This window comes from Citrus sinensis, chromosome 6 (assembly GCF_022201045.2).
Source record: "Citrus sinensis cultivar Valencia sweet orange chromosome 6, DVS_A1.0, whole genome shotgun sequence".
Taxonomy (NCBI): domain Eukaryota; kingdom Viridiplantae; phylum Streptophyta; class Magnoliopsida; order Sapindales; family Rutaceae; genus Citrus; species Citrus sinensis.
Genome location: NC_068561.1, coordinates 14,010,266 through 14,082,354, shown reverse-complemented (window position 1 = coordinate 14,082,354; position 72,089 = coordinate 14,010,266). Strand labels below are relative to the sequence as shown.

The 72,089-nt window shown below is 33.7% G+C and overlaps 1 protein-coding gene and 1 long non-coding RNA gene across 7 annotated transcripts; both read left to right on the top strand.

Annotated features, from left to right (window-relative positions):
* Positions 1 to 41,521: 41,521 nt before the first annotated feature.
* LOC127902955 (uncharacterized) lies at positions 41,522 to 44,807 on the top strand. Its single transcript, XR_008055623.1, has 3 exons — positions 41,522 to 41,848; positions 42,119 to 42,210; positions 43,030 to 44,807. It is a non-coding gene; the product is annotated as an uncharacterized LOC127902955 (long non-coding RNA).
* Positions 44,808 to 51,640: 6,833 nt separating this feature from the next.
* LOC102617693 (E3 ubiquitin-protein ligase PRT6) lies at positions 51,641 to 66,782 on the top strand. Of its 6 annotated transcripts, none has more exons than XR_008055709.1 (19): positions 51,641 to 52,010; positions 52,166 to 53,266; positions 55,227 to 56,440; positions 56,595 to 56,735; positions 57,125 to 57,368; positions 57,461 to 58,183; positions 59,018 to 59,209; positions 59,335 to 60,008; positions 60,302 to 60,353; positions 60,514 to 61,153; positions 62,125 to 62,333; positions 62,425 to 62,963; positions 63,047 to 63,151; positions 63,327 to 63,384; positions 63,496 to 63,573; positions 64,070 to 64,138; positions 64,311 to 64,407; positions 64,522 to 64,643; positions 66,233 to 66,782. XR_008055709.1 is itself a non-coding variant. In XM_052443333.1 (17 exons), the coding sequence occupies exons 1-17, from the start codon at positions 51,951 to 51,953 to the stop codon at positions 64,383 to 64,385; spliced, it is 6,183 nt and encodes a 2,060-aa protein (XP_052299293.1). In that variant the 5' UTR covers positions 51,641 to 51,950; the 3' UTR covers positions 64,386 to 64,413. The 6 variants fall into 6 exon arrangements, 1 of the variants encoding a protein (XP_052299293.1); XR_008055708.1 differs by having other exon boundaries at positions 63,318 to 63,384; positions 64,311 to 64,412; positions 66,242 to 66,782; XR_008055707.1 differs by having other exon boundaries at positions 63,318 to 63,384; positions 64,311 to 64,412.
* The last annotated feature ends 5,307 nt before the right edge of the window (positions 66,783 to 72,089 follow it).

The following is a 72,089-nucleotide window of genomic DNA, read 5'->3' as shown; positions in this document are numbered from 1 at the left end:
AGTAATTCGATGGCACCAATAATTTTGGTATGTGGCAATGTGAGGTGTTGGATGTCTTATGTCGGAAAGAGTTGGACGTCGCCCTTGAAGAAAACCTAACAAGATGGATGACAAGGAGTGGATAAAGATTATTACGCAGGCATGTGGTACTATTCGCTTATGTCTGGCTAAAGATCAAAAGTACTATGTCATGAGGGAGACATCAGCAAAGAAATTGTGGGAGCCGCTGGAAGAAAAGTACATGAAAAAAAAGCCTTAAAAATAGGCTTTATATGAAGAAAAAACTCTATCAATTCACGTATGCACCTGGCAGGTCGATAAATGACCATATGAACTCATTCAACAAGATATTGGTGGATTTGCTAAATCTTGATGAGAAATTTGAAAATGAAGATAAGGCACTGTTGCATTTGAATTCCGTTCCTGATGAATATGATCATCTCGCCACCACTTTACTTCATGGGAAGGATAATGTCACATTCGATGTTGTATGTAGTGCGTTGTACAACTCTGAGACTAAAAAGAAAGATAGAAAGGATAACAAAGATAAAGTTCCGAAAGCATTAACAGCGAGAAGTCGTTGATGAAGCCGCAAACCTAGAAAAAGAAATAAGTCTAAAGGGAGGCCTGCGAAAGATGAATGTACTTTTTTTCGCGAGAAAGAGTATTGGAAAAAACAAATTGTCCTAAGTTACAAAAGGGTAAGGCTACTTCTTATGCATGTGTAGCAGAGCATGATGAGGAGTCAAACTTTAGTGTAGTTAGCATGAAGTTGACATGTCACTCAGATGAATGGATTTTGGATTCGAGTTGTACTTATCATATGTGTCTTAAAAATGGCTGGTTTTCTAGCTTTAAGGAGCTGGACGGTGGAGTTGTTTTTATAAGGAATGATAATGCCTGTAAAATCATGGAAATAGGTACAATCCAATTAAAAACTTATTATGGCTCACTCCAAGTCTTGACGGACATTCGCTATATACCAAGCTTGAAGAAAAATCTCATCTCATTAGGAGTCTTAGAATCTAAAGGGTTCACAATCACTTTGAAAGATAAATTATTGAAGGTAGTAGCTGAGGCGCTAATAGTGATGAAAGGCATAAGAAGAAATAACTTGTAATATTTTCAAGGGAGTACAATTATTGGATCATCATCAACAGTTTTCTGGAAAAGATGTAGATTCAAAAGCAACCAAGTTGTGGCATATGCGTTTGGGACATGCTGGTGAAAAAGATTTGCAGAGTTTGGTGAAGCAAGACTTATTGAAAAACGCAAATTCTTACAAATTAGAATTTTGTGAACATTGTGTTATGGGCAAGCAGACTAGGGTAAAGTTTGGTTCACCAATTCATGATACAAAAAGGATTATAGACTATATTCATAGTGACATGCGAAGACTACTAAAATAGCTTCTTTGAGAGGTATACACTATTTTGTTACTTTGTTGATGATTATTCAAGAAATGTATGGGTGTATTTGATGAAAAACAAGAATGAAGTTTTTGGCATATTTCTGAAATGAAAGAAAATGGTCGAGACTCAGGCCAGTTAAAATGTCAAAATATTTCGCTAAAACAATGGTCGTGAGTACAAGAATAATCCATTTTTACAAATATACCGAGATAAGGGCATTGTGCGACACTTCATTGTTTAAGATACACTACAACAAAATGGGGTGGCAGAAACATGAATCAGACTGTACTGAAGAAAGTTTAGTATATGTTGTCCAATGTTGGATTGGGCAAAGAGTTTTAGGCTGAGGCAGTTGTATATGCGTGCCATCTGATCAACCGTTGCAATTAAGGGCAAAACACTCATAGAGATGTGGACTGGTAATCCTGCTACTGATTATGATTCTTTATATGTTTTTGGTTCCACTGCTTATTATCATGTAAATAAATCTAAGTTAGACCCAAGAGCAAAGAAAGCATTGTTCATAGGTATAACTGGTAAAATAAAAGGATACCGTCTCTGGTGTCCTGTTACAAAGAAGATCATTTTCAATAGAGATGCGACTTTTGATGAATCAACCATGTTGAACTAAAAAAATTCTGAAGAGAATGACAAAACCAGTAGAACTTTGCAGCAGATGGAGTTTGAAAAGGTAAAAGATAATCCAACCTGTGTTGAGGAGACAAATAGTGATTCTCCATTGACCGAAGATGAAAAAGAAGTTTTGGCCTAAGAACCTTCACAGCAACAAGATTCAATTGCATGTAGAAAGCCATGAAGAGAGATTCGTAAGCCTGTTCGCTTGATTGATATGGTGGCCTATGCACTTCCAATTGTAGATGTTGATATTCCTTCCACTTACAAAGAAGCAATAAGTAGCCCTAAAAGTGTATAGTGGAAGCTAGCAATAGATGAAGAAATGCAATCTCTTCATAAAAATGGAACTTGGGAGTTATTTACACTACCCAAGAAAAAGAAGACAATTGGGTGTAAATTGGTATATGTAAAGAAGGAAGGATTTCCTCATAAGAATAAATTTCTGTACAAGACTAGATTGGTAGCGAAGGGTTACACTCAGAAGGAAGGAATAAACTACAATGAGGTATTTTTCCCAGTTGTGAAACACTCGTCTATTTGAATTTTACTAGCCATGGTTGCATAATTTGATCTTGAACTAGTTCAGCTTGATGTGAAAACTGTATTTTTACATGGTGATTTGGAAGAGAAAATTTACATGACTCAGCCAGATGGATTCAAGGTTGCTGGAAAAGAAAATTGGGTTTACAAATTGAAAAAGTCATTTTATGAATTGAAACAATCTCCGAGGTAGTGGTATAAACGATTTGATCGATTTATGAAAGGGCAAAGGTACACAAGAAATAAATTTGATCATTGTGTGCATGTTCGCAAGTTACAAAAGGAATCCTTCATATATTTGCTCTTGTATGCTGATGATACGCTAATAGCATCCAAGAGCAAAGATAAGATTGAGAAGTTGAAGACTTAACTCATTCAAGAATTTGAGATGAAAGATATGGGTGAAGCTAAAAAGATTCTTGGTATGGAGATATGCAGAGATAAAGCTCATGGCAAATTCAGCTTGTCTCAGAAGCAATATTTAAAGAAGATACTACAACAGTTTGGCATGACTGAGTAGACAAAACCTATGGGCATCCCTTTGGCTTCTCATTTCAAGTTTATGCACAACTATCTCCTTCGTTAAATGCGGAACAAGAATACATGTTACAAATTCCGTATTCAAATGCAATGGGTAGCTTAATGTATACAATGGTGTGTACAAGGCCTGACATTTCACATGCAGTTGGTATAATGAGCAAGTATATGCATAATCTTGGTAAAGGACATTGGCAAGCTGTGAAATGGATTCTATGGTACATTCAGAAGAGCGTGGATGTTGGTTTACTGTTTGAGCGAGATGATACACTTGGTCAAGGTGTGATCGGGTATGTCGATTCTGATTATGCTGGTAATTTAGACAAACGACGATCAACCACTGGATATGTATTTACTTTTGCTAAAGGGCCAATCAATTAGAAGTCTACACTACAATTTACATTTGCACTGTCAACCATAGAGGTCGAGTACATGACAATTATAGAGGCTGTTAAAAAGGCTATTTGGTTACAAGGCTTGCTTCAAAACATGGGATTGATACAGGAGCACATTAATGTGTATTGTGACCGTCAAAGTGCTATTCATTTAATAAAGAACCAAGTTTATCATGCACGTACGAAACATATCAACGTACGATTTCACTTTGTGCAGGAAATTATAGATGAGAGGGAGATTCTTCTACAAAAAATCAAGACTACAGAGAATCCCGCAGATATGTTAACCAAGGTGTTGACGACGATCAAGTTTGAGTATTGTCTAAACTTGGTCAATATCCTGCAAATCTAAAATAGTGAGGAAGGTAGAGATTGGAGGATGATTCGATGTACTGGGAGTTCAGTAGTATTCAAGTCAAGGTAGAGAATTGTTGAAATTTTGACTTAAATATGGGAAAATATAAAAGACAAAAATTAAGTCTTGAAAGCATGAAAAAGAAATAGTAAAAGTTTTGAAATTTTTCTTAATGTAATTCGGTGATGTTGAAAATTGAAGGTGGCAGCAAATTGCACATGCAGTTGTTTGACAAATATGCATGACTTTAATGCATGCAATGCAAGTTCCAGCTCCACATGATGATAGCTTGAAGAAGGATGGCAATTCATGCTCCTTTAGTCAAGAATGGTGGCTTGTCTCAATGAATTTTAGACCGAAGTTGTTAAAGATCAAGGCCCCTCATACACTATAAACAGAGAAGAGAGAAAGAGTTGCAAATCCATTCCAAAGAGTTTATGAGATTTGAGAGCAATTGCAAGTGAAGCAATTTGAGAGAGCTTCTACTTGAGCGTTCCAGTGAGGTTCCATTTATGTATATTGGGTTTTTTAGATGTTGAGAGGTTTTCCTAATTTTGTAAATTCTCATTTGTTAGTAAAATTATTTTTCAGTCTTTATTAGTAAACGTAGGCTTTACGCCGAACCACGTAAATTATTATATCCTATTTTCTTTATATTTATTTGTCACATTTATATTTTTCCAAATTAAAAGCCGTAGTCACCATAATATTGGTAATTGTTCAACCCGCACTTCCGCAGCACTCCATTAATTAATTGCATGTGCATATGTTTGTTAGTATCCTTTGTTATTAAAATCCATGGGAATATAATTTTGTGCGTAACTTTACTTCAACCTAAAGAGTGGAGAACTGACGGGCACGATTGTGTGGTAATATTAGCACTAATATTTTCATAATATGCCTTATTTTGCTTAATTAACGTTTTGTAGTTCAACAAATGTGCAGTTTGTAAAAGTTGGGGAATTAGCCTAATGAGATCATCACTTGATGGAGAAAAGATTTAAAATTAAGGTATATTAAGAAAAAATTCTAAAATTATTAGCGTGCAATGTTTATGTAAGCTTTATGTGGTTGTTATTCACTAAGTATACTAATTAAAGTATAATTTTCGATTGTAGCCTCGTCCATCAAGTGTAGCAACAGATGGATATGTTGTTGTTCTCTCAGCAATTATTCCTAATTTTTAATAGTCAAGAAAAGATTTTGAGCTCTATACACGATTTTTTTATAATTAAATTTTTCAAGAATATAGTACCTGCACTAAGAAAAAAATTTTAGTTTCAAATTTCGTTAGGAGACTAGGATCTCAATTGCCTTTTCGATTGGGGGTTTCCGGTAGAGCTAGCATTACTCATATTCTTTCAAAACCTGTTCTGCAACAGTAACCTTTTAGAGAAATATATTATCAACAGAGAAGAACGTAAAAAGTAGAGCGCAAGAGAGAGGTGCCAAAGAACAACGACTAAGGAATGAAAATTTTTTTTTTTTAAACTTTTATTCTCACCTTGATTACTCCGTTATTTCTGTACTTGGGCATTTTCTTTGCATTTTGCAGAAGAACAAAATAAAGGAAGGTTATAGCACAGCTCAGCTCAACCTATTGAGCTTCTGATCATCAACGGTGTGCCTTTGACAGAGGTGCCTCCCCCCGGTTATCAAAAGCCTAGAAGGCGGAAAAAAGATAGAGATCCTCTCATGGACAGCAGGAAAGTTGGATCACCTAATGGCTGGATGTATGAGCAGAGGGAAAGAGCCAATGTCAAATGTGTTGATAAAGTTGACCAGGTTGTTTTAACGTTCGATTTCCTTTCATCAAATTATCTTAACATTTATCGTTTAGAAGCATATGGACATGAAGGTACAAATATCTAATGTGCGCGCGCGCGCGCACACACACATACATACATACATATATAGGTGCAAGTACTGTGACTGACTTTAAATGTTTCACAGGTGCAGTTTTATTATGAACCTAGGACAAAGTAGCAGTTCAGGTCAATTAAAGAAATTGACAAGCAATTAGAATTAAAGGGGAAAAAAATTCAATCAATCCTCAAGCACTACAAGAAAATAATCGGCAGAAGCTTGCTCATGTGAGTGAACCTGCAAAAGCAAATCTCTGTTTTGGCTTCTACTTAATTGTTGGTTTTTTTTTTTCATTTTTATGCCCATATGCAGGATTCTGGAGCAAGAAGAGGTGTATTGCTAACAAGCGAAGAAGAGGAGAAATCACTGGATTTTTGTTTAATTTTTTACCGTTGTATGCACATAGGCATACAGGATTTTGGTAGCAACCAACCTAAGAAGAAGAGGAAAAATAAGCAGAAGCTTGAGACACCACCGATAGTTGACTCTACTAATTATGTAAGAGCGAGCCTGCAAAGTCAGTAAGCTCAGTTTTGGCTTCTATTTGATTTTTTCCTTTTAATTAATTGTATGCATGCAGCTGGATGCTGCAGCAGGGAGCTTTAACCCGGAATCAAGCAACAAATCTAGGAAGGAAAAGTGTGTGAGGAAGAAAGCTGCTACAAAGCAAATTAATATTGACTTTATAAGCTCACCTACAGAAATAATTACATGGTCTCCTGCTGATGTCAAGGCCGACCAGCGGGCCTCGTATATGGGACATGTCAAGGTTTTAGGCGAGCTTGATCAATATTGGGTTAATGCTTTTTAGGAGATCAGTAGTTCCAATAATCAAGAGCATAATAAAAAAGAGCCACTAATTAATAGTTTGGCCTATGATTTTCATTGTATCCAAGGTGTTCATGAACACTATTATCAGATAAATCATGGTGTGTGATACTTTTTCTTTTATTTTTATTTTTATTTTTTTCAGTTCATCGTTCTGATTTTGTGACTTGAAGGATCAAAATCCATGGAATACTGAAAGGTAAAGAGGGTTCTTGGTCTGAACTCTAAGGAAGAAACTCTTACGAAAACTTTATTTACTTGCAGTTACTTTAGTATAGTAGAAAGAAGTGACAATCCCTTAGTTGGTTTGATTGACACCTCTTTCCCCTTACTTAAAGTTGGAGGACTCGAGTTTCTCCAGTAGCTTTGAGATTATTTTACTTGATTTCTTATAGTAGGCTTTAGTGGGCTTCAGTTAATTTTATGCTAGGCTTTGATTTAACATTTATATAAATATATTGTATATAAATATTAAAAAAAATCCAGTTGAAATAAAAAAGGGATGACGCTGTGATTTTTGTTAATTGTAAAACTACATTTAAATTATTTTTCATATTTGTAGTCTCTTGTTTAGGTTAGCCTACAAGGGGTTGACCAATTATTTCTTAAGCAGCTTTCTTTATCTAATCAATCGAGCTAGTAAGAGGCAAAGAAATTGATTTGACCTTTCCCTATCCTCCAATCTTTTAAAGGGATAAAAAAAATATAAAAAAATCTTATTTATGCCCCTGTGTTAGGAAATTGATGGGTAAGTCGAGCCACAGCTAAAATGAAATTAGAGAAAAATGAAGAATAAGCACATAGAGAGGACACCCGAACGTGGTTCGACTTTTTGCCTACATTCACAGATAAAGACAGAAGGATAATATTTTTAGTAGTGATGTGGAGTACACAAGTATTGAAATATTTTATCTTACAATCCAATACCCCAATACATCGAATACTCTCACTTACTAAACTCTTGAAAGTTTTAATTATTTTGAGCTCTCTAAATCTCTCTCACAATTCTCAGCTTTCACTTCACAAAGGAAAGGGTTTAATGCTCTCAATTTGAGATGATGCCAAGCTCTCAAATAAGAGCTTCCTTTTGTAGGCAACATTTGCCTAAAAGTTCCACAATTATGGGCTTTATAAAATAATATAAATTCGGTGCTGCTTTTATTGACCAAAGTTGTCAGCTTCTGTTAAGCCACTGACTTTGACATTCTCCCACTTAGAGATATGATTTCAAATCAATCATGTCTCCACACTATCCTTTCTACTTCGTCATTGTCATATTACTTACATTTTTGCTAGGCCACAAAAAAATCTACTTCATACAAACTTATCAGCATTGATTGGAATATATTTGAGAAGGGTCCGGAATATACTTTTGTAGCATCCAAACATGAAAAACATCATGGACTCATGATCACTCTTGAGATAAAACCAAATGGTAAGCAATCGAACCAACACGCTAAATAATCTCATATGGGCCTATATAACAAGGGCTCAACTTTCCACGTTTTCTAAATCGAAGTATGCCCTTTCAAGGAGAAATCTGTAAGAAAACTTTATCACCCACTACAAACTCAAGTGGTCTCCGACGCTTATCAGCATAGCTCTTCTGTCTGTCCTACACTACCTTCAACTTTTCTCTCATGACATTAATCTTCTCATTAGTACTCTGGACTATTTTTTGCCCTAACAATTGTCTTTCCCTGACTTCATCCCAATAAATTGGAGTCCTGATTTTCTTCCGTATAGACCCTCAAATAGTGCCATCTGAATACTAGACTGATAACTATCATTATAAGCAAACTCCATCAAAGGCAGGTACGTATCCCAATTACCTTAAAACTGCATGACACATGCTCGGAGCATATCCTCTAAAATCTTAATAAGTACCCTCTCTGATTGCCCATCTGTCTACGGATGAAAAACGGTACTAAAATTTAATTTAGTACTTATAGTCTGCTGTAGAGATGGCCAAAACCTGGAAGTAAACCGTGAGTCTTTATCTAAAACAATAGACACAAGAGCTCCATGCAAATGTATTATTTCTCTTACATACAAATTTGTCATCCTATCATAAGAGTACATGCTCTTGTAAGGCAGAAAGTGAGCAGACTTTGTGAGACGATCAACAATAACCCATACACTATTATAGCCACCACTAGTACGAGGAAGTCTTATTACAAAATCCACGGTGATGTGTTCTCATTTCCACTCAGGAATAGACAGTGGTTAAGATTCTCCCGCAGGTCTCTAGTGTTCTGCCTTAACTTGCTGACAAGTTAAACAGTGTGCCACAAACTTTGCTATTTCTCTCTTCATCCCTTGCCACTAATAATACTCCTTCAAAATATGATACATTTTCGTGCTACCTGGATGCATAGCACATGCTGAATTATGTGCTTTTTCTAAAATTTGGTTCTTCAAATCAGAATTATTCAGCATATAGAGCCTACTGCCCATAACTAAAGTACCATCATCTCTTGGTGAAAAGTCAGTCTGCAGTCTATTCTTTACATCTTCTTTTATTTTAATCAATTTCATATCTTGATCATGCACCTCTCGAATTTGATCAATCAAAATTGGCCTAGCCTGAAAATGTGCCAAAAGTGCTTTATTCTGACTTATTGCCAATTCTGTACCCGAAGACCTCAAATCAATCAATAACGAACGGTAGGATACTTTTATGTGGGAGACCAAGCTCAAAGACTTTCGACTGAGAGCATCAATTACCATATTCGCCTTGCCTGGTTTTAGATTTAATTCTTACTGTGTATAAGTACTTTAGACTTTTGTGATCTATTTAAATCTCATAAGTAGCTTTATATAAATAATGTCTCCAAGTCTTTAAAGCAAACACCACTACTGCAAGCTCTAAAAAATGTGTCAGATAATTTAGTTCATGTTGCGTAAGTGGTCAGGAAGCGTAAGCAATTACTTTTTCATGATGCATCAATACAAAACCTAATCATATCTAGATGCATCGCTGTAAACTATGAATACTTTTGTACTTGATGGAAGTGTAAGAATTGAAGCTGAAGTCAAATTTCTCTTGAGTTCTTGGAAAACTTTATTCACAATCATCTGTCCACTCAAATTTTGCTTTTTTCCTTATTAGTTTTGTTAGAGATAAAGCTATCCTGGAAAAGCCCTTAACGAATCTGCGGTAATAACTTGCCTAGCCAAGAAAACTTCTGACCTTAGATACACTGGTCAAACGCTCCCAATTCACTCCATCTTCTATTTTCTAGGGATCAATATAAATACCATCAAGAGAAATCACATGGCCCAAGAATATATCTTTGTTTAACCAGAATTGACATTTACTAAATTTAGCATAAAGCCACCAATGTCTCAAGGTTTTTAAAGCAATCCTCAAGTGTTCTGCATGTTCCTCTTTGTTGTATAAATATATCATGATGTCATCAATAAATACAATAACAAACTGGTCCAAATAAGGATGAAACACTCAGTTCATGAGATCCATAAATTCTGTCGGGGCATTAGTTAACCCAAATGACATCATCAGAAACTCATAATATCCATAACGGGTCCTGAATGCAGTTTTGGGTACATCAGTATCTCTAATCTTTAGTTGATGATAACCCAAACGTAAATCTATCTTCAAGAAAATTGTCTCACCTTGTAGCTGATCAAACAGATCATTAATCCGAGGAAGCTGGTACTTATTACGAATAGTGACTTTATTTAACTGCTTGTAGTCTATACACTAGGTTTGATAAAGCCCTTATCGATTAATTCTTGTAACTGTATTAATAAAGCCCTCATCGATTAATTCTTATAACTGCATTAATGAAGCCCTCATCGATTAATTCTTGTAACTGCACATTAAACTCTTGTAGCTCTAATGGAGCCATCCTGTATGGGGCAAGAGAAATGGGGGCTATTCCTGGAATCAAATCAATAGTAAATTCTACATCTCTATTAGGTAGAAAACCATGAAGGTCGTCCACAGGAATATCTTTTAGTTTCACATCACTAACTCGGCTATCAATAACATGAGCCAAATAAGTAAAACAATATTTTTTGGGTAATCGTCTAGAAGAAATAGCAGATATCACAAAAGAAGGTAGGATCTGTCGTTCAACACAGAAAATTATATCATATTCTCCAGATTTTCTGAAAAATTACCTCTTTAAAAAAAATTCCACTATAGCATGATGATTTGCTAGCCAATTCATCCCTAATACAGCATCGAAATCATAAATGTCTAATGGAATCAGGTTTGCTACCATATCTTTATTACCCATTCTTAGCGCGCAATCTCGAAATATACTCTCAGCCAACAAAGAATTATCTACTAGTGTAGCCACTATTAAAGTACAATCTAATGACCTCATCTTTCTATACGCATGCATGACAAATGTGTGAAAAATAAAAGAATATGTAGATCCTAAATCAATTAAAATATATGCCTTATGGAAAAAAATAGTCAAAATACATGTCACAACATCTGGTGTAGCATGGGCCTCATGCTGGGTCAAAGCAAATACACGTGTTTGGGTATATGGTCTATTTGGCTGGCTTCTCTGTTGACTACCACTAGTCACTCCTGCATCAGACTGAGACCTGTTGGAAAATATATGTCCTCTTCTCTGGGAACCTCTTCGCCCTTGAAACTGACTACTGCCACTCTGAAGGCAGTGAGGGTTTTGACCTGCCACAAAACTACTGCTCAATGTCAAGTTTGGAAAATCTTTCTTCAAGTGTCATCGTTGTCCATACTGAAAGCAACGTGATGAATCACTCAAATATTGTCCCCTGTGGAGTTTCCCACAAACATTACACTGAGGACAATTGCCTCTGCCTACATTACAGCTTTGTTGAATGCTGTCGTAACTACTGGAAGGTCTCTTCCCTTCAAGAAACTCTGGTCGTCAGTTATACTACTGACTAGTTGAGAAACCTCTATGTTCTATCTTTCTCCCTTGAGTTCTACCACTAGGTTCACTAATTGGCCAGGTAAGGCCCCGCTTGTGCTGTTGCAATTCAGCCCTTTGTGCTTCTTTACGACTCTTTTCGATTCTTGTAGTAACTCTAACTAGTGTGCCAAAATCTATACATTATGTTCCTATTACTATAGTCTTTATGTCCTCTCAAAGGCCCCATTCAAACCATCTACGTTTATCTCTCTCATTCGACACAGTGATTTGGGTAAATATCAATAACTCAGAAAATTTACGCTCATACTATTCTACTGTCATAGATCCCTGTACAAGTGTTATAAACTCATTCATTCTGTCTTTTTGATAAATAGCGGGAAAGAATTTATCAGTGAACTCTCTCTGAAAATCTGCCCAAGTAACAGCTCTATGTCCCTCATATCGACTTAACACAGACATCCACCAATGATATACAATACATTACCCTTTAGCAGAAACTCAGCGAAGGATAACCTTTTTTCATTAATACATCTTATCACACAAAAATTCTCTGCAGTCTGATTAACCATGATTTTGAACTCACAAGGTCAGTTGTGCCTTCAAAAGTCGTAGCCCCCAAATCACGAGCACGCTTAATGGTGTTTTGTGTACCTGTACGAACTTCAACCTCCCTCCGAGCAACATTAACAACAAATCCTTTAAATCTATCCATAAATTGATCCAATGTAAGTCTCGTTACTAGCTCATGATGGATATATGGATTTTACTAGGGTTGAGGCTGTGGCTCATGTGCATATAGTACTGACTCATCTACAATATCTTCTAAAGGTTTCTCTCTATTCTCCAATTGTGGAGGTGAACCCTGATCCGCTACAGATCTCGTGCAGAGTCGGCCACGTCTACGTATGCTGATATTTATAAAATGTCATAATATCATTAGATGACGTATAAATATGTATGCATCATGTAATAGTCTATAGAATCTATAACCTAGGCTCTGATACCAAAATGACACGACCCGCACCAACCTATATGTCGAATCTGAGGCGAATCATGTGGACTAATAACTAAAACTCATGGCACAAATTTAATTCATGAAAGTATATATAAAAATGGTCTCTGATACAAACACATAACAACCTTTTTGTCTTATCCGAAAATATACATTCAAAACTTGCACAGTTCATGTCTCATTATACATACTCACACTAAGAATATATATATATATGTACATATAAAAACATAAGCAACATAAACGTGCTTAAAATGCAAGATATTCAGTAGTGCATATTGTGGCCCAACCTCAATTAACTACAACTGATTTGCACAAAATCCTGTGGAATCATGGGAAAAAATGGGTAAATAGGAAAATATAAGCTTACGGTTTAGTGAGTGAATGTAATTTTATATATATATATATATATATATATAATAAAAATAAAGTAGTGTACTAGTGCTTATGCATAATCATGTGACATAACTTGACATTGAATATCATACATCAGCAGATATGGAATTCATACATACATAACATGACAAAACTACACCAAATAGTACCCAGGGAAAAATAACTCTCAATACTCGACGAGATCATCCTCGCACGAGTAGAGTAGAGGAAAAGCCTCTCAATACCTAGAATAATTAAATTATCTCGCATAGGTAGAGTAACCTAAATCTCAATACACATGCGTAGAGTCTATGAGGAAGAGTACATATATGGTGACTGGCAATCACATCTCATGACTCAGTCAAATATATAAAATATGTACATGTAATCATAACATGATATTACCTCATACAATCATCATAAATGTGTCATGAAATACATAATAGTAATAATAATATACACTCACAGATCTTGTTTCAATCTAGGGTTCATTGCGACTCTTGTGAGTTTCTAGATTCTTGAATTTCTCCTAAAATACAGGATTAAAAATTAACAGTTAAAACTGATAGAAAAACTTATATGTATCATGTAAACTGTAACATAACTACTCAAACTTCATAAATCTATTATCCACGGGTTTACTTAATATTAATCAAACTACAATTCTATTTTCTGTAACTTTTCCTTTTCAATTTCTCTTTTTAACTTATTTCTCTCTCTCGGTCTCCTAATTATTTTTCTCTTTTTTTTTTCTCTTTTTCCTTTTTTTCGCTTTTCCCCACTCTCAGTTTCTTCCTCTTCTTCTTTCCTTTTCTTTTTCTTCATTTTTCTCTTCTCCACTTTCCTATTTCTTTTCCATTTTCCTTTGTTTGCTCTTGGTTCTCCAATTTGGTAAATGAAGCAATTATCAAAATGTTGCATTTTATATAGCCACCGAATGCAAGCAAACAGCTCTCACTTTTTAAATATAGAATCACCGCTTGAAGCAAGCAAACATGCAGCTGGCCGCTCTAATTGCATGCACGTGTGCTACAATTCACGAACACTATCATGAGATAAATCTTGGTTTGTGATAATGTTTCTTTTATTTTTAATTTTTTTAGTTCATCATTATGATTTTGTCACTTAAAAGGATCAAAATCCATGGAATAAAAGGCTAAGAGGGTTCTTGGTCTGAACTCCGAAGAAAAACTTTATTTACTTGCAGTTACTTTAGTATAGTAGAAAGAAGTAACAATCCCTTGGTTGGTTTGATTGACACATCTTTCTCTTAACTCAAAGTTGGATGATTTGAGTCTCTGCAATAGATTTGAGAGTATTTTACTTGATTTCTTATACTGGATTTTGGCGGGCTTAAGTTAATTTTATGCTAGGCTTTGATTTAACATTTATGTATATATATATATTGTAAATAAGTATTCAAAAAATCCAGTCGAAATAAAAAAGAGGAAAGATGTTGTGATTTTTGTTAATTGGAAAACTACATTTAAATTATTTTTCATATTTACAATCTCTTTTTTAGGTTAGCCTACAAGGACACTACAAGAAAATAGACAATAGATGATGGAAAATAATTATTATAAAATGAGGCACATGACAAACAATCCATCCGTCATCTATGTCACTGTCATTAATTTATAACAGAATTTTTTCCGTCATGAATTTAAGATAGTGTTTAACAGTGAATTTTAGCAGGAAATTCAAAATTATTCAAATTTTCAGCTTTTTGTATTTTTTTGGCAAGAAATTTAATATAATTTCAATTAAAATTATTGTAATTGTTATTTGTTTTTTATTTTATTATTATTATTATTATTATTATTATTATTTTGAATTGAATTAATACCAATATTATTATTATTATTTGAATTGTAATTTTTATTTTTTATTTCATAAATTCGTAAATTCTGCAAATTTATTTTCAAAAATTAAAATTTTAAATACGAAATTAATACAAGATGTAATATTAAATAAAATTCAAAGTACAACCAAATATCTAACAAATCAAAAGTTACAAACCACCAGTATCACTATAGATTTAAAATGTATCAATTATACAAATTATATATCCATTCACAATACAATTAGGGATGGCAATTGTACCCGCAAACCCGCAAACCCGCCCAAACCCACCCGCCAAAACCCGCCCGTTGCGGGTAATTTTACCCGTTGCGGGTAATTTTACCCGTTGCGGGCGGGTTTAATATTATAAATTAAAACCCGCACATGGATGCGGGTGGGTTTGGTATTAACCTTATACCCGGTGGATACCCGCATGGATATCCACCAAACCCGCAATATTTTTTTCAAATATTTTTAGTTTAATTTTAATCTAAAAATGTATAAAGAAAATAATGTTATTAATTAAATTACCAAATAGCCAAAGGCTCAAAGTTGTGTATGTGTGTATGTGGCCTATATCCTATTCTAAAGTCATAATTTAAAGAAAACTAAAGGCATTTTCCTTCGAATTAGTATTTGAAAATATTAATCTTAATTATTATTATAGGCATTGTGTTGGATGGGTGCTTATGGTGGTGAATGAAATAAATATCTTCTCTTGGAGCTTGTTTTAAATGATAATATGAAATATAATTATTATTTTTAGATACTAGTTTGTGTTTTTTAAATAGATTTGTGTAATTTATACTTAAATTTGAGAATTTGTGTTGAATTGATGTGGAAATTTTAATTTTTCATTTACATTATTTAAATATAAAATTGAGTATGTTATATGGAATTTGAGGTTATTATTATAAATTTATATATTAAACATTTGTGATTTTAAATACGGAAACCCGCAAAAAATCCGCCGGATACCATTGCGGGTTTGGTAATTGTTAAAACCCGCTGCGGGTGGGTTTTTGTAAAAAAATTAAAACCCGCTGCGGATTGCGGGTGGGTTTAGTAATTTAAATTTTATGCGGATTTGAGTTTGGTAATGGCAAACCCGCTGCGGGCGGTGCCCATTGCCATCCCTAAATACAATAAACAATCCAAAGTCTAGGCATTGTACGATCAAATTCCAACCTAATAGCAAGTAGAATCACTTTCTATCAATCTCGTAGCCAATTTTTTCAGCAAAACTGCACTCCAATTCCAATAGCACTTGAATCTACGTAAAACCATCCAACAGTTAATTTTCCTGCAAAATTGTACTTAATTCCAACACCAACATTGTCATATGCAACTTAATTTTAGTCCTAAACTAAATAAGAAACTTAGAAATACAATAAAGCAAATGATCTAAATCCAACATCATGCTATTAGAAAAAAGTGACTTAAACAATAAAACCCCAATTAATATGACATTTATTAAAAAAAGGATAAATTATAATTTGAAATAAAAACGTGGACAAAGTAATGGAAGAAAAATCGTAGATGCACATAATGAGAGCAATATGTACTAGATTCCAATAAACTTACATAAGCAGTAAGTTGTCTTCATTTATTTGACTTCAATTACTTGATTCGATTTATTAGATTTAAGAATGTAATTAAGGAAAACAAAAGTAAAAACTAATAGAGTAAGATAAACATCGGAGAATTTAAAGTTCTGCTATCAGACCATGAGCGATGGATTGTAAAATGTTAGCGGCCAAGTAAGTTTTCATGCTCTTAGATAAATTTCATCTAGCATGAAAGGACTGGAACTTGAAATATTGAAATAATAATAGCAAAAGAGAATAAAAGGCACAAAGTATGTGTGATTATCATTACTCAACAAGCTATAAATGTTATTAATCATTACTCAACAGCCTAAATATGTTAACATTTAACCTAATAATTAGAAAACACTTAGCCATTTCAACTAGAAATTTATCAATTAGAAGTAAAAATTCAAATGACATGCTAATTCAGTGTACTAACAAGACTTTTATAGATAATTGCATATAGGTGCTATCTTCTCATTGTATGTCAAAGGCATAATGATTGATTTAGTATGTCCAAGGGAGATCAAACTCTCAAAAGTTATCTATGATTAAGCTTTCAAGAAAGCAAAACATGTAAAATATTTGAAAAAATGAAGAAGAAAAGAAAATTAATTCCTAGCAATGAACTTACGAAAATAAATTAAGCCTTCGAGAAAGAAAATGATGTAAACTATTTTAAAAAAAGAAAAGAAAATTAAATAGAGCAATGAACTTTCTAGGCTTTCGGAAATTGTTGGCCATCAAATCAACAATTGTTTTTTCCCAAGCAATCCTCTGCAACAATCACCAACAAATATATGTCAAACATCATATGAGTTTTTCTTTCTTCAATATATAATTGTCTAAAAGCTAATTACTATAGCTTGAGGTAAGAGCCTATTACTTACATCTAACGTTTTCACGAACACTTTCACACATTACTCCCATTCATAATCCACTTCTATTTTCTTTTTCTTTTAACTCACTCAGATACAAATACAAACAATCAAACCCGTTTTTTTTCCTATTTTACAAATAATTTGCTGGTCATGTATAAAAAGATAGAACAAGTAAATTAATAAGATAATTGACCCATCAACTACCAAGTATACTTAATAGGTTTATTAATAAACATAGCAACAGATGTCGTGGCTAGTTGACATCAAATTGATTGTCAACAGAATGCTACTACAAAAAAATCCAATAGCACCATTGAATTCAGCAAATCAAATAAACAAAGCTAAAAGGAATCACTCTGTTTACTTCCTAACGTGTCCCAAAATAATATACATTACTGTCACATACGAGATCTCAAATGTCAAATGTTTCATTCCAGAAATTGAGCTTATCAAAATAAATACTATTTGCGGGAAAGAGGATCTATGGTAGGCAAACACTTGGACCAAACAAAATAAGCATAGAAAAATATCACACCAATCGAAAAAGAAAAACCAAATCCCTAAACTAAATCAAATAAACCAGTTAACGGCAAACTGAACTTAAAACTGTTGAAAATGGGGCACCACTCTTCTAGAAGAGGGTGCACCCAAAGTCCTCACGTAGCCCACCATTTTAGGTGGTGCCGAAATGGTTGAAAAAGAAAATGGAAAAAACAAGAAGAAGGAAAAAATGGTAACGGGCTTCATAAGGAAAAGTAGTAATAATAATAAATATGCACAGTGACCAAATCTTTAACTATAAATAGGAGGGTGTTCCTCCTGCTCTTTGTATCCATTCTTCAGTTCTCAATTCCATCGAGAGAGAAGCATTTCCTTCCTTTAGAAAGTTGAGAGTATTAAGAGTTTAATAAACTCTTGAGTGAATAGTGTTTTGAGAGTTTGGATGTATTTGGATTTTGGGTAGTGAGCTAAAATACCACAATATTTGTAACTCATTTTCACCAGTAAAATATTTTCCTTCTGTCTTCACCCATGGACGTAGGCTAAAAGCCAAACCACGTAATTTTCTGGTGTCTTTTTTTGTGCTTGTTCTTTATTTTTCTTCCAATTTCATTTTAGCTGCGTGTCTGCTTCACCCATCAATTTCCTAACAGTTGTATCAGAGCTATTGGTTGTATTTTTGAAGTCGGGTACTGTTCATGGATACGGTACTATTCACATATACGGCACTGTTTATAGATACGATACTGTTCACGAGAAACGATGGGAGTGATCCAAGAATTTTTGCGGTGCAAAGCAGGGAATAATGGTGTGAGTGGAGTAACTGTGTGGTTTTGTACATGTCTAGGAAAGTTCTGTCATAAAGGCGATAAGAGCTTAAGGAGTCTGGGTTTTAAGTAGGACCGTTGTGACCCTTCCGGTCTTTCCTGGGAACTTTCCTGGTGTGCATATTCACACATACGCACAACTATTCGAGGTGATACATTAGTTTGTGTACAGTATTTATCAACAAAATGGCGGCAAAGTATGAAATTGAGAAGTTCAATGGGAATAATTTTTCATTGTGGAAAATGAAGATAAAAGCTGTATTGAGGAAAAATAATTGCTTGGCCGCAATTGGAGAAAAGCCCATGGAGATAACTGATGACAAGTGGAATGAGATAGATGGCAACGCCATTTCTGATCTACACTTGGCACTTGCAGATGGAGTATTATCCAGTGTGGCAGAGAAAAATACAGCGAATGAAATAGGGATAGTCTCACAAAATTATACGAGGCCAAGTCACTACACAACAAAATCTTCTTGAAGAGGAAACTCTATACTCTTCGAATGGCAGAATCTACAATGTTGAACAGCCACATCAACACCTTGAAGACTCTATTTTCACAACTCACAACGTTGGGTCATAATATAGAGGAAAATGAACGTGCAGAGCTTCTACTTCAAAGTCTACCAGATTCATATGATCAACTCATCATCATCCTGACGAACAATAATCCAACAAACAGTCTGGTTTTCAACGATGTTGTAGCCTCCATATTAAATGAGGAGTGCAGGCAAAAAAATAAGGAAAACAGACAAGCAAATTCGCAGCAAGCGGAGGTGCTATCGGTGACGAGAGGGAGATCAACGGAACATGGCCTCAGTAGGAGTCATAATCATGGTAGATCAAAATCCAGAAGTAAGAAGAATGTTAAATGCTACAACTGTGGCAAGAAATGGCACGTCAAGAAAGAGTGTTAGAGTAACCAAAAGAGAAAAGAGGGTAAAGAACCTGAGTCATTAAATGCTCAAGGGTGTGTATCAAGTACCTCAGCTGATGGCGAAATTCTCTACAGCAAGGCAACAACTGTTTCAGAAGGTAAAAAACGACTATCTGATGTCTGGTTTATAGACTCAGGAGCTACCTGGCACATGACCTCTCGGAGAGTGGTTCCACACATATGAACCTATCTCAGGAGGATCTGTATATATAGGAGATGATCATGCCTTGAAGAATGCTGGTATTGGTACTATCAAAATAAAAATGTTTAATGGTACAATTCGTACAATTGGGGAGGTACGACATGTCAAAGGCCTAAAGAAGAATCTATTGTCTTTGGGACAGATGGATAGTCATGGGTACAAAACTCATGTGGAGAATGGAATTATGAAGATTATTAAAGGAGCGCTTGTATTGATGAAGGCAGAAAAGATCGGTGCTAATCTATTCATGCTTAAAGGAGAAACACTATAGGAGGCTGATGCGTGTGTCACATCAAATGGAGAAGAGTCAACGATGATGTGGCATCTCAAACTTGGCCACATGTCAGAATAAGGTATAAAGCTTCTCTTTGAACGAAAATTGCTTTCGAGGCTCAAATCGTTAAGTTTACCATTTTGCGAGCATTGTGTTACAAGTAAGCAGTATATATTAAAATTCAGTAGATCTGTTGCTAGAAGTAAATGCATTTTAGACTTGATTCATTCTGATGTTTGAGAATCGTCAGATATGTCCATGTGAGGTGCAAAGTATATGGTGACTTTCATTGATGATTATTCCAGGAGATGTTGGGTGTATCCAATTAATAAAAAGTCAGATGTATTTCCAGTGTTTAAAGAATACAAAGCGCGGGTGGAACTTGAATCCGGAAAAAAGATCAAGTGCTTGAGGACAGATAATGGTGAAGAGTATACAGACGACAAGTTTCTTGCTTTCTGTAAGTAAGAAAGTATTCAGAGGCAGTTCACGGTAGCATACACTCCTCAACAAAACAGAGTAGCGGAGCAGATGAACAGAACTCTTACATAAATGATAAGAGCTATGTTGAGGACTGCTTGTCTACCCAATTTATTCTGGGCTGAAGCAGCCAAAATTGCCTGTTATATAGTAAATCGGTCACCATCTACAGCCATTGGGTTGAAGACAACGATGGAGATGTGGACTGGAAAGCCAGCTAATTACTCCTACCTACATGTATTTGGATATCCTGTGTACGTGATGTACAATACCCAAGAAAGAACAAAGCTGGATTCAAAATTTAGAAGATGTATCTTCTTAGGATATGCTAATGGAGTAAATGGGTATCGTCTGTGGGACCCCACTGCCCACAAGATCGTCATCAGTAGAGATGTTATTTTTATAGAAGATCAACTGCAAAGAAAAGATAGAGATGATAGTACTGTAAAAGAAAAGTCAGAGACTGTACTGGTATATGTGGAAAATAATCCAGAAGATTCAAATTCTTCTGAAGCAGCACTAGAGCATGAGGAACAAGAACCAGTCGAGTCTGAGGCTCCAGAAGTTCATCAGCCAACTCGTGAGAGACGACCGCCAGTGTGGCACTCGGAGTAAATCACAGAGATCAATGTTGCATACTGTCTTCTAACAGAGGATGGAGAACCATCAACTTTTCATAAAGCTTTAAACAGCTCAGATGTTGCTTTATGGATGACAGCAATGTAGGAAGAAATTGAAGCTCTACACAAGAACAAGACATGGGAACTTATACCACTACCACGTGGAAGAAAAGCTATTGGAAACAAATGGGTCTACAAGATCAAACGCGATGGCAATGATCAAGTAAAGAGGTATCGTGCAAGATTGGTAGTGAAATGATATGCTCAGAAAGAAGATATTGACTTTAACGAGATATTTTCTCCGGTGGTTCGACTTACAACAGTCAGAGTAGTCTTGGCGATGCGTGCTACATTTGACTTACATCTTGAACAGTTAGATGTGAAAACTACATTTCTTTATGGAAAACTTGAAGAAGAAATTTATATGCTTCAACTAGAAGGTTTTGCTGAAAAGGGAAAGGAGAACTTAGTTTGCAGGTTGAACAAATCTCTATACGGTCTCAAACAGGTGTCGGGGTATTGGTATAAGAGATTTGATTCCTTCATCATGAGCTTTGGATACAACAGACTCAGTTCAGACCATTGTGCATATTACAATAGGTTTAAAGATAATGATTTCATTATTTTGTTGTTGTTTATGGATGACATGTTGGTAGCAAGCCCCAACAAAGATCGAATCCAAGAATTAAAGGCACAATCGGTTAGCGAGTTTGAAATGAAGGACTTGGAACCAGCAAACAAGATTCTATGGATGCAAATTCGCCGAGACAGAAATAACAGGAAGATTTGGCTTTATCAGAAGAACTACTTGAAGAAAATCTTACGACGCTTCAACATGCACGATTGTAACCCAATTTTTACCTCACTTCTTGTTAATTTTAAGTTATCCTCAAGTATATGTCCTATCAATAAAGCAGAGAGGAAGAAGATGTCTCGAGTATCGTATGAATCAGTAATGGAAAGTTTGATGTTCGTTATGATATGTACAAGACCAGACATTGCACAAGCAGTAGGAGCAGTCAGTCGATACATGGCGAATCCTAGTGGAGAGCATTGGATAACTGTAAAGAGGATTCTGAGATACATCAGAGGAACCTCAGATGTTGCATTATGTTATGGAGGATCAGAATTTACTGTCAGGGGCTATGTGGATTCAGATTTTACAGGCGACCTTGATAAAAGGAAATCCACTACTGGCTATGTTTTACACTTGCGGGAGCAGCTGTAAGCTGGGTTTTGAAACTACAGACCGTTGTGGCCTTATCTATAACAGAAGCAGAGTACATGGCAGCTACACAAGCTTGCAAGGAAGTTATTTGGATACAAAGGTTATTGGAGGAGCTCGGGCACAAACAAGAGAAAATTTCTGTGTTTTGTGACAGTCAGAGTGCCTTGCACATTGCAAGGAATCAAGCCTTTCATTCTAGGACAAAGCACATAGGAGTACAGTATCACTTCGTTCGAAAAGTAGTGGAAGATGTTTACAGAAAATCCATACAAAAGAGAACCTAGCAGATGTTTTGACCAAGCCGATTAATGCTGACAAGTTTATCTGGAATAGATCCTCTTGTGGCCTAGCAGAAATGTAGGCAACATGATTATGGCGAAGCAGAAAAAATAATGTGGAGATTGATTGATTCTCAATCTAATTCTCAATCTAATCTCCAATAATAAATATGCATAGTGACTAAATCTTTAACTATAAATAGGATGGTGTTCCTCCTGCTCTTTGTATCCATTCTTCAGTTCTCAATTCCATCGAAAGAGAAGCATTTCCTTCCTTTAGAAAGTTGAGAGTATTAAGAGTTTAATAAACTCTTGAGTGATTAGTGTTTTGAGAGTTTGGGTGTATTGGGATTTTGAGTAGTGAGCTAAAATACCACAATACTTGTAACTCATTTTCACCAGTAAAATATTTTCCTTCTGTCTTCACCCATGGACATAGGCTAAAAGCCGAACCACATAATTTTCTGGTGTCCTTTTTTGTGCTTGTTCTTTATTTTTCTTCCAATTTCATTTTAATTGCGTGTCTGCTTCACCCATCAATTTCCTAACAAAAACTATGAACTCCAGTTAATGGCAAACTGAAATGGTGATTTAGGGTTTCAATAACCGGCAGCGATTTAGGGTTAATCAAACAAATTGAATCGCGGTGATTGTTTACATGCATCCTCTCAACTCTTATCTACCAAAAAAAAAACTCAAATCCTAAACCAAATCATAGATAAAAACACCAAACCAAAAATTTTCACAATCGCAAATGAAACATACAACGAATTAAAGTGAGTGAAAGAGAGAAATGAACTTACTGTAGCAAACTAAAGAAATCGGTGAATGGAAATGGCAATTTGGGGCTTCAATTAATAGCCGTAATATAGGGTTAATTAGAGAAACTGAAAATGAATAGAGTGAAGTAATTGGGTTTTGTAGCATATTGAACACAAAGAGAATAGATCTAATTGGTATTCTTTTGTCATTGAGGCTTAGGGATTGAAGGAAATCAGAGGAAGGAAAGTTTTTTGCTATAGAGAGAAAAGAGAGGCAAACCAAAAAGTTTTCTGAGTGAAAGAGGGGGAGCCATGTTTGGAAAGTGTTCATTTTGTTTTTTTAATTTTATATGCTTTGATTTTATTTTTTTAAGATGCATCGTTTGAGTAAATTTTAAAACGCAATTGTTTTGGTTTTTAAATAAAATAATATATCAATATTTGGTCAAACATGGTCAAAATCACATTTTTATCATAATTTCTTGATGGAATAAATTTCTATTATAAATCTACCATAAATTCTTGATAGACAATAACTCTATCACAAAACCATCATTAATCTATGATATAACTAAAATTTTATCACGAGTTTATCATACTTTTATAATATAAGTCATTTTTCTAAGAATCTGTAATAAATTGTTCGTCATATATTGCCTGTTTCTTTGTAGTGTCGGGGTTGACTAACTAATTCTTAAGCAGCTTTCTTATCTAACTAATCAAATCAGCAACAGATTAGAAAATCGAATTGACTTTTGCCTATCCTCCAATATTTAAAAAGATTAAAAAAATGAAAAATTCTTATTTATACCCCTTGTGTTAGGAAACTGATAGGTAAAGTAGGGTCATAACTAAAATGAAATTGGAGAAAAATGAAGAATAAGGACACAGAGATGACACCCAAAATTATGCGGTTCAAATTTTCTCTTACATCCACGAGCGAAGAGAGATGGATAATATTTTTACTAGTGATATAGAGTATACAAGTATTGAAATAGTTTCTTCTCGCAACACAAGGCTCCAATACACCCAATACTCTCACTCACTAAACTCCAAAAAGCTTTAATTATTTTAAGCTCTCTAAATCTCTCGAACAAGGCTCTCGCTTCTCAAGGAAAAATGATTAATGCTCTCAATTTGAGATGAGATGCCAAGCTCTCAAATGAGAGCTTCCTTTTGTAGGAAACATTTGCCTCAAAATTCCACAATGGTGGGCTTTATAAAATCAGATAAATCTGGTGCCACTTTTATTGAGCAAAGTTGTCGGCTTTGTTTTAGCCACTGACTTTGTTATTCTCTCGCGTCCATATTATCCTTTCTACTTCTCCATTGTCATGTTACTTACATCTCTATTAGGCCACAAAATGATCTACTCCATATGAACTTATCAACATTGGTTGGCTTGGTCAAACTATCTGCTAGGTTCTCCTTGGTGTGAATTTTCTACATATCCACACATCCTTTTAAGACAAAGCATATAAGGGTACACTTGTAAGTGGTGTCAGTGATTACTATTACCACAGTATCACCGATATTATGACACCATAGTATTAGTAGTTATTGATATTTTATTAGTGTCTATAATTACTGTTACCATGGCATCACTAATTAATTTATTTTAAAAAATAAAAAATTGAATTGGATCATTGCCTATTGATTTATTGGTAAAATTAAAAGGCACCACAAAATAACAAAAAGAAATTGATTTATATCACAAAATCTTTCATTTCACATTTAAATATTATTAGTATATATTACAAATTTCAAAATTTCAATAACAAAAATATGAGATATCCTACTCTCATAACTAAATAATCCAAATTCAATACACAAAAATTTCTACCATCCAATCAAATGCCTACTACTTGTGGCTAAATTTAATAAATCTAGAAGTTAAATTGAAAAGGATGGCTGCCTTTCACTCTTTGAATATGAGTAGTATAATTGCGTTATCACACCAGCAGCTTCTCCATTCAATAGACTGTATGGGTTAGGATATAAGTGAAATTGAGGAATAAACACTTCAAACACATTGATCAAATCTGCATATGAATACATGGAAAAGAAAAAAAAATTAGCTACCAATATCCAGCCATTAGAGAAAATTATATTTGCTTCTCACATGATAAAACTATATAAGTTAAAATTGTATATGAAACTATAAAAGTAGCAGTAGGTGTTTGAATATATATTAAATTTAAAATACTAAATATATCAAAATGACACTTTCCAGATTTTAAGTGGACATATAAGTCAACAACATATTAAAATTTGAGGCTATTCCGATATCATTAGGCTGGTGTTTGATAGAATCAAACATTAATGAACAGTTCTGTCAAAATTGCATATGAAACTGTAAAAGTAGCAGCAGGTATTTGAATATATATTAAATTTAAAATACTAAATATATCAGAATGATACTTTCCAGATTTTAAGTGGACATATAAGTCAACAACATATTAAAATTTGAGGCTATTCCGATATCATTAGGCTGGTGTTTGATAGGATCAAAGATTAATGAACAGTTCTGTCAAAAGAAGTTACTGCAGAGACAGCAGAGTTTGAAAAATCATTAAAAATAAATTACAAATTCAATCAAAATAAAATTTTCCAGATTCGAAGTATGCAAATAGAAGTGTAGTTTAGCCTAATTTCAGCTTATCCTAACTCTGTTAGACTATATGTTTGCAATATCAAACATGGTACATATGTAATTTCTAATAAAATTGGACAACAACCAACCATATTGAGAAATCCATTCAAAATCAAATATAAACCCAATTCATTCCAAAATTTCCAGAATTAAAATGTTCTCATTTAAACTTAGTTTATTCAAACTTTCAAATCAATTGAAAGTCATTTAGTCAAGTTTGGAAACAACCAAGTTCACAACAACAGTCTATCAATCCTCAAATTTTCAGCATAATTTCGTAAACTATTAATTAATCTTTTACCTCAAAATCAAGTGTCCAGCAACTCGAATATCATCAATCCCCATATAATAATTTGAACTTCTACCGCCAAATGTGCTGATTAATCAAAAAACTGAAATCAAGATGAAGTACTGAATTGAGTAGAAGAATGATGTAAGAACCGAGAACGAAAAGGTTAGGGGTACTACCACCCAATATTCACATGGTAGCTAAGTATCAGAATTTAGCCAAATATATAATGATTATCTTGAGATCAACTAATCAATTCACAGCTCTTCCACAATGGGAAAAAATAATACTCACCCAAAAAATCAACAATCGTATGGACAATACTCACCCATAATTTTATATTTATCAAGTCTAGAGTAAATAAGATCGTAAGCTTATGCAATTCAATAAAGTAATAAAAAAATAATTATTTATTAATGGCGAAAGGATATATTGTAGTAACTATCTTACCCATCAATAGTACCCTTTAATTTGTTCACCATTACAATCGCAACTCAAGAGGCACCGTCCGTTCTTGAAACCACAAGCACAAAGGCCAAGTTCAAGAGAACAGAAGCATCGGATGATTTTTGAAAGCCGGTGGTGTAATGAAGGCGGCGCCACATTTTTCAGCCATTGATTTGAAGTCGACAATCTAGATTTTCCTTACCACAAATGAGAAACCCTAAAATTAGTTGAATATAATTATATTGAATTTTAATCAAAATTAAAAGAGGAAAAGAGAAATTATCGAACGTCAATAGATCTTGACTTTCTGTTGGAACCTGCTAAAGAGTACTTCTTAGTTAAGGATCTGTACCACGTTCCCCTTTCATCTCCTTCACTTTCTTACCCTGAGGTCTTATCAACCTCTTAGAAAGGAAGATCTGGTTAGGACCCAAACGCCCACCCCCAGAATCCGAACTGGATTTCGTCAATGAGCCGCAAGGCTGGCTAATCGTACGCAGCAGGCTCAAAGACCCCTGGTTCTGGAAGGAACATGAGTCTGAACACTATGTTGAATGTGCTGACAAGTCGGAGTTGGCTACTGGCACAATAGGGTGGTGCCTTACCGCACCGCAGGCGAAGTTCAAGCTCCGGGTCGGATTTGCCAGCGGAGTAGGAGGAGAAGGCTGGTGGGTAGAAATTTGTGGTTGTTCGTTAGGGTTTCGTGACTGTTCATCTTTCTGCTCTGATATGTCGTCGTCTCAGGATGAAGCGTAGTCCACCAAAGATATCTCTCTCTGTCTCTTCATCCAATCTCATCAAAAATTAGTTGGCGTGGTAGCTTACAAAATGACACTAGAGAAGTTTTGTTTTCTCTCAATTTTAATTTTCAGAGACTTCATGAGAGAGGCGGCGTTAGAAGTTTGGAGAAGTTTAGGTTTAGGTTTAGATTGCAATGGATATATTTTATATTTTTAAGACTTTAATAATTAAACAAATAAAAAATTTTAGGCTCAGCGGTTTTGCGATTGAAAGTAAAAGTTTGAAGTTTATAGATCTTGGGTTCGAGTTGAGGCGAAAACAAAAATAAAATGATAATTTTTTTGCTATTGATACCTTAGCGTCAATGATTTCTGATGTTTAATATACTGACACTATAATATCAGTGATCTATGATACTTGTTTGTTAAACACGGAAAATGCCCTAAATTCATGAAATTACTGATACTTTTTAATAAAGTGTCAGTAAAGACTATTTTTCTAGTAGTGAGTTGTAAGTGGAACCACTAAAGAAAATATCTCATTGAAGTCAATCAATTCTTTCTAAATATAACTTTTCACCACCAATCTTGCATGATACCGCTCCGCCTGATTATTGGCATGAATCTTGATCTTGTAGACCCATTTGTTGCCAATGTCATTTTTACCATGTGTTAGTAGTACAAGTTCCTAAATTTTATTCTTATGTAAATCTTTAATTTCTTCCTGTATTGCTGTTATTCACAAAGCAACATCTGAATTATTTAAAGTTTTATAGAAAGTTGATGGCTCTCCATCTTCTGTTAGAAGATAGTATGCAACATTGATCTCCTTAATATATTCTAAGTGCCATATTGGCAGTCATCTCTCACAAGTTGGCTGATGAACTTCTGAAGTCTCGGACTCGACTGGTTCTTCTTCTTTATGCTCTGATGCTGTTTTAGAGAAATTTGAATCTTTCTTTTTCTAATTATTTTCCACATATACCAATGCAGTCACGAACTTGTTTTTCTTTTATAGTGCTACCATCCTATTTTTCCTTTGTAGTTGACCTTCTATACTTTTTAATAAAAGTATATATTCTATAATTTTTTATACCACATATACGAATAATATATATTCTATAATTGTTTTAATAAAATTTGTGTCTAGGGCCGAACCCCAGGCTTATCAAGTGAAATCCAGTTTCGTCCCGCATTGCCTGTTTATTTTTGACATTCCTACTTAATAGCTAAGTCAAAGGGGGCTTAAATTTAAGGTAAATGCTTGTTTTGGTCCTTATGTTTTAACAAAGTACTCGTGTAAAACTTATACATTAAAAAATGGCACAAGACAGCCATGTTATTAAATATATTACATTATAGCTCTTACTTTTCTTTACTTTTATAATAATATTCTTATAAAAATGCTCTTAAAATTGATTAATTTATCTATAAAAAATTAATTACCAAATTAATCCTAAAAGTAATTAAAATAATCACATAAAAATTTTAACTTTTTTTTCTTTTTAACTTTGAAGGCCAATTTGATAAAAACTAATTTTTTTTTTACTTTCCATTAATATCCCCAAGAATGTTGTTGCAAGAGTATTGCTATAAAATGTAAGAAAAAGTAACATATTTAACAGCAAGGGCGTCTTGAAGTAATTTTTTTATAAATATAAGGACTAAGCGAGCTCTTATGATAAAGTATAGAGACTTAACAAGTATTTATCCCTTAAAATTGCATATTAACTGTAATTACATTAATATTAAAGATAAGCCTGCCAAGGAAATAATCTCTGGTGGTATAATTTTGGCCACGATATTTTTTGTATCTTATGTATTAGTGGCAAAAATTACTAAAAATCTTAATAAAATTATAGATAAAATTAAAATTTTGTATGAAGTATATGAAGTTGAATAGACATATAAGATAATATTAAATACAAAATTAGAGTGATAATGCTATACAGTCCTAAATTTATTCCAGAAATTTATTCTTAAATGAAGTCAATATACCTAATACTGCAATTACTTTTGACTCTCGTCTAAATTTACTACATGAAAAAGAAATAAGATAGAATTGGAATTATTATTTGATAGAGTTTACAATCGAGAAATTATGTAAAAATATGAAGAGGAACGTGAAGACTCTAAATTTAAAGGGTTAAAATGCATGTGACATTTAATATATATTTGGTAAATTCTTATACTATATCCTCTATGATTTTCTCTTAAAAAATGAGAATAGCCTACATAAACTTGTAGGGTCACTCTATGGTACTGTTATAGAAGTTACAACATCAATGGTAATATAAATATGCATCGTTAAATTTAATCAATAGTCCATAAAATTAAAAATTAGTTAGGATAATATTTTAATTTTAATTATTTAAAATTTAAACTTACTAGTTATCAAAAATATATTAAACGTACATTTTAAAGATTTAATAATAAAAAAGAAACAAGCATAGTACATTGAAACTTCTATATATTTCCTTTTAAAATATATGAATTTTAATATTAGCAAAACTCAATCTTAGTTTATCCTCTTATAATTATCTCTTCTTCAACCCAAAAAAAAATATTGCTAGATTAATAAATATTGTAACAATTAATTCAACTCAATCTTAGACAATGAGTGATTTCAAAAAAAAAGAAAAAGAAAGAAAAGACAATGAACAAAACTAATTTATTTACACATAAATTAATTTGTATATTTGCATATTCAGTTTTCAATTTTGTTAGCGATTTAGAAAATATCTATCAAATTATAAAAAATAAAATTATATCCATGAATTTAAATATTATCTTAATTATTAAGTAACTAGTTATTTATCAATTAAATTAAATCAAGAATAAAGATTAAAACATTTAAATTCAAGGGTCCCTAACGATCCCATTATCAACACTCATACCGCATGCTAAAAAATCGAAGTAATCTATAATAACGTATTAAATAGATTTGGACTGTAGTCTGGTCAGATAAGGGTAACCGTTGTTTTTAGCAAATTTACTCAGCTGATTATCCGCCAACTTTACTTTCCAAACATGCAAATGGTGCCATGTTTTGAGCTCAATAAAATGACACCACTGACTAGCGTTTCCTCTCTCACTCTTTCAGTCTCTCTCTTTTAACCCTCTCCTTCTTTTTCTTATTTCTAGGGTTAGCATAGTAATGCTAGACAATTCAGATAGGCCGATGTTGAATCTCAACAGATGGATGAGGTAATTTAGTTTGCGTCCTTTCTATACATTTTCTTTGATCCTCTAAGATCATCAACAAATTTGATGTCTCGATCATGAAGCGTATACCTGATCTTTTTTCTCATTTTTTTTCAAAGAGACTCATTTGTTTTCACCTCATTCCTTTTAATGAGGCTTGAATCTAAGACCAAGACTCTAGAAAGGTTGCAGTCTTGCCTCTTAAACTAGAACTTCGCCAGATCTAATAAAATTTTGCTTGGCAAGTATTTTGTCATTCGTCAATCTCTCTCTTTCACCGTCTCTCTCTTTTTCTTTCATAATTTATAGGTTAGAATACGGTTCAAATAATCAGTGCCGCCATTGGCTTCTCAACATATGGATCGGGTAATTTAGCTTATATCCTTGCTATTTTAGTTATCCTCTAAGACCATCAATAAATTTGATCGCTTCAATCACTGATCTAATAATAGTCTTGCTTAATTCAAATTTTTAATTCAACAACTTTACTACTTAATTGTAAAAGTTTACGAATGAGAACAATTGATGGAGAAGGAGACTATATATAATATCTCTTGATCCAAATTTCATTCTCGATTCAACTCATCTTCAAGTAATTAAGTGATCCCTTGATTTATTTGTCTCTACTTCTTTTTCTTTTGAATATTAATTCAATGATAATAATGCATTGAAGCACTTCAAAGTAGGATCCTTTCCTGAACTTTTAAAGATCTCGTGTCTTTTATTGCTAATATATGACTAAGATTTAACTGTTTTTATTTATTAATTTATTAATTACCAATCACATGAAAAAAAAAATTTCAGGGACATGTCAGATCTTAAAACGATCCTAAGCAACATATGAATGGGGTGAATGTCCTTGAAGAGGATGTTGTATGTTGCTTCTCTCTCTACAACTATCTATATCTTTTATAGTTTTTTTTTAATAGACAATGAGTTATAGTTTTCTATTTTTTAGTAAGATATGACAGTTTTTGCTATTTTTTTCTCAAATACTTACAGTCTATAATTTATGATCTCAAAAAATAATCACTCTTTATTCTTACATTTTTTTTTCTTTTGGCGAACCTAGGTAGAGTGAGGGGAAATGAATGAAATTTCACTGTTTTTCTCAAACATATACACATACCCACCAAATAAATGACGCATTCAATATTTAATAAAATTCCCTTGATACTCAGTGTTCTCGTATTTATGTGTTTTCTTGAAATTTGATAGAAGACAAAAATTGAGAAAGCTAACAAGTCTCCATCTAAAGGGCTTCATATGACGGGGCACTATATATTGAATCGCATCAACATCTTTCTTAATCATTGCTATCTGTGCAACACAAAGTGGTGATGATTTATCCCATATGTGCATGCATAATAGTTTTTGTCACTATTATTTGTGCATCACATAACGGTGTTGATCATTGTCATACGTGATCATATAAGTAATGGTATTGATTCATGCCATCTATACATATCATAGCAACCTTGGTTAAGAAAAATCTTTAAGTGATTCTTATCTCATTCATTTGATAGTGGTACCTCTTCCAAATTAAAAGCTAAGAAGGTTTAAGAGGTTAGATATTTATATGATAGATGACACTAAATTAGATTGCCAAACTGCTAGATGTATGAGCAAAGAGAAAGAATCAATTTCAAGTACCAATATTACACACTCATAGCACAAATATATCAAAACTACATATAAACAATATTTTAATTCTGATCAAAATGCTAGTATTATGAACAACATGAGAGCAGACTTGTTATTTTTTAGACCTAATTTTGAAAGCTACAAAAAACAAATAGCTAGATGAAAAGATATCAGACGTTGAAACAAATTGGTCAATGTTTCTAACTTAGTTGACACTGGTTCTTTCCCTCTGCTCATACATCCAGCCAGCAGGTATCCAATTTCTGTGCCATCTATGAAAGGAACTCTAGATTTTTCTTCCCTTCTTGGCTTTTGATAATTTGAGGGAGGCACGTACCACTGTTAATGACACAGTGTTGATGATCTGAAGCTCATTATATTTAGCTGAATAGTTAGCTTCCTCCATTTTTGTCTTCTGCAAAATACGAAGAAAACACACGAATACATGAAAACTGAGTTATCAGGGTGGCAAATGAAATATTAAAACTATCCCCCGAACTCCAAGGGTCAGTCTATCTAGTTTGACATGACATGACTAGATAAAATCATCAATAAGGGTCTTGCATAAATTTGGCAGAGTTTTCCCTAAATTATTGACATTTTGATGCTGAGCAAGAAATTGAAGAAATTTTAATTAGATTTAAATTTATAATATTTAAGAATATTTTAATTAATTTATATTCTAGTTTAATTTGGTTTCCTATTTAGAGTCTTATTGTTTAGGCATTGCTTATTTGAGTAATATTCCTAATTTAGGTGTAAGTCTTATTAAAATAGGTTTTCTAATCAAATTAGGATAAGTCTCTTAGTTAGTATAAATAAGTGTCTTTTGTATCTTTTGGAGCAGATGTTCGATTTCAATAATATTTTCAATTTTCAAATCTCTTTGTGAGTATTTGAGTTCAGTTAATTCTCAGTATTCTACGGAATTAACGAGTCTTAACCCCTAAATTCACGGCATTCTTTTGAATCAACGTGAGTTTAGTTGTTCTTTTACTCCGGCATTCTCTAGAATCAACGGAATATTTGAATTTTAAACTTCCGCTGCATCAGCTTGGTATTAGAGCCAAAACCTGGTATCACCAATCTAACTCAATCTACCACCAAACCTTTCCTTTTTCCCTTTTTGATTTTTTCCGTTTAGATTTTTAAAAAAAAAAAATGAAACAGAAGCAAAAGCTTCAATCCGCGGCCACCATCCAAGGCTACCGGCTTTAATTTTTCGTCACTGATCCAGATGCAACCACTACCAATCAGATCATAAATCGCAGTCCATCAAACCCCAAGCATCTTCCACTGTCGATTAGCCACGGATCGCCGGAAAAAAAGCCAAAACGGCCGCATAAGTCACCGCTGCGATTTATCCAGCACCACCGTAATCAATCCACTTCTCTCCATGAGCTCAACCTCTTTCGTTATTCCCCACTTGCGATCGACCAACCCATCGCCGGAATCTAAGCCAACACCAAACAATCACAACTTATCTCAAATTTCCAGCCAAAATGCCACCGTTTCCGACGAATCACCACCACCATCATATTCATCAACCATAAATCTTTCAAATCCATCCATCCTTGTCCAATTTGCCGACCACCATCGCCGAAAACCCCATCTTTTACTTATTTATACTTTTGGCTCACAACTTTCTTCAATTTCATTATTTCCCTTTTCTTTTCTGTTCTAATCATAACACCCAAACACACAAAAAGAAGAGGAGAAAAAAAAAGAAAAAAATTTAAAAAAAAATTTGAATCATGAAACCACAACATTGCTGCGAAGATTTTGTCTTGAAAGAAGTTTTAAATAGGATGTTAAGGATTTTGCGTTTGATTTCTCAAGATTTAGAGAAACTTCGAAACAGAAAATCTTTACATATAAAGCATATATATGGATTTGACGAAGTTGTTCGTGATAATGCATGTTGTGAGAAAAATATGGAAAATGGTAACTTTGCTTTACTTGACAATAGTATTCCTTCTAAGGAGACTACTAATTGGTCATTCACGTCTACAACAAATTCTCCACTTACATACATCGATTTGGATCAACCGCCAAGATTTGATGACTATATTGATCTTGAGGAAGAAGATAAGGTAGTAATTGATATAGTCTCATATTATTCACTCAATTCAAATGGCGAGGTGTATCATAAGATTTTTCAACAAGTAGAAAATTTTAAGAAGCACTCTTTTGTTATTGGTTTTTCTGAGAGCTCGGAGGGATGTTACGACAAGGTATTCTTAGAAAAATTGTTGAATGAAGATTTTATCTTGCGTCGTTGGACAAATTGGATGGATATAGTCACCAAGTTTGGAAAGTTCAGGGTTATTCATCAACATCGACGTTATAATTTAAAAATTAATCTTAAGGCAAATAAAGATTATCTTGGAGACTACAACAAGCAAAATTCGAGGACGAATTTTCTCCACCCTGGCGGGAATGTGCAGAGCAAGAAATTGAAGAAATCTTAATTAGATTTAAATTTATAATATTTAGGAATATTTTAATTAATTTGTATTCTAGTTTAATTTGGTTTCCTATTTAGAGTCTTATTGTTTAGGCATTGTTTATTTGAGTAATATTCCTAATTTAGGTATAAGTCTTATTAAAATAGGTTTTCTAATCAAATTAGGATAAGTTTCTTAGTTAGTATAAATAAGTCTCTTTTGTATCTTTTGGAGCAGATGTTCGATTTCAATAATATTTTCAATTTTCAAATCTTGTTGTGAGTATTTGAGTTCAGTTAATTCTCAGTATTCTACAGAATTAACGAGTCTTAACCCCTAAATTCACGGCATTCTTTTGAATCAACGTGAGTTTAGTTGTTCTTTTATTCCGGCATTCTCTAAAATCAACGGAATATTTTGAACATTAAACTTCCGCTGCATCACATTTCCAACTTGCAAATTTGTAGAATAAGCACTATCAAATAACCTAATATTCAACCAACTTTATTGATCAAACTCCCCAACCATAATAATACACATTATAAAAGAAATATGGTTAAATCATCTCATCAAATAATCACCCAACATTTCCAATGATTAGTATACTTTATACCCATAATGAAGTCTATTCGTAGAAAACGTAATCGAAACATTAAATATTACTCCAAACAACCTCTATTTTACTAAAATTAAAATCATAAGAAAAATATAAAATATGAGTTTAGTATACTCCACTCACAACAAGGACGCTCAAGCTTTGATGTTCGTAGATTGATTCACGTTCCCAGCTCTCCTAAATCAAGGAAACTATATAATTATTTTATAAATTTGAGAAAACTCAACTAGTGTTTTGTGACATAATTCGACCAGTCACTTTATCATGAAATGTACAACTCTTGAATCATACTTGTAAGAAGAGGATTACCATAATACCCTCAAGCCAAAATTATATCTTATGCAAAAATCAATATTTCACCCTCAATAATTTAATTTTCATATTTATAATACAAAAATTAGCTTGGGACGAACTTTACCCATTTTTTGGAAACCTAAACGTAAACAAAGTATACTGATCTTTAAATTAACTTTATTCCCATGCGAATCCAACTTTAAAAATGAAGATAAAATTATAAAAATTTCACTCCCCTTGTGAGAAATTCAACTTGAAAGCTTGAATCACTTCCCTCTCGCTCAAATCCTTCCCCTACATTTCGTACTCTTAAATTCCTCATCAATAGATGTTCCCAAATGAATTTAGGGAGGGAAGTACTCCAGAATAACTCTTCAATTCAAGTTCCGAAAGACCCTAACTCAATTTGGAAAAATCTCAAATCATGAAAACTTTCCAATTGTCTTCCTCTCATGCCCGTGAGCTTTTGCAAATGAAAAGTGCTTCTTTTCTTTTTATAGTAGGGTATTAGGGTTTCTAAGGGTTCGGAAAAAACCAAATTGCTGTTACTCTAATAAAATGACTTAAAATAACCTAGAAGAATTGAGGATATTACAAATTTTTTATTTCTTAGTTGATTGTCCTTCGACAACTCTCTCTAGTACTTTACTTTTCCCTGTTCATAATACTCTTGGAGAACTTTTTTTGAAAAAAATAAATAAATGAATAATGGTTGCTCTATCTTCAACTCTCAACCTAAAAGAAAACTTGAAATCTCCTAATGAAATTTCTACCTAAAATTTTTTTATCTCTCATTGCAGGTACCGCATTCTGGAAAAATTAGATTACAAAAACATCACATATAAAGCTGAAAAACTTCTCTTGACAATAAAAAAATTGAAATAATTATAGAGACCGCAACAACATACCGGCATCCTCCAAGGATAATGGTGGGGGCCCTTCCTAATCAAAATCCAAGAAGGGTTAAAAAAAAGGTTAGAGTTCTCATGATTTATAACACTAAAATTGAATGGCTTAACGACGGCATGTACGAGCAGAGGGAGAAAACCAATGTCAACTATACTGGGAAATTTTTATATATCTGCTTGTTTCATCATGCCATTTCTTTTAATCCATATTGATTTTTATTGCTTGCTTTGAAAGTTATACAGGTCACAAATTTTGCTCCAGGTACCGATCATCTAACTTGGGGCTTTTGGTCATGGGATTTCTTTGAAAGTTCATACATAGAGTGTAGCGTTGGTAATTTCCCGTGATTGTTTTCAGATTAGATGATTTTTTATTTCTCACAATGTAGATCTAAAATATCTAGCCTTTTTATTTCTTTAACTTATGATTTATTAGGATTTACTTCGCATAAAGAGCTAGACTGCTATGAGTAATTAATCTGTTTAATAATTTGGTGAGGCCATTTGCATTTTAAAAATTATTCTGAACATTCTATTTCTTTGTAGACTCTTCTATTAATTTTAAATTAAAAAATTGAATTCTACTTGCATACTCCTTAAAATGCTAAAAAAGTCCTTATTTAAATATTCTAAATTAATTATCTTTATTTACTCTATACTCTCAAAAAAAATTAATTATTTATTATTTATTAGATAATCAATTATTATATTACTACCAAAAAAAAAAAAGATCAATATACTTACCTCAACTACTGCTGAATTAATCAATATAATAAAAATGGTTGGCTCCAGTGATTTCAAATCAACCAAATGTTAGTCACCATATATCCAGTTACTGGTTTTGGCCTGAGCTTCAAGTTCAGGTTCGATTAGTTTCACCCAAAAAGTTATTATTAATTATCAATACCAGCAGATGAAAACACCCAATAAAGTTTAAAGGAATTGATCAATTAATGGCTTGAAGATACATCAAGTTCAATCCTTGTAGTTTTTTTTTTTTCTTTTTCTTGTATACAAATCTTGGCAAAGCTTAAACAGGAGAGCCAAGAGAGCAAACCTGTCAAATAAGACAATTAGACAAAAAAAAAAAAAAAAGGAGGCATGAAAGTAGTATCGAAAATTATAAATAATTGTACTTTCTACATTGCAGCATAGGAAATACGAGTAAATTATAAAGTAAAAATATTTTAGACATATGAAGCTAAAATTTTTAGACACATTGAGTTTAGACCGTTGAATAAAATAAATTAATTTGATTGCTTTTTCTGTAACTTGTTCTCAAAATTTTTTTAAAGAATATGAAGTAACAAACGTAGCCATCTCCATGATGGTACGTGAACTTTGTCTCTAACCTCTCCCAATTTTTTTCCTTCAATTATTGATATTTTCTAAATATTTGTTTAAGTTGTTGGGAAGAAAATATATAGGGTTTAAAGTTAAGAGAATTGAATGTTAATTGAGTGTACTAAATTGATTAATTTTAATAATGTTATACTTAATCATAATAAATTGTCTTTAATAGCAATTTAAATTATGGGTATTTTTGTATTTTTTTTATAAAAATATTCGTGTACAAAATAATTATTAAAGTGTAAATATCTCAATCATAATAATTATATGGGCAAGCTTTGAAAAATGTTGGAACAAGAGACACTTATCATTATTGGGCTTTTAAAACAGCTAGTGTTATCAACATTGTTGAGATCGAAGTCTGTAAAATTATACCCAAAATTCATTGTTGGGCTTTACAATTTTTTAAAATGCAATTCTTGGTATACTTTTGATAGGAATGCAAGCATTAAACCCGATCAAGATTTGCCAAAATCAAGCAATGGCCCGTAAATCATGCTTCAAATCACGCTGTATTAACAGAACTTCCTTTTATCTGTATAGAAATTGCAATACATAAAGTCTTGTAGCCTCTTGTAAAAATATAAGTGAATATAATACTTTTCAAATATAAAAACTTTGGTTTCTAAATGGTATTAAAGTTACGGCTGAAAAAAGACCAAATTGAGCCGAAATTAACCTTTGGGACCTTTTATCATTGTGCTAGCCTCATCTCTATTAAGCTTTCTTCTCATAATTACATTCTCCGGAAATCCCAAGTTCAGCCACTCATTAGAAGCCTAGGCTTAGAACATCACATTGAAAATGTAGGGATTCCATCCAAACTCATAACTATCGAAGAAGCTGGGAAAGAGACTCACAAAAGCAACTGCAAATTAAGCAGAAATAAAACTTTTTCCCTCTTTATGTGATTAAAATAGGATATGCACTACAAACAAATAGGTAGAAAAATAAACCAACAAATCTAAAGCAATAAATCAACCACAAGAGACGCCAATTTTTACGTGGAAAACCCGAGAAAAACCACGAGACCATAGTCCGATATAAATTGGGATTACAGCACAATTTTTTCTTCAGATAACACTAGAGGCTAACAACATCAAGATTCTCAACAATCTTGGCTTACAATAATAGATCTAATATCTATTTCTCTAATAAATGAGTATCTCAAATAACATATATTGAGAGGATAAAATACAGATCAACACCAGCAAAAATGTAGAGGGAGATGTCAGGAACTTACCCTACAAAATTGGGAGAAATCGAAGCTAAAATCACCTTCCGATCGTTTAATCAAAGATTGAAAACTTAAAGAAAAATACATTTATCTTTCTCTCTCGCAGTGTCTTCTCAATTCGCCAAATGGATACTGCTCTCACGATTCTTCACTTATTTCCTTTATATATTTTCTGGTTAATTTCATCCAAGTCCAAAATTTTGCAATAATTACACATCAAATAAATTATTTTGGATTTTAATCTTTTTGGTCCACCGAAGTGAGATGGACCCTACATAAAGGAAAGAGATCATTAATCCAGAGTTTGCTATTGGAGAAACAACTATAGATTACTGATGACATGGCTTCGAGGGATGATGAATGAAGAAGTCCCGAGCACAATTGTTGAGGAAAAACTACTCATGAAGTTTGGATATCCATTGAAGAAACAATGCTTCCGTCAACCAAAGAACAAGAAAGCTGGTTGAAGGGCAACTTCTATTCTCTCAAAAAGGGATCTTCAAATTAGAACAATTTCTAAAACAATTCAATGAAATCTGTGACAAACTATCATCCATTAGGAAATCGATCCCGAATGATGACAAAGTATTTCAACTTGTTAGTGCTCTTGGTCTAAATTATGCTGATTTCAAAATGGCGATGCATACAAAACCCATTTACCCCAATCTAAAACAGTTCGTTCTTGCTCTTCTAAATCATAAGCAAACAGTCATTATTCAAAAGGATGAAGAGAAAACAACAAGAGAACATAATCAAAGAACTCAACTTCACAAAACGCGAATGAAACAAAAGTAAAGAAAGGGACAAATCACGATGTTGTCATATGTTAAATTTGTGGTAAGCTTAATCATAGTGCAATTATTCGTAGTTCAGGTATTACTTTGCAACGAATCCTCAAGCCTTCGCCACCATGAAACTTGAAGGTACAAATTACTAATTCTATGTTGATTCAGGAGCCATGGCTCACATGACCAACAATACTGGTAAACTTGCACAATCACTCTCTATATAAGGCATGATAAAATCTGTGTTGGTAACAGACAAGGTCTATAAATCTCGCATGTTGTAGATGCTGTTATCAAAACTGAGAACGAAAATCTCAATTTAAAAACATTTTAGTAGTGCCAATTTGAAGAAAAATCTTCTTTCAATTGGACAACTTACTACTAATTCATAATGTTCTTTTATTTTTGACTCACATGGTTTTATTGTTAGGAATCAGGAGAACAGGATACTGGCAAGAGGGCACAAAAGACTTGATCATCCAAGTCCTAAAATACTTCAATCATTGAAGAATCATGGGAAAATTAATTTTCCTACTTGGTCTAAAATATCAAGTCTCCGCGTTTCATGCCAACTAGGCAAAAGATGCAAACTTCCCTTCGATGATTCCAAAAAAATAGCAGAGTTCCCTTTACAAAAAAATTATTGTGATTTTTCGGGTCCTGCGCCTCTAAAATCTAATCAAAATTTTCAGTATTACGGCTTGTTTATAGATGATTGTATGAAATTTTCTTGGCTATTTCCTTTAAAACAAAAGGCTAACTTTTTTGCTTGCTTTCCAAAGTTTCAAAAACAAGTGGAAATCAATTTGAAAGGGAAAAAATTTCTAATCTGATGGAGGAGGCAAGTTCAGATGCAATATTTTCATCAAACATCTTGAGCTACACAGCATCATTCCACAAAATTTCTTGCCCATATACACCTGAACAAAATGGAGTGGCAGAAAGAAAACACCGCCATATAACAGACACAACCCTAAAATTGATATTTCAAGCTTTAATTTCTTTAAGATATTGGGTTAATGTTATTCTTAACAGTTGTCTTTCTTATCAACAGGATTCCGTCAACAACACACTACTAAAAAAGCGTTGATCTATGATAGATTTATTATGACGGATACGGATATATCACGATTGTATCATGAAGTAATGACATTTTTGTGATACATAGAATATATCATGCCTTAATGACGCATTCTTGATTGATAGACAACAGACGTAAACTGATGATGGATAAATGTCATGGTTGATTAATTTAAATTTTTAAAAATATTTTAAAATGACATGGCATTTAAATTGTTTTATCTACATAACACAAACTTGTGATGGACTGTAGTGAATTATTTAAAAAATATTTATTTTGAACATGTAATTTGTTTATTTTTAAAATTTTAAATATTACAAATTTTTCATTGTTAATTATTTAAAAATATTTCGTTAATGTATATAACTTAATTTATTTTCAAGGTCAATCGTTTGCTTTGGAAAGAACGTTCTAACACTTGGCAAAATTTTGCTGAGTGTTGGAACAAGTGAATGCCCTTTGTAATTGTATTATTTAAATTAAAAAAAAGAACAAAATGCCATCGTGTTGCTTGGCTTTGGAACCAGTGAAAGCGTTTTTAATTGAATTATTTAAACTAAAAAGAAAAGCAAAACACCATCATTTAGCTTTGGAAATATTGTTTCAACACTTAGCAAAATTTGCTAAGTGTGCAACGATTGCAGCCCCTTTTCTTTTTCATTCTCCACCCTCTCAATTGATGAAAACCTAATCACCCAACTGGAGAAAATCAATTGAACAAAGCACATAACAACCACCAAGCACCCATTACGAATTTACAAAATCTCTCCAACTGCCAAGCCCTTTGCACTGACACATTAGCCGTCACCCAACAGCCCCTTATTCAAAACACCAATTGTTATTAGAGAAGAAAGAGAAGAAAGGGAAGAAGAAGAAAAAGTAAGTGCATCAAAAGCCTCACTCAATTTTTTAATTTGCAATGTTATATCCCTAGCTGATTTTAAGTGGTAATGCATGTGATAGTTTTTAGATATGGGTGTCATTCTAACGAAACCTAATTAAATTTTATCCGGGAATATATATATAGATCCAATGGTTCCCTAAATAATTATTCTTAATGTTTGGGAGTGGTCCTAGTTCTTTATGTATTTTTCTTTTTTTTTAATTTAAATTTTTTAGGTTCTAATAGTTCTTATGTACTTGTTACAGTTAAAGATGTGGCCGAAAGGTTGAGGCCACTATTATCACAGAAGAAGCTTTTGGTTTCTGTTGCTGCATGAGTGAAATTAAAATACCTTGAGGTTTGCATCCTTTGACTCTATGGGTGGTACTGTCTATATTTCTTTGGTCTTAAAGAAAATGGTGCAATTATGTCATAATTATGGTTATGGTTGTTGTGGTTGATTAATATCTAAATTGCTATGAGCTTTGAAGATAGCTTGTTCATTTTGGTGTTATGATGTAATGCAAGTGCATTCAAGTTCTTGCATTTCAAATTTAAATGATTTTAAGTGTTGCATGTGAAATTGTGGTTGTGATTCTAATTATTTCTAATTTGCATGTTTAATTGGGATGGTTTAAGTCATTAATTTAATTGTTGTTTACTTATTTTTTACTTTGTAAAGACCATTTGTAATCATTATGAATATTATATTGACTCCACATGGATTGTGTATTAAGCCCTGAATTGCATGTGATTCTAATTTTGCATGGATTGTGTGTAAAGCTTCGGATTATCTTTATGTGCAGTAGGCTTCGCAAAGGTTTAAACAATGTTGTGCTTTTGTGTAATTTGATGGTGTCATAAAGAAAACAATTGGTTGGTATATATTGTTTATTACAATAGTTTTGTTTGTGGTCTCGAGCATATATTTTTTTTCCCACAATTTGTGGACCTTGTTTGCTTATTTGGTTTGTGGTCCTGGCTGTTTTTTCAAACAGTCAAAGGCACAATGAGGGCCTTTATGTGCTATATTTTTGACACACATGGGTCCCCTAAATTGTTTGATACTTGTATGTTTTCGATTTTTGTATTGTAAAGTTAAAAAAGAAAAATAATCAATATTGAGTTGGGCAAAAATTGTGAATGTTTAACTTCTTTCGGTTTATATATTCTGCAGGAACAAGACCAACTCAGCCCAAAGCCACTAAAGCTGCTGGAACCCCCACCAATTAGTCTAACTCCGAGCCAGAAAAAGAAGCAACTAGCTGTCATACCACAAGGTTCACCCAAGGAACGCCTGCGGAGTGCAACTAAAAATAAGTGAACCTTTTCCAGCAACATCTGCAGCAAAACGTCCAACAACAGGGGAGTATCTCCTGCCAGCCTAATTTAATTTTTTTCAATTTCTGAAATTTTCTTTTATTTTTAATTGTTTATTTGCATTTCTTTTTTTGTTAATAAATGCATGTTTGGCTTATTTTATTTTGTGTGCTTGTGAGGACACAACACCTCTCAAGTTTGGGGGGATTGTGTTATAGTGTAATGGGTTTATAAGTGCATATGTTTGTGTTGTGTGTTATGTGAAGTTCTGTTATCTAGTATTTGTGTATGGATTGGAAAACCTAATGAAGATAAATTGAGTGTCATTTAGTGTCTGTGAACTGCCAAGTAGGGATAGTTTATAGATGGATGTTGAAATTCTGTCTCATCACTTAGACTTTGTTTGAGTTCATGAGTGTGTTGTAGTAGAGCCAGGAAAACAAAAAAATGGTGGAAAATATCTTAATTTTGGGGGAAATTTTTGAATTTTTTTTGTTAAACTATGCTTGTTATGAAATAAATCATACTTCAATGGCTTTAGTTGCTGAGTAACCAGAGCTGAGTATGCACCCCATATGCAGACTTGAGTCAAACAGCAACAAGAGCTATGAGCATTTTTGTAGCATCTAAAAAAAAAGAGAAAGAAAAAAATCCTCTGTCTAGGATATTGAATAGCCAAGTCTGTTCATCAGCCCCAGGTTCAGCCTTGAGTAAAAGGTGTTTATAGATAAGACTATGTTATAGTTTTTTACATGTTATTGTTGTAGCAACTCTGATCTGTGCATTGGTTAAGTAATTGGGTGTCATCATTATAAATGATAGACATTCAGATGAAAGATCAATGATACATTGAAGAGAATTTGAAGTGACTGAAAAAAATTAATGAGGCACAATTTTAGCCTATTTTTACCTCTGAGTTAAATATAATGTATGTGCACTGTTATAGTATCTTTAGAATTTGATCAAAGTAACACACACACACTTTGGACAGGATAAGGCCTAAGTCTAGAACTAAAATAATATGACAAATTTTGCATGATTAAGAGTGTGATCTGAGGGTTGAAGAATCCTTGCGAGCTTGATGACAGAGATAAGTTATTTATTGTATGATTGTGTGATTGAAGTGTTAGAGTTATTGTCATTATTTGAGGACAAGTAATGGTTTAAGTTAGAGGTGTGATAATTCTATAAAATGAAAGTTATTATGACACTTTTAGACTTAAATCAAGATTACTTAGAGAGTAAATGACATGTTTTTATTGCATTTTAATTATATTTTGTATGAACATCCATTTTAATTTATTTTTAATAAATTCGGTTTGTTTTAGAATAATTTGTCCGTAGATAATATGTATAATTGTAGGTGACCGAAAACTTAAATTCAAGTAAGATGTAGTACTCGTTGTTGTAGTACTGTTGCTGTAGCAATCCTGGAGCATTGACAGAGAAGATTTTGCGGGAGACACTCAGAAGATTGTGATATGGAGTTTCCAAAACTGGAAGATGTGCACCCTAGACCTCTGGTTGCCTTAATTCTAAGCTATAAAAGAAGCACACACACAAAGAAAAAGGAGAGTTGTCGTACAAAGGAAAAACCGGAGAGAAAAACAAAAGAAAAATAGAAATCAAGAGAGATTTAAGGCTGATAGAGGAGAAACTGCTGAGATCAATCAGAAATTAGTTCTTCTTATTCTTTTCTTATTTTCTACTTATTCATTGCGATGTATTTGATGGCTAAAACTCTTTTGTTTATTTTTCTATCGCAAAGCATAAACTGAATTTGATTGCAGTTGAATGATAAATGATCTTAATGGATGTTTGACTGACATGTGCACGTTGCTCTATGTTTGCCATAGCATTTTGTCTTAATTGTATTTATTTTAATTCTCTATTTAAGCTGACCACCCATTTAGGGATATTGACTAAGAAAAAGCCTAAAAAAAATATGACTCAGTGCATCTCATTAAGATAATATTTGGTTTTAGATTGTGTTTTCCAAGTTGAGTAATCTCAATTTGAATAGGACCATGCTTGATTTAAAATTAGTGATGAACTAGGCATAGAGATTCACCTTGTAGGGTAAATAGAATCTAGATCGTTTAATGTTATATTTAATGTTGGCGTAACAATTGGTCACTGTTAATGTAACACCCCAAATCTAACACGTGCGGAACACGTGAAGAATGATGTTACTTACAAATCGTAATCCTTACTCATAAATTCCAAACTAAAATACCTCAAATTCTTATTCAAATAAATCCACAAATTCATACGTCTAACACTAAATAATCTCTCCCAAAACATAACAATAACAAAAGTCTTAAACTCTAAATTACAAGTTAATAACAGAAATAAACTAAATAAAAACATGAGTATGTCCCTCTTCTTATTCAAATGGCAAATGGAAACGAAATCTCTAACTCCAAAGCTAAGCACACCTCTCAAAAGGAATTTAATTTGCAAAAAGTAATGACGAGGGGTGAGCCGTCAACTCGGTAAGTAAAATTATTCGTAACACACTAGGCCTATCGATACCAAGAATATTACAAGCCTTCTTTTATTTAAAACATATATCGTAATCCATAAATTTCATAAAACGATATATCACGATAAAATAATATAAATTCATTGTAACTCAGAATATCAAAAGCATAGTTACTTACGAAAGCAAATCATATATCACATTCACCGAAAAAAAAATGTTAGCTCATGTCACATAGTGTCACCTATAGTCCCGGTGACCCGGCCAGAAACAAAATCAAAATCAGAATATCGTGTGCACACTCAGAACAGAAATCTAATACTGGTCCAGATAAATATATCATATATTACGATCAAAATCAAAATCAGAATAAGAATAACTACGGACAATGAGCCAAAACATAATGACTTATACGTGACACTTTGCACTATATGTGGCACTTTGCGGCGTTTTGGGCACAAAACATTATAAATGGGCACAAAACATTCATATCAGTTTCATAAATGTCCATAACAACAATTTAGGCTTGCATAACATTTTAAAGATAAAATCATAAAAGGTAGTCATGTCATAAAATAATTTACATATTAAAAAGCACTTATAAAATACTTTGTTAAAAAAAATTTAGGTTTGAAAAAATTTTATAAACTGATTTTGTTATGAAAATTCATTAGATTTCTAAATAGTATAAAAACTCTTATAATAATATCAAAATACTTATACATATCCAGTACATTAGGAATGAAATTACTTATCTTGATAAAAGAATTTGAATTAACACACCTCTGAGCCTCTAAGAGCCTCACACATCTCCAACACCTTAAACAAATATAAAATATGACTATTAATAACTCATTCTAGGAATCTGATTTTCTAATTCATACCCATACAGGTTTGATTCTCATAATTTTAACTCTTAATCTAAAACTCAGAATGACATAATACTCTACAAGCTATTCTGGACATCCATGGGTACCTCATGTAAAATTTTCAAGAGGATCCAATACCAAAAACATTTTTAAAACTATTTATTACTTGACACATTTGAAACTGTTTTTACAGTATCTTAACGAACAGAATGGGTTCTGAGCTTTTTATAAAATAAACTACTAATCAGAAACTTATGAAATTAAAACTGGGAACATTAGACACATATATTAACTTCCATATAAAATTTCAGAATTTTACGAGTTCATTTGATGGTATAAATAATTTTGTAAATCTGATCGCAATGCTGGAATCGCAGTTTTCCAGTGCAGTGGTATCTATTTCGAAAATAAGTATAAAATTGAAAACGAACCCTAATTTAACGAAATAAAATTTATTCAAGAAGCCCTACATGTCTAGTTTCCAGAAATATAAATTTCATAAGAACAATCGTTCAGAAAATATAGGTTTAAATTCGAGATACTCATGTTGTCCAGAATTATCCTGTGTGCTTAATACGTCCAAGTTTGATTAACTAAACTCATAATCAATCAAAACCCTAAACAAAGCCTAAACACATTCTAAATCATGCATTATGATCTATGACAATCTAAAATCATGCCAATATAAACTCTAGATAGAGTGATTGGAAATCTTGTGGGGAATAAGGGGAGTAAACTTACCAATTGTTTTGATTTTTTTCTAAACAAATGCTTGAATCCTAGGGTTTGGGTAAGAGCGTAATGAACAGCAGAGAATAAGAAGAAACGTCGTGGATTTAGGGTTATGGAAGGAGAAAATATGAATTTATAGGGAGTCTTAAGTAACCCTATTGAATTTGGAAAAAAAATCATTTTCCAAAATTATTTCATAAATAACCCTTATTTATAATTTAATATCCCTTTCTAATAAGGGTTATAGGCCACACATGATTCCTAATGAAAGCCCAATTTCCATAATTTAATGTTATGGAAATTTGTGATGTTACAATTAGGTTACATTAGATATAAGATATCCAACAGACGACAGCTGATGATGCATAAGGGATTCTGCCCAATATTGTAGTAGATATTGTAGCAACAGTTTATTAGTTTTATTAGTCGCTTTATTTTCAATTAAAATAAAATTGCACTATTAAGATTGTTGTATCAAGTATGATAACATCAATCTCTATGGAGACGATCTGAATACTCATCAATATATTACTTGTTGTGTATACTTGTACATTGACACCCATATCATTAGATAAAATACACACCAATTTTCAAAATAAACATTGTTGCTCTCAAAGACTATGATTTCAGCAAAACGACCAAATTTTTTTTAAAAAAATATTTGGAGTGCCAAATGAACTCCAACAATTCTGAAATCTTAAATACAACTATTATAGTGTCTAGTATTCCCAATTTTAATTTTATAATTTTTCTATTAATATATAATTTTATAAAAATCTCGCAACCTATATTGTTTAGTTAAGGTATTGTGGGACGGTTTTGAACTTATCAAGAAACAAATAGTTTTGAAAATATTTTTGGTGTCTTATTGTTCTGAAAATTTTACGGGAGATATCCATGGATGTCCATAATAGTTTTGTATAATATTGTCTCATTCTAATTATTAGATTAAGAGTAAAAATATAGATTATTAAACTTGTACAAGTATGAGTTAGAAAATCAGGATGTTAGAACAAGTTGTCAAAGTTATATTTTGTATCTATGTAAGGTGTTTGATACTATTGAAGGCTTAAAGGTATATTTAAATCATTGTTTTTGTCGAGATAAGTATCTTTATTCCTAATATACTAGATATGTATGATTACTTTAATATGATTATAAGTACATGTGTTTTGATAGTTCTTTAAAAATTAATTGATTTTCATAACAAAATTAGTTTATGTAAATGTTTTCAAATCTGAAAATGATGTTACTTTTATGGTTCCAACAAAATGTTCTAAATGCCTCTAAATGTGTAATTTATTTTGCTAAATGATTATCTTTTATGAAATTGTCTTTAAATGTTAAAATGGAATTTATTTTGTAGGATTAAGTCATTGTTATGATCTTTTATGAATCCAATATGAATATTCTATTCACATATTTGATTAAAATTATGTATGACTATTTATGAGGGAGCTAACTCTTAAGGCGATATGGAGACCGCCTCTCGGCTAAAGTGCCATGAAATGCCACATACAGTACAAAGTGTCATTTTGCTATATATGAAAAATGAAAAATGATCTAGATCCGGATTTGGCCAACCCTAAAGTGATTCATTGCAAGCTAATGGGTAAAGAATAAGGAAAATTATCAGTCATATACTCTTAAATAACACCAGTATCAAACGTGTTACAACACTTTTCGCTTGTATCACTCGTATACCCTAGGTTAACAAAAGAGTTCTGGCGTCTACCTTTCTGTTTACTACCATTAAGAACTTAACAGAATTTAAGCAAAATGACTATTTTACCCTTGAAACTCAAAATGAGGTAAATAAATAAATTTACGTTGAACATTAATGTAAATTTTCAATACACAATTTTTTTTTATTAACAATACATTTTTTATTAAAAAATATGAATTATTAATGGTACATATTATTAACAATTATCCATAAAAAATATTCATCTTATACCATAAAAAATTATTAACAATATATTATTTACAATTATACATATTATACCATAAAAAATTCAAGTTTGAGCTTGGAGGAGTAGATCTTCAATAATTTAGGTTAAATTTTGGAGGACTAGATTAGGTTGTAAAATAACTTTTTTTTTAGCAATTATTAACAATCATCCGATAAATGAAATGACATGTCATTTTTATCAAAATATATCATATGACATGTCATTTTTTACTAGGTAAATGGGATGACATGTCGTTTTAAAAAAATAATAGATTACCCTTATGATGTTAGCGCTCGCAAACGGCAGTTAACGGATTGGTGGACGGCAGAAGTGTTTTGTCAACTTAGGGTATACGAGTGATATACTTGAAAAGTATTGTAGCACGTTTGATACTGGTGTCATTTAAGAGTATATGACTGATAATTTCCCAAAGAATAATGATAGAATCATAATAATTTTATACAAATATGTGTATAAATTGTGGCATGATGAAATTGATTGTATAAAATAAAAATGAGTCCATACAATTAAAAAAATAATTATTATGACTTTTCATCTAATTTTTTAACGTTATATCAATTTGTACACACTATTTTCTACAAAAACGTTTTGACTCTTATCATTATTTATGAGCAAAAGTAACATAAAGTAGTCCAACCATTTTGAAGGTTTTTTTGTGTCATTTCCCCGCTCAAGAATTCGTGTGGAAAGCCACCTTCATTTGACACATACCAATTTGAAAGCCCAAAACCAAGCCCAACACAATATGAGATAAAACAAGGGCCACGATACCATTGGGCCACATGTGGGCCTGCCATTACAAAATAAACTCAATGTCACCGACTATGAGAAAATGAACTCCAAAATGCAAGTTAAAAGTGTATAACAAACAAGCAAGATATTAGGGATGGCAAAAATTCCTACAGGGACGGGTACTTTCGGAGATTTTTCCTATTTGGAGAGGGTATGGGGAAAATTTTTTACCTAATTTTTTATTCGGGGAGGGGACGGGGATGCTCATCCCCTACCCATTTCCTCATTTTTAATTTTTAATTTTATTTTAATTTTTAAAATTACTAATAAATAAATAACAAAATTATAAATATTGTTAAAAATAATAAATATCAAAATAATTGTATGTTGGGAAAGTGGTCACCCTTTGCCGGGAATTAGTTGAAGAGTATTAATTGAAGTTTTCACCAACTGTTTATTGCTTTGATTATACTGGTAGTAGTTCTTCTACTAGATTTACAGGGGATTCTTATAAGAAAACAACCAAATGGATGACAGGTTTTCATGATTATGTAAACAATGGAGATTGTGCAGTTGTTGCAGATGAATTAGATTCATATTTGGATGAGAAAGTTATATCCCGGATGGAAGATTTTAATATTTTAAGTTGGTGGAAGACAAATGCTAATAGGTATCCTACATTAGCTCGAATTGCTAGAAATATTTTGGCAATTTCAATTACAACAGTTGCTTCTGAATCAGCTTTTAGCACCAATGGTAGAGTTGTGAGCTCATACCGTAAAAAACTTCATCCAAGCACATTGGAGGCCTTAATGTGCTGTCAAAGTTGGTTACGAGCTTACAATAGTAGTATGAGTTTATTTTATATTGTAATTATATTATACAGTTATTAATATTTGCACTTATAAGTTACATTACTTATATCATTTTCATTGTTTTAGGGTTTTAGGTTTGAAATCTGAGGCTATATCTCAATTTGCCACATTTCTCGAGGAAGAACATGAGGAGTAGGACGAGCAGGAGGTAAATACTTTTATTAAAAATATTAATTAAGTATCTACATTTATTTCATTTATTTTATTGCCGATATAAAAATAATTTTTTTCTTTTTATTATAGGATTATGAAGATTGAGTCATTGGCAAAGATAATTATTTTAATAATTTATATTTTGAATGTGACTTTGTAATGGATCAATATTAATGTAAGATATATTTTGAACTTTATTTTTATCTGAATTTTTTATTTTAATATGATTAATTTAAAATCGAAAATAAAAAAAAATGTATTAGACTATTAGTTATTCGGGAACCGGGGACCCTCGGGGATCCCCTGTTATTATTCGGAGAGGGAATGTGAATTCTTTCAAGTAATTCTGACGAGAACGGGAAAGAGACGGGAACATATACAAAATATAAATGAATAAATATGGAGAGATTGGTCCCCTCCCTCGTCTCCCCATTGCCATCCCTACAAGATATTTCAAGATAAGGAGGTGGCGGAACAAGCGTGAAACGCATGACTTAAAAATAATTCTAAATAATTAATTAAACACAACTTTCAAGAATTATCCAAAAATGAAAATTAGTAAGAAATAATAGTACAGTAAAATGAAAAAATTACGCAACTGAACACAATCACAGATTATTCTAGACAAAAGCGTGAACCGCCTTAATAATAATAATAATAATAATAAAACAACTGAAGAGAGCAGGGTGAGATAGATAGAGAGATAAAGACCGGAAGGCGAATAACAAAATTCAAGTCATAATTTATTAGTACGTATGTATTATATTATCCTTAGTGTTAATGGTGATGCAGATGTTTTGGCAATTAGGGTTTTGAAGAAGTGAAATGAAATCGTGATATTGAAAGCAAAGCTGGGGAGTGGAAGCTCTCGATTAAGGGAGTGTTTGGGGTCTTGTGGTGACTGGCTTGTACGTTACTGGCGTTCTGCTTCTGATTCTTCTTCTGAAACTGAAACCGACATTATGGAAATCGATTCTCCTCCGGATTTCAGTCCCCCTAAGCCTCGTGATCGAATTGTACGGGTACGATTTTCATTTCAATTTCTTCGTTTTCTAACCTTTTTTTTTTTTGGAGTAATCAATTGATCCGTGATATTGTTATAGAATGTTATATACGGAAATAGAGAAATGGCACCCATTTCTGGCTCTAATATGTGCATTTCTATTTATAAAAACAGAGGCTGATAAATATTGGAGTTCCGGAGGAGTTCCTTGATTATTCTGGAATTGTTAATTTTGCGAAGAATGATAAGTCACGGATACCAGAGCTGGTATCTACTATCTTGCCTCCAGATGAGGAGGTGGCAGAAGTTATACAAGATGCCAAGGCCAAGAATAAAAAAGTCTCGGTGGGGCCAAATATGAAAGGGAGATTTCGTGAGAGCATGTTATGGTTACAATGGTTAATGTTTGAGCGTGAACCTGAGAAAGTTTTGAGGAAGCTATCAAAAATTGGGCAGCGTGGTGTTTGTGGGGCTGTTTGGGGAAATAATGATATAGCATATAGGTGCAGGACGTGTGAGCATGACCCGACTTGTGCTATTTGTGTTCCTTGTTTTCAGAATGGGAACCACAAGGAGCATGATTATTCAATAATTTATACTGGTGGTGGATGCTGTGATTGTGGGGATGTCACAGCGTGGAAACGTGAAGGCTTCTGCTCAAGACATAAAGGTGCAGAGCAGATACAACCCCTTCCAGAGAAGTATGCTAACTCAGCTGCACCGGTTCTTGATGCCCTTTTCATTTATTGGGAAAACAAGCTCTCATTGGCAGAATCTGTAGGTCAGGAAAACCCTAGAGCGAGTGATCATGTTGCAGAGCGTAGGAAGCTTGCGAATGAACTGACGTTTGCAGTGGTTGAGATGCTTTTAGAGTTTTGCAAGAATAGTGAGAGTTTGCTCAGTTTTGTTTCCAAGAGGGTGATCTCTGTCATTGGTTTACTGGATATTCTGGTCAGGGCAGAGAGGTTCTCGAGTGATGTGGTTGTCAGGAAACTGCATGAGTTGCTCTTAAAACTGCTGGGAGAACCAATCTTCAAATACGAGTTTGCTAAAGTATTTTTATCTTACTATCCAGTTTTTGTGAAGGATGCTATTAGAGAGCACAGTGATGATACTATAAAGAAGTATCCGCTGCTCTCTACATTCTCTGTGCAAATCTTCACGGTCCCAACTCTGACTCCCCGACTTGTTAAAGAGATGAACCTACTGGAAATGCTCTTGGGATGCTTGAGAGAAATTTTTGATTCTTGTGCTGGAGATGATAGTTGTTTACAGGTAATTCCTCCCCCCTCCCCCCCCCAGGGTAATTGCAAGAATCATCATATGTATATGCATGTCCAATCCTTAAGATGACTTTGGCATGGACTCTTATATATTTTGAGGTTTATCGCATTTATAGGGTTTTCCATAACAGGTATTTACTATAAATTTTTATGACACTTTGCTATTTAAATATTATCAGATCTTCTAAAGGGAGAAACAGCCTCATATGTATTTTATCTTTTGTAATTTTTCCCTGGAGCAAAGGAAGACCTACATGATCAATAACACCAATTTTTACAAAAATTACAACACATGAATGAGTTTAATTTGAATGGTTGAGATTTGAAACATATCAATTCCTAAGGTGTATTAATTATGCCTGTGGCATGGTTTCACCTAGTCTATTGTGGAACTCATTGGAGGAAACAAATTGCTAAGTTTTCAGTGGATAGGAGTATTCCTGTAAATTTCTGAGATGGATGTCTTGAAATATTTGTTTTATTAGGGTTCTCTTTCTTTTAAGTATAAAATTTCTATTCACTATTGGTTTTTCTTGAAGTTTTAGATTTCATTTTTTTCCCCCTTATTTCTTGGTCTTAGCATGGGTAGGTGATTTGTAAAGGTATATTAGTATAAGAAAATACAGAAATCTTTAGGTCTTAGATACATTTTTGTGATTATGCTGATTGAATTGTCAAGCTACTAAGATATTGGAGGATTTGCTGTTGTATGAGTTGTTGTGTATAATATCTTATTGAATTGGTTTTAAATGTGGAAGGCATTCACTTTGTTATGTTTAGTTGTTTTTCTTCCAGTCTGTTGCCCGTAAATATATTGTCCCATTTATTAATGATTGTTGGTTTTACCTGCTGACGTGAAATATTTATATGTTGTTGACGTTAGCTGTTTGAGTGTATGGGTATCCATGCATTGCATCTGCACATGTTGTGAGGAGTGCATTTTAACAGGTGGAAATTTGAGGAAGAAAATAATTTTTTTACCTCCTGCAGTTATATGCGTAGATAGATGGGGGAAACTGTTGATTCACCTCCTTTTTCATTGTTTGTTTCTTCATGAATTATGGTCCCTTATCTGCTTCCTTGTGTGAGTGTATGTATTTGGTATCCTGACTACTCATATTTAAGTTATCTATTATTTGGAAGAGGGTTGGGAGGAAAGGTGGAAGTGGAGTACTTTTAGGTTCTGACCACACCTCTCCGTCTTTCTGCATCTAATTGGAACTTAGTAGCGGGTGCTGCTTTGTACCGTCGTTAACTAGTATTCTGTTCTGGAGTTATTGGATGAATCAAATTGTATCATTTAGCTTATATCATGGTTTTTATCTTAACTTTGGTTCCTGTAATGTGGCACCACTTTTGGAATTTCTTATCAACATTTTATCTGTGTAGTATGTGCAATATGCTTATACTTGTAGAATTCCTTGGTGGTCCATGGGCTGGCCTTAATTTGCTTGAACTTGATTTTAGACCCTTAATTAATCCAAATGAATTCTGACTGGTAGAATTTATTATGCAATTGCATAATTTATCGATTTAAACTTTGTGAGTCTACTTAAGTATTAAGAGCATTGGTCTGACTTTTTTCTTTTGGATCTTTCTTTTTCATGGTTTGCCCTGTTTATTTCAGCAAATTGGTGAAACGTAGGTATTTATGTGTATATGCCAAGGGTAGCATAAGGGAAATGTCATATTGTACTGAGTTTTGTATGCACAGTATTTCTTCTGTGAATTTCTAGTTTGGTTTATAATTAAAATTTTAGGAAAGAAAGTAGCTCATCAATCAGCTTACTATTTAGGACCATATTCAATGGAAATGCTGATAAATTCTCTGGCATTTGTTTTATTTATGCATTTTTTTCCTCTCTGTCAACGTGTCTGTTTCTGCTATCATTTCAGTTTGATGTTGCATTTTTTGGTTTGATTTGACAAAGTTCGTGGTATGCACTTTGCAGGTTGCAAAGTGGGCAAATTTGTACGAGACCACTAATCGTGTGATTGGAGATATTCGATTTGTTATGAGCCATGCTGCAGTTTCTAAATATGCGACGCATGAGCAGTTAAATATCTCAAAAGCTTGGATGAAACTCCTAACATTTGTGCAAGGAATGAACCCTCAGAAGAGGGAAACTGGCATCCATATAAGAGAAGAAAATGAGTATATGCATCTACCATTAGTTTTAGATCATTCTATTGCAAATATTCAACCTCTTCTGGTGGACGGAGCATTTTCTTCTGCTGTTGCTGAAGAGACACGTTATGATTTTAGCATGTACAAACAAGATATTGGTGATGGGGACAGCCTAAGGCATGCCAAAGTTGGACGCCTTTCCCAGGAAAGCTCTGTATGTGGTGCGATGGGGAGGAGCAGTTTATCTGCTTCTACATTAAAGGCTGATGATGTCATATTTGATGCTGTTTCTGATGTTTTACTTCCTCATTCTGTAACATGGTTAGCACATGAGTGCTTGAGGGCCATGGAGAATTGGTTGGGAGTCGATGATAGATCTGTTTCTGTTAATGATATATTGTCTCCAAATGCCAGCAGAATTTCAGGTAGTAACTTTGTTGCATTGAAGAAAACATTATCTAAGATTAAAAAAGGTAAGTCAATTTTTAGTAGACTTGCTGGTTCAAGTGAAGTGACAGCTGGTATTCAGGAAAGTGGTGACCTGGATAATGCTACAAGTATGGGGAAGGAGAGTAAAATAACAATCAGTGGTGAAAGAGATACGGCTTCCTGGAGGTCTGCTGGTTTTAATGATAGTGAAATGGAAGGAGAATGTGCCACAGAATTAGATAACTTACATGTTCTGAGTCTGTGTTATTGGCCTGACATAACGTATGATGTTAGCTCACAAGATGTATCTGTTCACATTCCATTACATCGATTACTTTCCTTGATTATACAAAAAGCATTAAGAAGATGTTATGGTGAATCTGCTGCTTCAGAGAGTGCTGATACTGGTGCTGAAAATCCATTATCAGCAGTCTCGTTGGACTTCTTTGGGCATATCCTTGGAGGATGCCACCCATATGGGTTTTCTGCTTTTGTTATGGAGCATCCTCTACGAATTCGGGTATTTTGTGCCCAGGTTCATGCTGGAATGTGGCGGAGGAATGGAGATGCTGCCCTGTCATCTTGTGAGTGGTACCGTGCTGTTCGTTGGTATGTAATTGTGCTTTGTATATGTTGGATTTTACTTTTAAAAAGATAACTTCATTGTATTGTCCTTCCTTTTTTTTGAAAAGTAGGCTGGGGGTTTGCTTATGAGATTTCTGATGGTTCTCGCTCTTTATTTTTATTTTTTTGTTCTTTCCAGGTCTGAACAGGGTTTAGAGCTTGATCTGTTTTTGTTGCAGTGCTGTGCTGCATTGGCCCCGGCTGATCTGTATGTCAATAGAATTATAGAGCGCTTTGGGCTGTCAAACTATCTTTCTCTGAATCTTGAACGGCCTAGCGAGTATGTGCCATTCTACAATCAGCCTAATATCATCATATGTTTTGAACTAGTTTTCTAGCTGTATCGGAATGACACTTTCAAAGTTAGGATACAAAGTTTGCACCCAGCTAATGTGGCACCAATAGAATTTAACTATTTGGATGAGAAATGATAAGACCTAATAACAAATTATTACTTGAACCTATTAGATTAGTCTCACATCATTTGCCACATCAGTTGCACTGCAAACTTTGTATCCTGTCTTTGTAAGCCTATCGTTATTGTTTATTTAGATGTCCCTTTCTTTTGGTGGTTGCGGCTTCTGTATTTTATTGTGGTTTTGGATAGGAATCTGATATGTTATTTATTAAACAATATTGATGCTATGTTAAAGATCTCGATGTTTTCAGGTATGAGCCAATTCTGGTTCAGGAGATGCTCACTCTTATCATACAGATACTCCAAGAAAGGCGATTCTGTGGGTTAACAACAGCTGAAAGTTTGAAAAGAGAGTTGGTTCATAGGTTAGCCATTGGAGATGCCACTCATAGTCAATTGGTGAAATCTTTGCCACGTGATCTCTCCAAGTTCGATCAGCTTCAGGAGATTTTGGATGCAGTTGCTATGTACTCACATCCTTCTGGTTTTAATCAGGTTTGTTTTGTGTCTCAATTATCCAATTATTTTTTCTCTGTTGACCTTTTTTTCAATGGGACATCCTAATTTTTTCTTTTTGGATATCATAGGGTATGTATTCATTGCGATGGTCATATTGGAAAGAACTAGATATTTACCACCCTCGTTGGAGCTCACGAGATTTGCAAGTTGCTGAAGAAAGATACTTGCGTTTTTGTAGTGTCTCTGCATTGACCGCTCAGCTGCCTAGGTGGACAAAGATATATTATCCTCTTGAGAGCATAGCTGGCATAGCTACATGTAAAGTAGTCCTTCAAGTAATTCGTGCGGTGCTATTTTATGCTGTTTTCACTGATAATCCGACTGATTCTCGCGCCCCCTATGGAGTTCTTTTAACTGCATTGCACTTACTTGCATTAGCGTTAGACGTCTGTTTTCAGAAAAAGAAGTCTGGTGATCAGTCATGTGACATTGGAGGTTCAACTCCCATATTAGATTTTGCTAGTGAAGAAATTGCTGAGGGATTAAATAATGGTGCTGGGAAACAAAGCTTGTTGTCACTTCTTGTTTTCTTGATGGGGATGTATAAGAAAGATGGCGCAGACAACTTTCTGGAAGCAGGCAATTGCAATCTTTCTTCTGTGATTGAAAGTTTACTGAAAAAGTTTGCTGAGATTGATTCTAGATGCATGACCAAACTGCAACAACTTGCACCTGAAATTGTCAGTCATTTGTCACAATCTCTTCCAAGAGATGATACTAGTGGATCATTTTCAGCTTCTGATAGTGAGAAACGCAAGGCAAAAGCTCGAGAGAGACAGGCTGCAATATTGGTGAGATTTTTTGTCTTTTTATTCTACTGTTTTTGAGTTCTGCTTAAATAAAAAAAAAAAAAGGGCCAAAGAAATCTTGGAAGAGAAATGATATTTAGGTAGCGTTTGTTTTTTCATCTAAAATCTAAATGAGTCTGAATTTTTTGTAAATTTGGGTGGGTCTGGATACAAATGTCTGAATGACATTTTTTTTAAGTATCTAAATATAAGTGACATCATGCATATTTTTATTAAGAAAAAAAACGAAACATAATTATTTGACGTTTATATCGTTATAACTCAAAACAGAAAAAGGATTAGGTTTTATAGTTTAGGAAATAAATATATTTAATAATGATATTTTTAGAATATAATATTTACTTCTCATTAAAAACTTTTCTCATTCAGATCAAAGTTATAAAAGTTTACTTTTTCTATTCAAATGTAAATGTCTGAAGACCAGACATCAGTAACAAAAAACAAACAAACAAATTTAGAAAAAAAAAAATTCTGAAATTAGTAAAATTTCTTACTTCAGATGTTTAACAATCAGGTTCTTAGTTTGAACTAATCCTTCCAGAATGGAATATTCGGATGAGTAGGGTGCTTTTATTCTTTGTTAATTTGAATCTTTAGAACTAAAATCGCAGGGGTGGATGCATTATTTAAAAAAAACACACACACACACACGTACGAAGCATTGTTGGTCTTGCTGGCATACTTTCTCACTTTTGGCCATTACTCAACCTGAGGTGAATGACAAACTTGAATTAAACTGGGTTTTATTTTGGCTGGCTAGATTCCTTTGACCCAGGTAAAAATTATCTTCTCATCTTTATTTGATATGATATGCAGGAAAAAATGAAAGCTGAGCAGTTCAAATTTTTGTCAAGCATTAGTTCCAATATAGAAGATGCTCCAAAATCTGCTCCAGAGGTAACTAACTATGATGCTGAACATGTTTCAGAAGAGTCTGTACAAGATGTGTGTGCCCTTTGCCATGATCCTAATTCCAGAACTCCTGTCTCGTACCTGATTCTTCTCCAGGTAAGTAACTACTTTGTGCATCTGCCGTCGTATGAGCTCGTCAATGGACCGTCCTTGTTGAAGGATTTTGTATTGCTAAATTGCATTAACTGATTTCTTATTTTCCTTTTTTCCCTATGAAATAGAAATCTAGGCTTTTGAGCTTTGTTGACAGAGGTTCCCCATCATGGGATCAAGATCAGTGGTTGGGCAAGGAATGTGGCACTATTAGTGCAAACAACATGGTCAATCAATTTGGGACAAACACTCCTTCTAGTGCTTTGGGAGTAATTTCATCATGTCAGCTGGCCCAAGTTGCTGAGGAAGCAGTCAATCAGTTTGCCTACAATGGGAAACCTGAAGAAGTGAATGCTGTTCTTGAATTTGTTAAGGCTCAGTTCCCTTCGTTGAGAAACATCCCAATACCTTTTACATTCAGCAATGGAAGGAAGTGTACTGCTTCTAGCATGGAGATGTTTGAACAAGATCTTTACTTATCTATTTGCAGAGAAATGCGTAAGAATATGACATATCCAGATTTAATGAAGGAGGATGAAGAATGCTCAGTTGCTGAAGGTGGTTTAAAAAACAGAGGGAATTCTGATTCTTTCTTGCTTGGAAAATATGTAGCTAGTATTTCAAAGGAGATGAGAGAAAATGCTTCGGCTTCTGAAGTTTCTCGTGGTGATAGAATAGCAGCAGAATCTTTGGTTTATGATGGATTTGGCCCCATAGATTGTGATGGAATTCATCTTTCATCCTGTGGACATGCTGTGCATCAGGGATGTTTGGATCGCTATGTTTCATCATTAAAGGAAAGGCAAGTTCTCCCAACAACTGAAGGAAATTTGATTTTGTTGTTAAATGCCAGAGATTTATTAATCACCTGGCTTTTTAGCATTTCTCAAGATGATCTACTTGAGAATGTTGATAAGGTTCTAGAGTGGGCCATCTTGATAGGTTTTGCCCTCTTATGTTTCTTATTTGAGAGTTTTCACTACGTAATGCAGCTGCATCTATAAATCTACCTGCAGCTGTTATGTGTTTTGTGTGTTTGTATGCATGCATGTCGAGAGAGAAGGCTTAATATATTTTCTTATATTGCTTTCACAGATATAACAGAAGAATTATTTTTGAAGGAGGACATATTGTGGATCCAGATCAGGTACAAGTTTATATGTTGTTAATGCCATTGAGTATTATTATTATTATTATTGTGGCCTTTTTATTTTCATTTTTTTAGTAAACAATCAATGTTGTCCCCTGCTCCTGCCTCTGCCCCTACCACAAAAGCATTTGATCTCATTTACATTTCTTTCTGTCAGGGGGAATTTCTTTGCCCTGTATGTCGACAATTAGCGAATTCTGTCTTGCCTGCATTGCCATGGGATCTCCAGAGGATTAACGAGCAACCTACTGTTTCTGGTGTTGGTTTGTCGCTAGATTCAAACTCATCATTTACAACGAGGGAAGAGAATACTTCTCTTCAGCTTCAGCAAGCTGTGTCTCTCTTACAATCTGCTTCCAATGTAGTTGGAAAGGCTGATGTAATTGAATCTTTTCCCCTACTGAAGAATGAAATTATGGCGTCAAATGTTGAAGCTGTCTCTCGTCGGATGTGTAAAATGTATTTTCAAAACAAACTGGATAAGTTTTTCGGATCTGCTAGGGTAAACCCCTCATTGATCATGTGGGATGCTCTCAAGTACTCACTCATGTCAATGGAAATTGCTGCTCGTAGCGAAAAGACTTCCACAACACCAATCTACGATGTTAATGCCCTCGATAAGGAACTCAAATCTTCCAGTGGATTTGTGTTGTCCTTACTACTAAAAGTCGTCCAAAGCATGCGAAGTAAGAATTCTCTTCATGTGCTTCAAAGATTTAGAGGTATTCAGCTTTTTGCAGAGTCAATTTGCTCTGGTACTTCCATTGATAATCCTGGTGGCAGATGCAAACGAGGAGGTACATGTCCTGTTACTTCTATCCCTTTGCATGTAATTTTTTTAAGAGTGGTGCTTTTCGTCCCCTGTAAGCTTTCGTTTTTAAGCAAAATTTTTATTGCTTTTGCTGCTTCTTATAATTGCACTTAACCAAATTTGTCCAACTATTTCATTTTTTTAGCAGTTACCTTGCACCCCACCCCACCCTATCCCAAGTTAAACATATCCCTTTAGGTTTGAATTCATGATCTCCTGCTTCCATAGCAAGAGGTAATCCATTGGGCTATCCTTTGGGATCAAATTTGACCAATTTTAAATCTGTGAAGGTTCACAATTATTTCTGAAATAGTCAGAGGGAAATTTCACCAGATTCTTGTTCAGAATGGAAGAAGTTTCTTTTTTAAATAGGAAACACAGAAAATTTTATAGAAAATTCAAAGGGAATAAAGATTAGAATTGTGAACCAGAGGTCTACAAAATACAATCTTCTGTACAGTGTGGAACAACAAAAACTATACAAAACTTAGAAAAATGAAAACCTTGAAACCCTAGACAAAGGAATAAAAAATCCAAACCATCAAAATTAATCCAAAACTTAGAATGGAAGAAGTTATTGCTCACATAATGGAGGATAATGTAGTGGCCAGTGGGTGATGTACAAAAGAAAGTTTGACATTAAGAGAGTTATCGTAACCTGGGTATTGTATATTATTAGCCTGTTTGGTTACGGCCCCCAGTTTATAGTACATTCAAGAAATCTGTTTAATGGTCAGGACTGCTTAAATAGGGAAGTTCTTGCCGGATCCTTGAAATAAAGATTTCTTTCCTGACAAATATGCTTTTGAAGCAGGAGTTTAAAGGAAAAGTGACAGTCCATAAATGAGACAGACGTTTTGTAGAAATATGATTGGATATCTGCTTCGGTTTTAACTAATTTTGAAAAAAAGAATTCTATTTGTTCAAAATTGATCTCACACGTCCTGTGCTTCACAGGTAATATGTTAAGTATCTTGAAGCATGCTGATGTCGAAGTGTCATATCCTGACATACAGTTTTGGAATCGGGCATCTGATCCGGTCCTTGCTCGTGATCCATTTTCATCATTGATGTGGGTTCTCTTTTGTCTTCCATGCCAATTTATATTATGCAAGGAATCCTTATTATCCCTTGTGCATGTCTTCTATGCTGTGACACTATCTCAGGTGTGTTACCATCTCTCAGTTCTCAATATTAGTAATTTCAGTGTTCTCTTGGAAGCATATATTTTTCTTATTCCAATATGTTGTAATACAGGCAGTATTATCATGTTGTGGGAAACTTCAATCCAAGGTTAATGAGTTAGGTTTTTCCGATAGCCTGATTAGTGACATCTCCAAACTTTTAGGAGAATTTGGTTCTGCTCAGGAGTATTTTGTTTCGAACTACATTGACCCTTCTTGTGATATCAAGGATATGATTCGTAGATTGAGTTTCCCTTACCTACGGAGGTGTGCATTGCTTTGGAAATTACTGAATTCTACTGTCCCACCTCCTTTCTCTGATAGAGATCATGTTTTGGCTCGATCATCTCATGGTATCAGTGACATGATGGATAGCAGTGATGATGCTTTATCAGATCTCAAAGAAATACAGGAAGTGGAAAAAATGTTTAAGATTCCCTCATTGGATGTTATTCTCAAGGACGAAGTGCTACGTTCTTTAGTGTTGAAATGGTTTCATCATTTTTCTAAGGAGTTTGAAGTTCATCGGTTTCAACATGTTTTATACTCCACCCCTGCTGTTCCATTTAAGTTAATGTGTCTACCTCATCTCTACCAGGATCTTTTGCAGAGGTTTGTTAAAAGAGTTATTCATTTGATATGCTATTGATAGTTGCTTAAGAATTTTCACTCATTAAAAAGATGTTGTTTGTCAGGTATATAAAACAGTGTTGCTCTGATTGCAAGTCTGTTCTTGATGAACCTGCTTTGTGCCTGTTATGTGGTAGATTATGTTCCCCAAGCTGGAAGCCATGCTGCAGGTATGCTGTCCATCCATCTTCACTTGGATTTATTAAGATAATGTGGTTACAGCACACACAACCAGACCTATTCAATATTAATTTCTTCTTTGATAGTATTATGTTTAAGGTGAACAACTATATTCCTATTTTTACAATTCCTCAATTGCTTATTTTTACCTTGAAGGGAAAGCAGTTGTCAAAGCCATGCAGTGGCCTGTGGTGCTGGTACTGGTGTATTCCTGTTGATCAGGGTATTCTCTGCTCCTAGCTTCAACAGGAAGCTAAATATAATTGTGTTATGTGTTTACTGTTGTGCTTGTTGTTTACTTGCTTAGATTACTAATAATCTTTTTTTCTAATAGAGAACAACAATTCTGCTTCAACGATGTGCTCGTCAGGCCCCTTGGCCATCTCCATATTTGGATGCATTTGGTGAAGAGGTAATTTATTTAATTTTGTTTTTGTGTGTTTGCACGGTCGTAAATGCTTGTTTAATGTGTATTCTGTTGCTATTCAGTCAGTATTTTCTCTTTTATTTAGCATGAAAACAATAAAGGACCAACAGAAGTTTGAACTATACCATTTTCTCCTTTCTTATTATGTCTCTCCCTTAGTAGTAAAAACTTTCTTGGAAATAATTAATTAAAGGTCAAAACTGAAACCACTCTTTGATTTGTCTTGAGAAAACTTTTGCTTACGCAACATGAGACATTTGGACCTGGTTCCATGGTTTATCCGAACTGAGAATAAATTTTAATGCTGAAATCTTGTATCAGATTTCATTCCAGTTGCACATAATCTGGTGCTTTTTTGTCATTACTATAGCTACTGTTTGATTTTGCGTCCTGTTCCTATGCTTTGTTTCTTTCTTTGGGTGCGCAGAATTGTATGGTTTTATGGCCAATGTGCATTACACTTGAAATTTTTCTGTTGCAGGATATTGAGATGCATAGAGGAAAACCATTGTACTTGAATGAAGAACGCTATGCTGCTCTGACGTACATGGTACTGAGAGTATTTGCTGACTTTTTGTTAATTCTTTTTGTTTCTTCAAATGAATTTCTGAATCTAATATTATAAATACTATGCTTATGTGGAACTCTTATATGCTCTATTGGAGGTTATTTTTATTTTTTTTCTTTTTCTTTTGTAATATGTTATTAACCATGTTTTATAGGTTGCTTCTCATGGCCTCGATCGGAGTTCCAAAGTGCTCAGCCAAACTACCATTGGTGGTTTCTTCTTGGTTTAGTTTGGGGTTCACGTGTACCAGTGTAAGGTCCTAGGGAATATCATTACTGGCACTCCTTGTTTTTCCACATTCACTCAACTATTTCACAAGTTCCCATCATTTACTTATGCTGAACATTTCATCTAAATTTTCTCAGGGGAAAAAAATGGTATTGCGAAATCCCAAGATTGCCAAGTTACTTGTATTTAATTTTATGGAGAATAAGCTCAGGATCTTGGATGCAGGGGTAAAATCTTATGAAGCGTTCAGCATATATAGGTCTGTTCATTGAACTTCTATTTGTTGAATTATTATTATTATTATTTTCAGCGTCTGGAAACAAACTCTTTTGTGGCATTCTGGCTGAGGAGAGCATTTGCACTTGCATATATATATATACACACCTAAAGTAATCCTATTATTATGCAAGTTAGTGTCCTCTTCACAGAATTGGCTAATTATTAGTTACTCTATAAAATTTGGAGAAAGCTATATTGCAGTTTTTTTTTTTTTTGGCCCTCTTGGAAGACAGTTTATTTTAGGCATCCAATTTGGGAGCATACAGTGATGAAACATTAAGAGATATACAATCTCTGATTGAGCAAATGGATATTTGGTTGATGAACCTGTAGGTACCAGGGCTTCCGATTATGCCTTCTTTATTGTTTCCCCCACTTTTTATGACAAATTACTGAATATGCTATGATTCTTGAGTTTAGATTGACTGTTGTACTGAATCTAAAGCTTCACATCTGCTATTTCTATCAAAGCTGTTTGAGCTCAAATTTCTTTTAAGCATAAACTTGTTTTGGTTACATAACACGGTAATAGAACTAGGTCATGTTTTGTGTCGTCCACGTGTTTACTTGTATGTATTTGCATAGCATTTATTGGATGCTTATTAGTTTAGGTCAACTGAACAGAAGCATTCCCTGAAATTTGTGATTGATGGATGAAATCACAGTCCTAAAGTGAGCAAGTTGCTGTTTGGAGAAAGGAAGAGAGTAAGTTCTTTGAAATATAAGCTTCTATAAAATGCAATGGAAGTGGGCGAACCTCAGTGTAGAGGTTGTTCGCTTATCTACTACCTATGAAACAGGATGAACAACTTTGAAGAGATGCACAAAAGCCTCTTAACGATGCCTAAAAATCATAGGTCATTTTTAGATGTGAGAAGAAAGCTCTCTGTGATTATTTGTAGCAGGCCAGACAACCACCAAGCAATTGTCTGCTTTGAGTTTCATGCATGTGTCTTTTGCCTGAAACATAACTGCTAAATATAGAGAATCCAAGACTTGTAAACTCTACAAGGCTAGCCTTTGCTTGTGATGTTAGATGTGACAGTCTCCACACAAAGAGGGTAAATTATTACGTACCAATTGGTTTCAGGCAGCTCTGGTGCCATCTATAATATGGTCTGTGGCAATAACCACACGTTAAAAGAGTAGCTTTTGTTTATCAGTTGAACAAAAATAACTTTAGACTGACGAACAGCGAGGATGGAAAGAGTATGGGTTTGATGCATAGAATCTGTTTGTTTGACTGAAACATTTCATGGTTCTCATCTATTACTAATAAAAAATACTGGATGGAGTCGGATGGTACGATTACACTGCTGCTTACCCATTATATTGTAGTCTGAACATGCTCTTTCCACATTTTATTGCTGACATCTGTGTGAAAATAAAGATCGCTTTATTTTATCATGAGCTGCTTGTCGAAGTTTATGCCGTCAGTAGAACATTTCTTTCTGATAATCAAACAAAGATTATGAATAGATTTTTGGTGTTCTTGGCTTGGTGAATGGTTTTCCTTTGTAATGTGTTCGAATGATTTTGAATAACTTATTAATTTATGTGAATTTGCAGGCACTTCAGATTTTCATCAGCTTGAATTTGAATGAATTTGGTGTACATCGACGGTCTGCTGCTGGCAAGTACACCTCCTCGGCTCCTCTCAATGGTTGTACAGTCATCTGTAAAGCTTGAAGAAACCGTTGCTGCATTTATATTTTGCGGTACTTCACTGGATTTTAGTCCATCATAACGCTGGGTGTATGTCATTTGTTTAATTGTGAGTCCTCGTTTTGGGGACGCAATTGTTTATTGTGGCGTTGGTTCTTCTTGAATCAACACACCTTCAGTTAAAGAGTTAAGAAGGCAAATGGACGGGGTAGTTCAACTTGTAAACATCCCTCCACCACCCCACCCCCACCACACCCACACCCCCCACCACCCCCCGCCCCCCCCCCTCCCGGCGGTGGAGCGGCGCGGCCCCAGCCAAAAACCTTTTCCTCACTTATGTAGCATGTCTTGTATATTATTATCAATGCTTTTGTTACCTGACAGACAAGTTTTCAAGAAAATCTGTTGATTACTGGGATATAGTTTAAGCCAATGATAAGTTTCCTTTAGACCAGGTGATTGGAAGTAATCTGGTAAATAGTAAGTATAGGTTTGATCAAAATGAAGTGTGTCCACGGTCGGGGGCGGACCTAGAACTTCTCATCAGCCTGGGCATACAATAAATTTTGTGCGAATGTTGGTGTATATAAAGGAGTTACAAGATACGTATATCAATTAACGCGGTATCAATTGACATGATATGAAAACTCTCATAATACGCTTGAGAAATTGTATCGTGCAACATTATCGATGGGTCTAGCATTTAACTAAAATGAAATCTGTCTGGGGCAAAAGAAATGGGGTGCATATTAATTGAAGGCTTTATACGGGTTTTCCTGTATGAATTAAACCTGCAATTCCCCTCAGGTTAACATGGGGATGCAACACTCTGTTTTATAAAGTTACCTTTTTCTAATTGTTTGTTGAATTTATTTATAATTATTTCATAAAGCAATACATTTGAACGGTAGCAAATCAACCGCCATCGGTAACTTTATTCACCGTTTCACTAATGTTTGCCGCCGTAATTCGCTGTCGTTTGAACTAAGATTTGACGTCATTCGAACCCCAATTCAGTTCACGATTTGATTTATATTTTAAGTTAATCAAGAAATTAACTAAGTTAAAAGGTAACTGCTTTTTGAATTATCTGCTCCATTGTCATGCGTAAGTTTGCAATACAATTTATAAAATATGTCCTCCGCAAGACAGTCCAATTCTAGTGTATCTCATTGCAAGTGATGTAGCCGTGTTGGCAAAATAATAGCGTGCAGGTCCAAAGATACGAGAGCCGATAAGTCCAAAGATATGAGAGCCGATAAGTGTGACTTCTTCACTAGTGAATATTTGCAGAGAGAGAATTCAGTTGCCATTCCATAGAGAGTAGAGACCGTTTGTGAATCAAGAATGTCTCCGGTCCTGTATCAACACAAATATGATAAAACTTCAATTGAAAGTCGAGAAAAAGAAAAAGCATTTGCTAATTTTTCATACTGATGCAAAGTGGATACAAAAATATAGAATTCAAAGAAGTATAAGAGGCTAGCCATAATATTCAGAACTCATACATGTTTCCAGGCCAAATTTGAATAGGAAACAACGTAATTCAGAGTGGAGGTAGAAGAGGGCCTAGATGGAGCATTTTAGATTCATACTCGGTTCTAGATAAACAGATCCAACTCTAACAAGCCTATATCACTGAGTTGCTTCAGCTACCACCACAAGGGCAGGACGACGACGTGCTGACTACTGATTCTTTAATAGACACCATTCCCCAATGTTGTTCTTTCACAAGAAAACACTTCCTAGCTGACTCTTTCTTTTATTTCATGTCCTCTGCAGTCCGACGCCGCATTGTGGAAATTATCTGGAGGAAACCAGCCAAACATCTACACTCAATACACCTTACTTTAAAATAGTTGGAAGTATCTTCCTAATGCATGCATTACGTAATTGTGACGAGAACTTAACAGAATTGGGGAAAAAAAAATAGTTTGATCTCAGCAGTAATGTTGAACTAAAGTAGGCAAAATGTTATCCTTGCTTATGCCCAGTTTCTCAACCATTCATAAACCATAATCCAACAATTCAAATTACTACTATTGATAGTAGCTTGAACAAGAAATAAGCATACAGAATCTAGAACTTAACAGTTAGAACTAATACTTACAGCTTCTGCTCTAGGTCACCCCCTTTTTTGTTGCATGTAAATAATCTTCTGTATCAGTGAGAAGTTCCTTTCACAGACGGTTTCACAGGATTGGCATTGCCATCACCCTTCTCTTTGTTGGAAGTGAACTCAAGTTGCCTCTCCACAGACTTGAAAACAGCAGTGCGTTTGGATCTTAACCGGTATGGAGGCGATGCATTAAAGGTCATTCCAGTGGGCTCAATAGAGCCACTAGGGCTTGCATCTTGAAACCGAGAATTTTTGGAATTGTTTTGATTGCTTTCCTGTTTACCAGATAAGCAAAACCTGTCACTTCCAGACTCTCCATCTACCTTCCCTAGTTTATTGGCATCCAATTGCGCTTGAGATACTGGCTTTCGCTTTCGAAATATGGAAGGAGTATAAGGGAAGGTCTTAGCAGCGATTTTCAAAATAGATTCAGGACAAGCTGAAGATGATATTATCTGGTACAAAATCATTTAAACCTTTAATACAAGTCTCCTATGAAACAATTGTGTCTTTTGATAAGTACTTAGCAATAAAATTCAATTTTACTGGGACTAGTTCTTTGGATCCTCAATTGATCCTAGTCATGATATGTCTGTAAGAATATGAATTATTAATTCAGCAACTGACTCATGGACTAAGAAACAACCTATTACATTAATAGCTTTGCTGTGCACCACTATTTATTAGGGGTGTTCAAAATCTAATTTGATCCGCTAAATCCGTCTAATCTGTAGAAATCTTATCCGTAAAAATCTAATTCGTGGATTGATGGATTAGATTGGATTGAAATTTTAAAAATCTGCAGTCAGTGGATTTGATATGGATTTACTTCTGTAAATTCACAAAAATCCGTGAATCAACAAAAAAATTAAAAAAAATATTTATTTAATAAAAAAATTAAACTTGTTAACATGGCATTATACTTATTAATAAATAAATAAGTTAAAATATAGTTACGTTAACACCATATTATGTCTTATCTGATAATAATATAAAATAAAAATAATTAAATAAAAAATATAGCTTCCCAAGCAGTTTATTTTCATGTACTGATCTAAACAAATGAGATTTTTTTTCTTTTTGATGTGTTATATTTTGAAATTTTGAATGTATTTTCTAACTTTATTTAAACAATTAACTTATTTAAATCTTATCTAATTTTGAATTTGATCGGTAGTAAAAGTATTTTTATATGAATTTTTTTATTTACTTAGTTCGTGGATAGGACATGATTAAAATTTTTTAGCATGCAAACCAATCCGCAAAATGGTGAATTGGACATGGATTGAGTCAAATTCGCATCCGATCAGACGTATTAATTGGATTTGAATTGAATTTTACCAATCCTTGAATTAGATTAGATTAAAAATTTATAATCCGCAAAATTGTAGATCAAATATGGATTGATGTCCAATCCGCAAAATCTGTTCTGCAAACACCCCAACTATTTATCAAACATGAATGTTTCTCCGCAGTCAACTATTTTTACCATTCCTTTTTAACTCTCCGCAATCAAACATTTTTACCATTCCTTTCTAACAAGTACATTGTATATGGCCCACGAAGTGCTAGATGAACTTATATCATTAAGAAAAATAAAAATGATACCTCCCATGTAGAACCTTAGCAATTTCAGCCCATTTGTTCCCATGGATCTGGTGGGCATTCATAAGTGCTAATTCCTACTCGAGAGTCCACGCATCCTTTTTAATATCTGGATTCAACTGATTGTGCCATCTACAGAGGTTGGTCTTAATAAGCAGTTTTTCTCTTTACAAGGATAACCAAACTTGGGAAATCCAATCAGCAGGAATAAATAATGAAAATATATAATATTAATCACGTTCATCTTGTGGAATTATGACGACTGAATTAATTAACCATTGGTTGCAAAACTTAAATTATATCTCGATGCCATTTTGAATGTGTGGATGATGTGTTTGAATGAATGGTTGAGTAGGTGATATGTGGATGATGGTTGAGCTGGTGTTGTCTTTGAATGAATAAATGGTTGAGCGGTTATGATGTTTAAATGTGTAGATAATGAGTTTGAATGAATGGCACATTTATTGGTTAGAATATGCAAATGATGGATTATGGATTGTATGAACAGGTTTTAGATTGTATGAGCAAGTTTATATGGACGATTGTGAGCTACACTTGTTATGAGCAGCTTGTATAGTTGGTTGAATGGCTTGAAAATTTGTTTCATGCATGCTAGTACCTGGATTCATTGGTTTATATGGCCCAAATTGTAGTTATTGGGAGGTAACAACTACAATGTTAAATGTAATTCTTTTAGGCTATGTAATTTTACATTTTGGGTAAAGAAATCATTTAAACAATATTCCATTAGTCCTCTAGTGTTGGAGATGATGATGTAAATGACTTAATCGAAATGGAAGAAGAGATCAAAAAAGGATTAAGGTCAACGGAACAAAAGGGACCATGACAAAGGAAACTAACTTAAAAAATTTGGTCATTTTTCTATAAGGTTCTAGGGGATAAGTGTCCAAACAACAAGCTGAAAGCAATATGTAAAAAATGGCATTGAGTATGTGACTGTGTGCAATTCTAGTATAGGTAATTTGAAAAGACATTATGACACTTGTGCAAAATTTAAAAAGTAGGATTCCGTACAAATGATGCTAGATTGTAGTGATGGACTGTCAACTCGTATTCCTAATTTTAAAGCTCATGTGTTTCGTGAATTATTGTCTTATGCCATTATTATGCATGATTTGACATTTCAATTTGTATAATAGGGGGGAATTAGAAGAATTTGGAATTATTTATATGATAAAGTGCCTAACATCTGTAGGAACAATGCGAAAGCAAATGTGTTAAAAACGCATAATAGGAAAAAGGCAAAAATTAGAAGCATGTTAGAAGAAGCTCCTAGTAAAATATGTCTTACTATTGATTTATGGACTTCTATAACTACATATGGTTATTTGTGTCTCACTACACACTTCATTGATAAGAGTTGAAATTTATAGAAAAAAGTATTGAATTTTTGTGAAATGCCAACTCCACACACTAGGGTTGCTTTGGTTGAAAAAAATATTGTCATTGTTATGTGAATGGGGTATGGAGAAAAGGATTTTTTTCAGTGACTATAGACAATGCTTCAAGTAATTATGTTTGTGTTGTAATCTTAAAAAGTCAATTAAGATTAAGGAATGCTTTGGTGTGTGATGGCGATTTCTTTCATATTCGATGTTGTGCTCATAATATTAATTTGACTGTTCTACAAGGATTGAAAGAAATTGAGAAAGAAATAGAAAAAGCTTGTGAGAGTGTGAAATATGTCAAAGGGTCACAAATGAAAAAAAGAAAATTCTTAGTGTGTGTTAAGTAAGTATCTCTAGATGACAAGTAAGGATTAGGACAAGATGTTCTTACAAGATGGAATTCAACTTTTCTCATGCTTGATAGTGTTGTGTATTACAAAAATGTTTTCTCTCATTTATAATTGAGTGATTCTAATTACAAGAATTGTCCTTCTAAAGAAGAATGGAGGAAAATAGAAAAGATTGACAAATTTTTGTTTATGTTTTATGAGATCACATGCATTTTTTCTAGGTCAAAATACCCCACTTCAAATTTGTATTTTCCTACGATGTTTGCGGCTAAGTTACT

Bases quoted from the DNA above. Each gene is read 5' to 3' on its own strand.
- LOC102617693 (XM_052443333.1), top strand. From the start codon at position 51,951: ATGGAAATCGATTCTCCTCCGGATTTCAGTCCCCCTAAGCCTCGTGAT. The intron at 63,385-63,495 runs GTATTCTCTGCT...TTTTTCTAATAG, and splicing joins GTGTATTCCTGTTGATCAGG to AGAACAACAATTCTGCTTCA. The intron at 63,574-64,069 runs GTAATTTATTTA...TTTCTGTTGCAG, and splicing joins TGGATGCATTTGGTGAAGAG to GATATTGAGATGCATAGAGG.